General features: G+C 38.9%; 3 protein-coding genes across 3 annotated transcripts; 2 read left to right on the forward strand and 1 right to left on the reverse strand.

The window, feature by feature from the left end:
• Nucleotides 1-21,116: 21,116 nt before the first annotated feature.
• On the forward strand, nt 21,117-26,066 carry LOC122645441 (MLP-like protein 423). The gene is made up of 2 exons (XM_043838742.1): nt 21,117-21,337; nt 25,734-26,066. The coding sequence occupies exons 1-2, from the start codon at nt 21,154-21,156 to the stop codon at nt 26,003-26,005; spliced, it is 456 nt and encodes a 151-aa protein (XP_043694677.1). The 5' UTR covers nt 21,117-21,153; the 3' UTR covers nt 26,006-26,066.
• Nucleotides 26,067-30,517: 4,451 nt separating this feature from the next.
• LOC122646522 (putative pentatricopeptide repeat-containing protein At1g09680) lies at nt 30,518-32,428 on the forward strand. Its single transcript, XM_043840095.1, has one exon. The coding sequence runs from the start codon at nt 30,562-30,564 to the stop codon at nt 32,335-32,337; it is 1,776 nt and encodes a 591-aa protein (XP_043696030.1). The 5' UTR covers nt 30,518-30,561; the 3' UTR covers nt 32,338-32,428.
• Nucleotides 32,429-43,447: 11,019 nt separating this feature from the next.
• Nucleotides 43,448-51,237, reverse strand: LOC122645325 (protein Rf1, mitochondrial-like). The gene is made up of 2 exons (XM_043838639.1): nt 49,944-51,237; nt 43,448-45,795 (listed from the first exon to the last, which is right to left on the reverse strand). Exons 1-2 carry the CDS (start codon nt 51,101-51,103, stop codon nt 43,467-43,469), a joined length of 3,489 nt encoding a protein of 1,162 aa, XP_043694574.1. The 5' UTR covers nt 51,104-51,237; the 3' UTR covers nt 43,448-43,466.
• Nucleotides 51,238-63,066: the final 11,829 nt, after the last annotated feature.

The raw sequence follows: 63,066 nt of genomic DNA on the forward strand, positions 1-63,066 counted from the left end.
AAAATTGAACTAAAAAACTAACTTCTTACAACCCAAAGGGCAAGGGGTATTTATAGGGGGAAGAGAGGAGAAGAGAGAAGAGGGAAGTATAGGAGAAATATTCCCTAAGAAAAGAGAATATTCTCTTCTCCTTCCTCTTTTACAATGCCTTGAATCCTAAGAAAAAAGAAAAAAAATAGAAAGAAGAAGAAGAGAAGATTGTTTACATAGACCTGCTATTTTTAGAAAAGTAAATTTCTAATTCTAATGTGTGCTTCCTTTTCTTTGTAGATATCTTCTCCAAGCAATAAAATCAAAGCATCTTTGATTTTTCAACCTTCCATAGATGAGAAAATATCTTTCAAAATAAATCTATCCCAAGTAGAATTCCAGAAGTGCCCTTGAGAAGTTGGAGGAAAGAGAGAGTAAGGGTGATGACTAGGATTCCTTCAAGAATAAATAAAATACCCATTCTATCCTTCAGAAAACGTGGAGCATGGGGTGCTTATATAGGCCTCACCATTGTGTTCCTTGCGAAAAATCACCCAAAATAGACCCAAATTTCGTCCAATTTGGAGTTCGGGAGCCCAAGACATCTCAAGTTGAAGTTGGATCGTTAAGACCCCTGGAATTGAACTTTCGCTTCACTTTGTCCCCGGCCGAATGTCAATAATTACAAATAAACCCCTATAGACCATTTTCGTGCTTCACTACGGAAACGGCTGTAACTTCTTCGTTTCAACTCGGAATCAAGTGCCGTTTGAACCGTTGCGAAGCTGACTCGATGGGCTACGCATCCAAGCCATTAACACCTTTAAACAGCTTAAAAACATTTTCTTAGCATCATCTCCTCCATTTTCACAAGAATTCACCTAAAACCTGAAAAGCACAAGAAAGCACCGAGTAACTCTGTCCAATGTGGTAAAATGTATGCTTTATGCCCTAAGATTTCACACATAAATGTGCTCATCACCCACCCAGGCACGGTGCTTGGGCAGTGGGTAGGGTGATCATTACGCATGCTGCCTGTGTGACGAAGTACGGCAGTAGGATGGACAGCGCGCAGTAGAGGATCCAAATTGTTCTTGTGATGAGAATACAGTTTGTGTATCAATAGGGCAACTGAGAATTGACATCTTCTTATGGATTCAATGTCAGTAGCTCAGGTTGAATTTTTTTCCCTGGATCTTTTAATTATACTACTCATGGAATTGCTCATTTTGTTGTTGGGTCATGTTAGTCATTTCACCTTTTTTTTCCCCTTGGTTGATCTCATCAATTTTGGTGTCTAAGTTCTGTAATTCTATTTAAGGAGAGGAATCTCTGAGCAAGCGGCATAAAGGGGAGAGAGAGAGAGAGAGAGAGAGTGAGTGAGTGAGTGCTAGTGTACCCTCTGCGGTTAGAACCGTTTCCTTCTTCACATTTTTTTAAGGGAATAGGTTCTCTTGTTGGCGGAGCAAAAGAAGGGGAGTAATGTTAACAGTAGAATGAGATGTGAGGGGTATTTCAGAAACTTTGTTAAATAGGGGGAGTTTTAATTAATACACCTAAAGAAGTTTTAGATGAATGAAAAGAAATACGAAACTCTTCCATGGAGACTGAATTGCTGGTGGGATGAAGAAGTTCAAATAACAATTAAAGTTAAGAAATCCAACTTTAAAATTACGTAAAAGACAAAAGATGAAGAGATAAATTCAACAGAACCGAAGCTAAGAAAATAATAGAGAAAGCAAAGGATACAAAATATGTGGATCTCTACAATAAGTTATGAGCAAAGAAAGGGAAACACAATATCTATAAGAAACTAGCCAAACCGATGGAAAAGCAGAATAGAGATTTTAACCATATTCGATGTATTATAAGTGTGGAAGATAATATTTTAAGTTTATAATGGGAAAAAGAACGCTACATGGTCGTGTGGTTTCTACACCTAGACATAGGAGTGCATGAAATTACTGTCCCGCCCCTAATAAAACAAAAATCCCATCTATATTGATGCCGCTGTGCCCGCTCTCATTGGCTATCACGCTGGTGCAAAGGGCCGCATGACCAAATAACGATCCCTTACCCTATATTTTAATAAACGATGAGGAGATTAAAGAGAGGTGGAATAACTATTTCTACAGTTTTCTAAATGAAAATGATGCAAGTAATAGAATCTTAATAGGTTATAATAACCATCAAGGAATATAAATCTTAGATATATTATATGGAAAAATATGGTGGTTGAAGTAAAAGAAGCTATAAAAAAGATGAAAACAGGTAAAGTAGTAGGCTCAGATGGTATCCCAATAGAAGTTTGGAAGTTATAAGAATTTGTGGATTATATTGTGACTAATTAGGTTATTTAATAAGATTTTGAGCAAAAAAAAAAAGCCAAATAAATGAAGAAGAAGCATTGTGGTACTGATCTAGAAAAATTAAAGTGATATTCAAAACAATTATAATAGAGAGCAACTAAAAGAAGAGTGGGAGACGGAAAAGAGGAAGAAGGTTTTGAAGATGAGAAAGAGATCCTAAACCCTAAACCCTAAACCCCAAACACTAAGGTTTAAGGTTTTTGGTTTAGGGTTTTGAAGATGAGAAAGAAATGCTAAACCCTAAACCCTATATCCTATACCCTAAACCCTAAACCCTTAGCATTTGGGTTTAGGGTTTAGGGTTTTGGACATAGGGTTTAGTGTTTAGGGTTTAGGGTTTAGGGTTTAGGGTATATATAGGGTATAGGGTTTAGGGGTTAGGGTATAGCGTATGAGGTGTAGGGTCTTGGGTTTAGGGTTTAGGGTTTACGGTTTAGGGCTTAGGGTTTAGGGGCAATGAAAATCCTAAACCATGAAAATACCTATTACTTGTAGAAAAAAGAAAAAAATGAAACATGCACCCCCCCACCCAAAAAAAAAAAAACGATGACCCCCTAGGTCAGAAATTTGGTTCCACATAAAAGTTGGTGTTATGTATGTCTCGAATTCCTGGACCCGTTTCGAAGAATGACCAGCTCCGATATTTTTGGTGGTGACCCAAATGGAATTTTTTCTGAGATCTATGATGGTAGCGGAGGATTATTTATGTTCTTTACCCGCTTTGTTGTAAAGTGGGAGATTTGGGATTTTTCGTTTTAGGGTTTCAGGGAGAGAGCAGTAGTACCGTTTTGGGTGTTCTTGAGGGATTTCCATTGTAACTTTCTCCGATTTTCATAGTGAAATAGCTTCGCCTTCGCCCATGGATGTAGCACATCATAATGGTGTGTGAACCACGATAAATCTCTGTGTCATCTTGCTCTGTTTTTGTTTCTTTTCGTGTTTTGATTGGTGCTTTGCTCTAATAGTTGGGGTAATGGGAATGTAAGGCCAAACTAGAGGCATGTTTGTTGGGCCTTGAACACTACAAACCCCCAACCAGAAGTCAAACTGGGATCAAAATTGTTGGAGACCAACCTTATTCCTAATTTCGAGTACTTTTTGAACTTTGTCTAAGATCGAAACCGTAAGAAGGTGACAATTCTCAATAGGTCTATTGATGCATCCACGGAATATTGTCCTCCTTAAGAAAGGTTCTTACACTTCTATCCCCTTGTTTTGAGGAGAGAGAATGACACATGGGAGTGTTGGTGTAGACCACGCTACCAGACAGCAAACTACTTCCCATATATTTTTTAAGGGAAGACGTTCTCTTGTCAGTTGAACAAAAGGAGTAATGGTGATGGTAGGATGAGAGAGGATGGGTATTTCAAGAACTTTGTCAAATAGGGGGAATTTTAATAAATGCTTTTTGGTTGGTAGATGAGTTCAGCTTACCACGTCACATCTATGGTTGATAGACTAGAAAATCCTTTGACTTTTTTTTTTAAATCAATAGTCTCAATAAGAGTTTAGAAAAATGATCGTTTGTATATATACATTGCCATTAATAAACATCCTCTCACATACTCTCTCCTCCTTGACCATATAGGTCTTTTGTATATAAATCGTGAGGCACACCCTCCTTTTTTTTTTGGCTAAAAAGTTGTTTATATTAAGAAAAAAAAATAAAAGAAAGAATATACAAAAGTCACACTAGACTAAGCCAAACACTCCAACAAAATAGCAAAATTAGCCTCCCCCACCTTCGGCATGGCCATCAACAGGGGAGGGAAGCTCGCTACACTAAAAGAAAACAAAGATAACAGCGCATCACAAGAAACGAAATCTTAGACGTCTCTGAGCATCCAAAAGTAATTATGCTTGCATTGAGGGAGGCAGGGACACCATCGAGCTTGAGATCTGCGATCCCGCATCTAATTTGGCTAGAAAATTTGCAAGTGGGTTGGCTTCTCTATAACAGTGAGAAAGTTTCCACACTCAATAGATGATAGAAACTGTTGGAGATAAAGCCAATCTTGTCGAATGAACCAGGGGACAACTTTCAATGATAACAGCAAAGTCACTGCCACCGAATCGCATTCCACCCACACCTTTTGACATCCTAGCTCCTTTGCTTTTTCCAGCCCAATAATAGCAGCATGAAATTCAGCTTCAAATTTTGTTTTAACTCCAAGATGCTTCTTGAAGGAGAAAGTAACTTTAGTTAGTTCATCACAAACTATGCCACCAGCTCCAACCCTCCCCGGATTCCCCAAAGAACACCCATCTACATTGATCTTCACCCATCCTGGTGGGGGAGGAGACCAAAAACTTTCCAAATTATAACGCTGAACTCGAGTACGAGTAGGAACACCAAGGCGCCTTGATAAAAGCAGATCATCCACCGAAGAGATGTTGTTCTTGAATTTTGAAGATAATAAACCTAGTTCACACTTCACTAGATCCCACACTTGGTAAGGTGAAACCTTTCGTCCTTCAAATCGTCATACTCCATCCAAGTGAAATAAGGAATCAGCACTGATCCTGCAAGCCAAGCCTCTTTGAGAGAACAAATTCTTGCCTTCCTTTTCCACGAGAAGACATTAAAACACCTCTAATTTTCCCTCTGTCATCCGTTGGCAGCTTTCCATGGAGGAGTCTCCAGGCAAAGGAAGAATGACGCGGTTGAAGGTATTTGCCCCACACCAGCGGAGCCCAGGACACCTTTGGATTATTCACTCGCAAAGCATTCCAAGCTGACTTGCCTGAAAAAAATCCCCGAAGACGTTAAACCCCAAGAACAAGCAACCTCCACCGCCGGATTTGGAAGTTTCACTACCTTTGCCAATAAAAAAAATAGGGAAGCAGTTTTTTGTACGGGAGTGTGGCCTACGCCAGCAGTCCCATGTGTCTATCTCTCTCCTCCTTAAAATGAGAGGGCAGAGGTATCTTTTCACATGGGGAGGAGAGAGATAGACTCATGGGAGTGCTGGCGTAGGCCACACTCCCGAACAGGGAACTTTTTCCCAAAAAAATATTAGAAAAGCTAACAGATTCAACCTCAAGGAATCTCCATTCTCCATTTTCAATGATGTCAGCAAGACGTGACGTCATCCCTCTAAAAATGTTTGGATCTAAACCAAAGAGTTCTACTATTGAAGATTGACCCAACCACGTATCCCTCTAAGTCAAAATTTTTTAACCATCCCCAACAATCCATCACTCCCATTCAGACACAAAAGTCCATAATCTCCTCACCCCAGGCCAAATTGAAGAGGATTTAAAAACATTCTTGAGAGAGCCATCTTTATTAACAAACCTGGCATGAAAATTTTACTTATACCAGATTCACCATGTTTAATTTGCCACACAAGCTTGCAAAGTAATGCTTTATTTACATCCCTTAATCACCTAATTCCCGGCCAGCCCCCCCCCCCCCTTCTTACTTTCCCAGGCACCTTTTTATCATATATAATATCATTTTATTGCAAAGTACTGAAAGAAGTAGAAAAGAGAACCAATTTGGATCCTCTACTGCTGAGCTGCCAGGTAGATCCGTGTTGCCTAGACAGGGTGAGGCGCATAATGACCGCCTCACCCCTGCCAGAGCACCTTGCCCAAGTGGGGGTAAGACGGTCATTGCGTGCCTCACCGTGTTTAGGCAGCACGGTCCTGTCGGGCAGCTCGGCAGTAGAGGATCTGGATCCAAGAATGGGGGAGAAACTGATGAGTCATACAATCCCCATCCAACAAAGAGTAACACATGGACGGTTTGAGGCTGAACCCGAGGGCCAAGCCGAGCACAAATGGTGCAGTACCGAACCGGGCCGAACTCGAGGACCAAACCGACCTGGCTGAACAGAGCCAAAGGACTCCAAACCGAGCACCAGGGGTGAGCATCGAAGTCGCCGAGCACTGAGCCGAGCGCACCAAGCACAGTCGAAAGGGCAATCGTCGCTAAGCATGAATGCCTAGTCAAGCCCCAGTCCAGTCCGTGGACCTTGTTTGAGTTTAAAAATTACCGCAAACGTACGGGTCAATCGTAGCTACGGGTCAAACACGAGGAGATATACGCCACTCTATTTAACTAACTTAAAAGTAATGCAAAGTGAACCAAATTAAAGTGTTAAATTAAACTAATAAAACTAATGAAAATTAATGCATCCTAACTCATAAGCATCTAACAAAATTAAGGGATTAAGTTGGCGTCCTAACACATGAGCATCTAACCTATCAAACTAACGTAAATTGGAAGGAATAACAAAAACGCAGCCACACTTCATAATCACATAAAAATAAATAAGGGAAGAAAAGTGCATCCACATACCACAACCATATAAAAAAAATAAAAGAAATAGAGGGAGAAGAAGACGAAGATAGAGAAAGATAGAGGAGATGGAGAATGAGATTGAGAGTTTAGATAGTAAAACCTGGATGTGCTTGCATGAATGTAACTGAAAAGCTTGAATACTTGCATAAACTTACCATGGCCTCCTCTTCTAAATCTTCAAGTCTTGTCATCAACTTAAGAACTTAGACTAAAAGGCTTAAAACCTAAACTAGAATTAAGAAATTACAACCCAATTGAAGACTTAAATTGAAATTAAAGCATAAACTAAACCTATTACAACCATTAAATGAAAATAAAAAAACAAACTAGAACTTAGAAAAGCCAAAAATCACAACTTAAAAGGAGAAGAAGAAAAGAAATTTTACTAAGTGAATGAACTAAAAATTACACTAAAAACTAAATTAAAATTGAACTAGAAACTAACTAAAAACTGAACTAAAAAACCAACTTGTTACAACCCAAAGGGCAAGGGGTATTTATAGGGGGAAGAGAGGAGAAGAGAAAAGAGGGAAGTGTAGGAGAAATATTCCCTAAGAAAAGAGAATATTCTCTTCTCCTTCCTCTTTTACAATGCCTTGAATCCTAAGAAAAAAGAAAAATAAATAAAAAGAAGAAGAAGAGAAGATTGTTTACATAGACCTTCTATTTCTAGAAAAGTAAACTTCTAATTCTAACAAGTGCTTCCTTTTCTTTGTAGATATCTTCTCCAAGCAATAAAATCAAAGTATCTTTGACTTTTCAACTTTCCATAGGTGAGAGAATATCTTTCAAAATAAATCTATCCCAAGTAAAATTCCAGAAGTGCCCTTGAGAAGCTGGAGGAGAGAGAAAGTAAGGGTGATGACTAGAATTCCTTCAAGAATAAATAAAATATCCATTCTGTCCTTCAGAAAACGTGGAGCATGGGATACTTATATAGGCCTCACCATTGTGTTCCTTGCGAAAAATCACCCAAAATAGACCCAAATTTCGGCCAATTTGGAGTTGGGGAGCCCAAGATATCTCAAGTTGAAGTTGGACTGTTCAGAGCCCTCCAAATGAAATCTTTCGGATACAGGAAATATAACTTCTGGTTATTGAGTTAAGGCTCCTGGAATCCGAACTTCCGCTTCACTTTGTCCCCGCCCGACTGTCAATAATTATAAATAAACCCCTATAGACCATTTTCGCGCGTTGTTACGGAAACGACCGTAACTTCTTCGTTTCAACTCGAAATCAAGTGTCGTTTGAACCGTTACGAAGCTGACTCGATGGGCTACGCATCCATGCCATTAACACCTCTAAATAGCGTAAAAATATTTCCTTAACATCATCTCCTCCATTTTCACAAGAATTCACCTAAAACCTGAAAAGCACAAGAAAGCACCGAGTAACTCTTTCCAATATGGTAAAATGTATACTTTATGCCCTAAGATTTCACACATAAATGTGCTCATCAGATTCCCCCACACTTGAACGTTACTTGTCCTCAAGTAAAGCAAAAACAAAAACTAACCTAGAATGCAGAAAATCCTAACTCATTTTCGTAGGAATCACGGTTGCACTTAGCATGTGCAACAAGCCTTTAAACCCCTAGGTTACCCCTAGTGGACGAGTTGTGTCTCGTGGGTGTTTGCAATGAATATACACCCAAAATTTAATTGTAAATGAATGCTGCAAATTTTAATCATGGCATAAGTAGGACAGTGCACATAATCCAAAAAAGTGTTCAACTAAAGATCAGGAGCCAAAGGTTCCCCCACACTTGAATTTTATCACCCCACATCAATTCAAGTAATAAGCATGTATCAAGATTAAGGGATCTCCTCATATTTTCTGAACACTACTCACCTTCAAGTAAACCACTCATAATATCAATGGAACCAAAGACTTAGGCTTTGAGTATTTTTTACCATACTTTCTTTTTTAGGCATTAAGGCAAAAACTTTTTTTTTCTTTCTCAACAACAAACTATTTTTCTACTCCACTACTATTCCCTGAATAACATGGTGGAGCATACACCAGACACCCAAATACTTGGTAGCTTCGCTTTTTGCATATATCCATAAGACATTGAGACATTGATGCAAGAGTTTTTTTTTTGAGTTTCCTTCCAAGGAATTTCGATCAAGTCACCCTGCTTCATGAGGCACAATGCCTTGTCTAGTCCCAAGGAATTCCACTTTCTTTTCTGTTCCTTTTTTTTTTTCTTTTTTTCTTTTTTTTTTTTCATTCACTTCCACTTTCATGCATTGCCTTGCCACAAACAAATTGGTCTCAACTACTAGCCCAAAGATCAAAGGGTTCATAAAACACATAGAGTAATCTAACCATCAAATGAAATAGCACTCATATTTTCCAATTCAATCCCCATCACCGGATACAAACTAATTACAGTCCTTAAAAAGGGATTTTTTATTATTTCGCACGCTAGGACACCTAATTCCCTCTTTCTATCGCTTTGCAATCAAAGAGACATATGCACAAAACCAAATTATTGTCAGAATCAAAATTCACCAATTAAGCCCAACATCTCCCCTACACTTAATTCATGCAGTGTCCTCAATGCATGCATAAAAGAAAGAATAAGGACAAGGGAGGAGATGAAGGGGCTTACCAGATATAATAAAAAAAAAAAAAAAAGGGTCATGAAGAATGATGAGCTCTACAAAAAGTGCTAGGAGCAGCAATAGAAATATCAATCCATGGCCGATAAATGGAGAAATAGCTTCAGAACCAGAAAACACTCGACCATGAATTTTAGTAAAGCGAGAAATAATACGGAAGTTAAGCACAACTGAGAAATATCCAATAGAAAAATCTGTCCTCGTGGGACAGTGAAAAATGAAGGCAATAAAACTCAGGCCATAAATCCTTCCCTTCTCTCCCATTTGCAATGTAGAACACCTATCATTCTTTGAAAAAACAACCAAAAGCGGATCACAATAAGCATAAAAAGGATTATGAATAACCTCATCTAAATAATCATAAAAAATTGAAGGTTTACTCAAATCAATCCTAGCAATACAACTATCCACTCTTTGCATAACTTGGTTTGCCAAATAAGGATCATGGAAATATGCTTGAAAGGCATTATGACTAACATTGTCCTCCTCAATAAAATCGTCAAACCTAGGAGGTTTGGACAAATCAACATGTGAGACAATGGAATCCTCAAAATGACAATTATCTAAGTTTTCCAAAGAGAGAGGGGGAGATCGAATTTCCTGGGTTTCTATGTTATCATGAAAATCTGATTCTAAATTAATAAAAACACTAGGCTCACTAAAATCAGAAATTTCAGAAAAAAGTTGGACTTCCCAAGGTTGCTCATCAAATCTCGCTTCACTAATATGCTGAGGAGACTCAATCTCAACAAATAAATCATCATGATAAGCAGCTTGTTGGGAATGACTCTCATTAACCTCAAACTGGGGTGGTGGACTTTCAATATCATTAAATTGGGGATGGGGTGGTTCATTCTGAACAGGAATCTGGTAACATAGACTAGGTTCAGGCTGACTAGGTAATGTACCCATTTTCTCCTCCTGTAACATGGTGATCAGTTGAGAGAGTTGCTTCTCCATGGTATTGTGGTTTGTTGTGAGAAGGGCTATGTTCCTCTCAAGCTCACTCAGTCTAGCCTCCTCACCCATGTTCTGAAATTCAGGGGGTTGGTGATATGGTTCAAGGAGAGGTGGCCCATTGAGATTTAATGGAGGGTTGGGCATTGGAAGACCAAACTGACCATGATATTGGAAATTGGGTGGTCCAGCTTGGTTATTCCATTGATCCCACAAGAAATCAGGATAATCACTCCACCCCTGATTGTAAGTGCCAAAAGAATTGTATTGAAATTGAGGACTCACATTCTCATCACCATAGCTACCCCCATAAAGATTAGGGCATCCTTTCATAACATGGATTGTCTGGGGATGTGACCAATCAAAATTTTTCGAAAGCTCATAGTTGGGTTGGGGAGCAAAATTGTACTGGGGTGGTGCAAAATTGTTCTCTATCTCACTACTTTTGGCTTCCCTAACCTGTTTAAACATTTCCTCCAAAATCATAGTTGCTTTAGCATAGGTCCATCTTTCTCCCAAAGTCTTATATGGAAGTGTGTCTCCCATTATTCTAAATTAACCACCTATCCCAAATTGAGGTCTCCCATAAAAAAAAATTTTAAGAAAAATAAAAGACTAGAAAAAAAAAATACTAAAAACAAGAGGGAGCCCAAGGTAGATAGTGCATCTATCCCTCAGAAATCGAAACAATGGTTCCAAAGCTGTAAGGTTGACATATAGGTTGACAGCAAGGGAACCCGTATAGTCTTCATGAGCCACCTACGAGCGACTCTAAATAGATTTTGATGTAGGGTGGAGGACTACTATACGTTTATGTTTCCAACGCTCTCACTATGTCGCTTTTCTGTTATCAAGAGTGGTCACCTCCAAAGATAAGCTACATGCCAATCCAAACCACCCAATGAATCAAGGGGCACCAAGATTGGCTGGGTTTGGGCATATGAAGGACTTTAGATTGGGCGCACACTATTTGAAACAGAAGAGAAACAAGAAGAGGTTTTCAAAAACCTTTTTTTTTTTAAGAGAAGAGGAGAAAGAGAAGAATCTAAAGCACTTCGAATTACTTAAAAATCAGAAAAATAAAGTGGTCAATAATCTCCCTGGCAACGGCGCCAAAAACTTGTTTGAGTTTAAAAATTACCGCAAGCGTACGGGTCAATCGTAGCTACGGGTCGAACACGAGGAGATATACGTCACTCTATTTAACTAACTTAAAAGTAATGCAAAGTGAACCAAATTAAAGTGTTAAATTAAACTAATGAAACTAATGAAAATTAATGCATCCTAACTCATAAGCATCTAACAAAATTAAGGGATTAAGTTGGCGTCCTAACACATGAGCATCTAACTTATCAAACTAACGTAAATTGGAAGGAATAACAAAAACGCAGCCACACTTCATAATCACATAAAAATAAATAAGGGAAGAAAAGTGCTTCCACATACCACAACCATATAAAAAAAATAAAAGAAATAGAGGGAGAAGAAGAAGAAGATAGAGAGAGATAGAGGAGAGGGAGAATGAGACTGAGAGTTTAGATAGTAAAACCTGGATGTGCTTGCATGAATGTAACTGAAAAGCTTGAATACTTGCATAAACTTACCATGGCCTCCTCTTCTAAATCTTCAAGTCTTGTCATCAACTTAAGAACTTAGACTAAAAGGCTTAAAACCTAAACTAGAATTAAGAAATTACAACCCAATTGAAGACTTAAATTGAAATTAAAGCATAAACTAAACCTATTACAACCATTAAATGAAAATAAAAAAACAAACTAGAACTTAGAAAAGCCAAAAATCACAACTTAAAAGGAGAAGAAGAAAAGAAATTTTACTAAGTGAATGAACTAAAAATTACACTAAAAACTAAATTAAAATTGAACTAGAAACTAACTAAAAACTGAACTAAAAAACCAACTTCTTACAACCCAAAGGGCAAGGGGTATTTATAGGGGGAAGAGAGGAGAAGAGAGAAGAGGGAAGTGTAGGAGAAATATTCCCTAAGAAAAGAGAATATTCTCTTCTCCTTCCTCTTTTACAATGCCTTGAATCCTAAGAAAAAAGAAAAATAAATAAAAAGAAGAAGAAGAGAAGATTGTTTACATAGACCTTCTATTTCTAGAAAAGTAAACTTCTAATTCTAACAAGTGCTTCCTTTTCTTTGTAGATATCTTCTCCAAGCAATAAAATCAAAGTATCTTTGACTTTTCAACTTTCCATAGGTGAGAGAATATCTTTCAAAATAAATCTATCCCAAGTAAAATTCCAGAAGTGCCCTTGAGAAGCTGGAGGAGAGAGAGAGTAAGGGTGATGACTAGGATTCCTTCAAGAATAAATAAAATACCCATTCTGTCCTTCAGAAAACGTGGAGCACGGGGTACTTATATAGGCCTCATCATTGTGTTCCTTGCGAAAAATCACCCAAAATAGACCCAAATTTTGGCCAATTTGGAGTTGGGGAGCCCAAGATATCTCAAGTTGAAGTTGGACTGTTCAGAGCCCTCCAAATGAAATCTTTCGGGTACAGGAAATATAACTTCTGGTTATTGAGTTAAGGCTCCTGGAATCCGAACTTCCGCTTCACTTTGTCCCCGCCCGACTGTCAATAATTACAAATAAACCCCTATAGACCATTTTCGCGCGTTGTTACGGAAACGACCGTAACTTCTTCGTTTCAACTCGAAATCAAGTGTCGTTTGAACCGTTACGAAGCTGACTCGATGGGCTACGCATCCATGCCATTAACACCTCTAAATAGTGTAAAAACATTTCCTTAGCATCATCTCCTCCATTTTCACAAGAATTCACCTAAAACCTGAAAAGCACAAGAAAGCACCGAGTAACTCTTTCCAATGTGGTAAAATGTATGCTTTATGCCCTAAGATTTCACACATAAATGTGCTCATCAGACCAAGCCGAGCCAAACGGTCCCGCATCAAACCAACCTCCGAAGGAGAAGGCCATCACCTTGATCACCAACACGGCCGAGCACTGTGGCCGAACACTGGGCCCACCGAGCTCTGAGCCGAGCCCTTCCTAATAGGCCATACGGCCAAGGACCGCCTAAGGAGAGTGCCACGCTGAGCACCATGGCCAAACACTTACTCCATCGAGCTCTGAGCTGACCCCTCCCTAATCGGCCATATGGTCGAGGATCGCCTAAGGAGAGTGTCTAGCCGAGCTTTTTAGTGCCGCACCAAATGGGTCACCCGGGGAAAGGGCACCACCTCAATCCCCCACTTGGCCGAGCACCGCGACCGAACATTTAGCCCACCGAGAATCGGGCCGAGCACCCGCTGCGCAGTGTTAAACTGGGCACCGATAAAGAGGGTAATCTCCCCCATCTCCAACCTGGTAGATCTCCGTGACCGAGCATCAGACCTGCCGAGCCCTGAGCCGCGCTCACACACGTGTCTGGGGGTAACTGCCACACCTCATATGCCGAGCACGAGGCCTAGCCCTAAGGACACGATCGCCCGAGGTCGAGCACTGAGGCCACAGCCACCCGAGGTCGAGCCCTGAGGACACGGTCGCCCGAGGCCGAGCACTAAGGCCACGACCATCCAAGGCCGAGCACCGAGGCCACGACTGTCCGAGGATGAGCACCGAGGACACGGCCACCCGAGGCCGAGCACTAGACCTGCCGAGCCATGAGCCGAGCCCGCCCAGGTCAACCATAGGCCGAGCACGAGGCCGAGCCATGAGCCAAGCTTAGCACATATACTCCTAGAGGCAGCTCCCACGCCAATTGTGCCGAGCACGAGGCCGAGCACCGAAGACTCTGTCGCCGGAGGTCAAGCACCGAGGACACGACTGTCCGAGGTCGAACCCTCCCCAGAAGTAACAATAACAGCCCACCGGGGATCACGGAGCCACGCCAACATGCCCCGATAATCACGGGATAAGAATTGAGCTATAATCCCCAGTGCGATATGGAGTTACACTCCAATAAGGATTCTTACCTTAGTGAGAGTCTGACCCCGAAACTAACTCTCCACTCCGCCCCGTGCGTAAGAGCCCTACCAACAGAGGACTCTTACCATACAAGGACTCCTTCAACCGCCTCACCTCATTCTATAAATACTCAAGTATGGAGCTCAAACGCTCATCTCACTTTTCACTAAGCTGTTACGCTATTAAACTGGAGACCAGACTTGAGCGTCGGAGAGTCCTAGGTCAGAGCCACACAGGCTCTCTTGCGTTCACTCAATTTTTACAGGCTCATTCATGGGTGAACAGGACGATGGAGGTTTTCACACGCAATAGATTTGGCGCCGTCTGTAGGAACGACTTCAGCTAGTCATCGTCGTTTCTACCCATCTACAAAGCGAAGACAATGGTCGTGCAAATAGAATCAGGGCAACCCGGCTCAGCCTCCCTTGGGGATGAGCCACAACCTGACCGACAAGCGAGACACTCGCCACCCCCTGAGATGTCACGGTAAGGCGCAGTCGGAAGATCCCCATAAGGGGGAGTAACTAAGCGCAGTGCGGGCACCATCGCCAACCCGATTCCACCGCCGGAGGGTGGAAATGGGGGAAGTGTGCTGGACACGGCAGCAGCGGACCGGACTCAAGCTGAGCCAAACCTGGATGGGCTAAACCTGCCGTTGCCGCCACCCTTACTGGAGAGTTTGGATCCCGAAGCCCCGACGAACAATCGTCAAGTCATGGACCTTCAGCTGCAAGTGCTTCGTACTAATGAGATGTTGTGAACTCTCATGGGACAGATGGCTCAGGGCGGGCTACTAGGCCACCCCCGGGTGGCACCCCCCTTGGCACCGGTATGCATTGAGGGGAATTTACAGCAAAATGGTGGCCGGCATCGGGACGAGCTGAGCCGAGCAACATCGTCTCATCCGCCCCATCAGAAAACTCCTCCCCCGCGCCCCAATAGGAGCCCTCTGCGGGATGAGATGGAGCATCGTCGGAGCCTGAGGGTAGGGCGAGAGATTGAACCAGCGGCGTTGGCTGCTAGAAGGTCGGTGTTTTATGGCCTGCTCAGGGAGGACGAACAGCCGGGAGGGCACTAAGAACCATAGAAGGAGCCCAATGGTAGGTGTGCCCAAGTGGATGGAGAGAGACCTCGGCATAGCCCTCGATGTTAAACCCCGCCTCTTCGAGAAGAGCAGCAGAGAAGCCCTCGCGGGTCCAACTTCCTAGTAGAGAGAAGAGCAAGGAGGAGTGAGGTTGACCGATCCAAACTCAACGGCCGACCTCAACGGGATGACAGTGCAAGTCGGTCCCAAGCCGAGGGACAGAGTGGCCGACCTCGGCTGAATGAACAAGGTAACTTGCACTAGGCGGACAAGCTAAACGACCGAGCACCTGAAATTGAGCTGGAGAAGAGGCTACGAGACTTAGCCGAGCAGGTTGAGGGATTGAAGAAGCAGGCGACCTAGGACGCCGACTCACTGGTCGGGCAACATCCTTATCCACCCGAAATCATGACTACGCCTCTTTCGGCCGGGTTCAAGCCGCCCCCCTTTGATCGGTATGATGGAACCACAGACCCGACGAATCACATTAACTACTTCAATGCAATGATGACTATGTATGGAGGAACAAAAATCGTCTCATGTCATGCCTTCCCTTCTTCTATTAAGGGCGCGGCAACCTCGTGGTTCTCATGGTTACCACCGAACTCCATCACAAGCTTCGCTCAGCTCTACGGGGCCTTCGTCACGCATTTCTAGAGTAGCATGAAGCATAAGAAGACGATGGTCAATCTCCTCAGCGTGAAACAAAGGCCGGACGAGTCGATTCGAGCATTTGTTTCCCGCTTCAACAAGGAATCCTTGGATATCAAGGACCTGGATGAAGCCACAGCACACACGGTGATGAGCAACAGACTTGCAAACATGGACCTCATCAGGGACTTGGCCCAGAAACCGACTAAGAATATGGGCGGGCTCTTGGAGAGATGTAATGAGTTCACAAACATGGTGGAGGTGCTCCAAGCCTGAAAGACGAGTGAAAATGAGAGAGAGAAGAAAAGGTCAGCGATCGATGATCGAAGGTATGAAAAGTGGACCAAGACTAACCATCAAGCCGAGAGCTTCGACTGAGCTCGGGGTCCCGAGTATACCCCCTTAAACACGTCATGGAAGGAGATCTTTATGCAAATTCAAGACGACAGATACATTCGCCGACCTCGACCGATGCAAGCCGGGTCACCCCAGAATCCCAACAAATATTGCCAATTCCACAAGGACACCGATCACGACACCGAGGATTGTTATCAGCTGAAGAGAGAAATTGAGGAGCTAATCAAGGCAGGGCACCTGAAGCGATATGTCAAAGGAAGCCGAGAAGAACGAGGGGGTCGCCGACCCAAGGATCGAGACAGGAGAAAGGCCGAGCCGAGGATGGATTGTCGAAGGGCCGAACACGATGAGCCCAAGGACCTAACCAAAAAGAAAGATGATGGATTCGGGCCGAGCAATGACAAGGGAGCCCCCATATACACTATCCTTGGAGGGCCCGAATAAGAATCCACACGAAAGGCCAAGGCAAATGCGAGGTTCGTGGGGGTCGCAGAGATGCCGAGCAAAAAGTCAAAGTCCCAGTCGACAATCTCCTTCACCGAGGCCGACCTCGAAGGTATAAGTTTGCCTCATGATGATGCTTTGGTGGTGCAGGTAGAAATCGCGAGGAGACCCGTTCATTGGGTATTGGTCAACATGGGCGCATCCGTGGACCTTATGTCGCTAGACGCATACCAATAATTCGGCTTCGACGATGATGCACTCAAGCCAGAAGGAACTTCCCTTCATGGGTTCTCGGGGGCCGCCGCCACAATCAAGGGCTCAATCGACCTACTGGTCACGTTCGGACAAGCTCCATGTCAAGCGACGATCCAAGTCAAATTTATGATGGTACAGTCGGTGGTGGCTTTCAACACCATACTCGGTCGCCCATCACTGACCGCCCTTCAAGCCATTATCTCACCAACACACGTGAAGATGAAGTTCCCCACGAAGAATGGCATCGGTGAGATCCGAGGTGACCAAAAGAAGGCCCGAGAGTGCTACGCCACCTTCGTCAAGTAAAACAAAGAAAATGTCCGAGGAATGGCTATGTGCGTCGAGCACCTCCCTGAAGACCAGTGGGATGAGCTCACCGAAAGGCGCAAAAGGCCCATGGAATACCTCATCCCATTCACTTGGGAGGACAGAAAACGCATCTCTGGAGCCCAAGAAAAGAAGGAAATTGAGAAGAAGTCATCTTCTACCATTCCGGCATGGTTCGAGAGCAGATGAGCGAAGGAAATCGACTGAAAACTTCTATTTGGTTGTTGGTGATGGATTTGAGTGCTTGATTCATTCTATTGAAGATCTCATAGCATTTGTTTGGAGTTGGGAGTTTGCCTTTGAGAAGGTAAACGTGATCACAAACCATTGCTTCTCTGTTCTAGGTTTATTTTTTTTATTTTTGAATGCATTGGGTAGAACCTAGAGTGCAATCTATTATGGGTTGGGTTTGTGATTGAATCTATTTATTGGGTTGATTGATTGTAAGGCTGAGGCCATTCTTGTATTGGGATTGAGGTCCTTGCCCTTATTGAGGTGAGAGGTTGAAGCAGGGTAAGGGGTATCCTGGCCGTAGGGGCGGCTAATTGTATTGGAGTTGAGTATTGGGCATATACGAAACCCCAAAGGGTATTGCTCCGTGGACGTAGCCTTCGCACACTGTGAGGTGAATCACGTATATCTTGTCTCATTGTTTACTGTTATTTGTTCCTGTTTTGCAGAGTGGGTTTACAATCTTGGTAGACCTGACAACATTCTGGTGGTGCAAGGTGAGACTGTTAGCGACTGTATTATTTGCAGAAAATGTCAAAATTTAAGGGAATTGATTTAACCCCCTCTCAGTTCGATCCGGTATTCACAGAATTCATGTTTTGGACACATTCCATGATTCTTTAGGGTTAAAACTTGATCAATTGTTAGGGACGAATGTAAAACCACAAGGAATAAACAAAACAAATAATAACACACAACATAAGGAATTTAACGTGATTCAACACAAATGCTTAGATCCACTCGAGAGAATCCGAGATTTTTTCACTCTGCCAAAAATCTCTCTGCACAACTCTCCACCACACAAAGTGATCTCCTTTTGCTTGTGTTTAGGGTTTTCACCATAGAGACAACATATAGAAAACTCTAAAACCTAACTCCACACATTCTATTTTACCCATAACAAGTAACAAACCCAAACATATGCGCGCAAGCCCAATAATAATCATGTGGACCACTACAAAACACATGATATAAAACTCAAAATTTATAAAGCATATCTCAGCCATGTTTGCTACATAGCAAGTGGTGACATTCATCATGGTGCCATCAAGAACGACCCAATTCAAAAATGAAGGCAAATGAAATGTTCAAACCCCTCCCCCCACCTCCCAACACCCCCCCCCCCCCACAACAAAGAAAAAAAAATCATATGAATGTATTTAGGGTTGGACACAACTCTTCACCAAGAACGACCCAATTCAATAATTTTGATTTGAGTTCTACACAACTCTTCACCACACAAAGTGATATCCTTTTGCTTGTATTTCGGGTTTTCACCACAGAGACAATATATAGAAAACTCTAAAACCTAAATCCACACATTCTATTTTACCCATGTACATGTACCAAATCCAAAACCCTACCCACACATATACAATAAGCCCAATAATAAACATGTGTACCACCACAGATCCCGCCCATGTTTGCTACATCACAAGTGGTGACAACTCCAAATACATGGCATTCATCATGGTGCCATCAAGAACAAACCAATTCAAAATGAAGGCACATGAAATGATCAAACCCCTCCCGCCTTTCCACCCCTCACTCCCCTCGAATCGTTATCCCCTTCAATTCGTTGCCCCCTCCAATTCCTCCAATTCCTGACATAGGGATGGAAATGATTACCCTACCCCTGCCCGAAAACAAATTAGAGGAATTGGAGGTGCCCGTGAACTGCAGGTGATAATTATTCCACTCCCCTCCCCTCACAAACAAAAAAACAAAAAACACATATATGAAACATGGCACAAAAAAATAATAATAATGATGACCACCTGCAATTATTGGAGACCAACTTTATACCTGATTTCGAGTACTTTGTTTAACTTTGTCTAATAAGATCGAAACCATAAGAAGGTGACAATTCTCAATAGTTCTATTGATGCATCCACAGAATATTATCCTCATTAATAAAGGTTTTGATTTTATGTTCTCTTAAGAGCTGCTCCCACAATAATTCCACTTAAATTATTTAAGAATGGATTTGTTATATTTTCTCTTAAGAAATGCTCCCTGCATACTTCCATTTGATTTTATTTTATTATTGCGTGATAATGACAGTTATAACATGCATAACGTGATGATGGTAATATTTATGTGTTGGACGAATTATTATTATTATCATAAAGGTTTGTTATTTTTCTAAATCTCATGAGTTATGTATTTTGTCATGTGGGTAAGTGATATGTAATACCCCAAGAATACGGTCTAGTGCTGACCCGCTTAGAAGATCATTGAGGGGGTGCAAACTTAGTTCCACATCGGTTAGGGAAGGAGACACGACTGAGTATTAGGAGGTTTGGGAGATCAGTAAGGGGGTGCAAACTTAGTCTCACATCGGCTAGGGAAGGAGATCGTGAGCTATTGATAAAGAGTAATTTCCTCTACTTGGTATGATGCGTTTTAAAGCCTTGAGACCCATTGAGCCAGAGAGGACAATATCATGCCAATAGAGGGGTTAGCTCGTTACATGATATGTCCATTCCAACCATTGAATAGAGAGAATATGGTTTTGATTAGCTACATGTAAAATTTTGTAGTATAATTCAATCAAGTATCATTTTTTTGTATTTGCAAACATATTGTGTATGTCCATGTATATCTACCGGTACTCTCCTAACTATGAAAGGAAATAGATTATTTAAATTAAAAAAAAATTATTTATAAAAATAAAATAAAATAATGAATGACTCAAAATCCTCTCCAATCAAGACATGTTCAATTGAGTGCAATCCTTTGCAATCAAAACAAGTATCAAGGCATTGTATTAGGTTTGCCTCTTATTTTTTGTGCTCGGCCGATTGGAAAATCTGATACCCTTTAAAAGATTGCAATATGAGATCGTTATTGCTCTTTTTTTTTGGGCGATCCAGTTTTGATTCTCCTGCAGTCTTTGGGTTGTTGTTTGTGTTTCTATTGTTTTTCTTTTTGTTTGTCTGGACATAATGTCTCATGGCGGCATCTTTGTAGAAAATTACCTGCTCCATTTCCTGCCCGATCTATTTCCCCAGGTCTCTCTAATAGGAAGTGGACCCCACCTGGATAATATGTTTGGGCATGAGGTAGGGTGGTCATTTCCGCCCTCCCCATCTATTAGAGGAACTTGAAAAATGGAACAGATAGTAATCCCATCTTTGCCTTGTAATATTCTTTTTCTTTCCTTTGTTTGAGATTCAATATATTTATTCAAAAGCCAAAATCAGGGCATATATTGGATAATACAAGCTGCCAATATAGATTTGTCAAAAAAAGGTGCCTTTTTGTCCTATGCAATCAAAACAAGTCCAATTAAAAGAAAGTTTGTACCAAGTGGGAAAAAAAAGGAAGCCTTTTGGCATAAACTGCCAAATCATTTGGTAAGATTGCTTTATGATCATGTAATTCTCTCAATCACTGATAAAATAAATTATAGAAAAAAAAAAAAGGATGGGTGTCAACCTCAAAAACATAAAGAGGGGAAAATTTTGAATAAGAGGATATATCAATCTATGAAACCAAAAGGGGGAATAGTTAACTTGTAGGTACTATAAATACTAAAACTATGCATCTCAATTCTCAATCACATCATAACCTTCTTATTTCTCCATCTCTAGCTTTTGAAGAATATTAGGAGAAATGGGTCTTAGTGGAAAGCTTTCAGTGGAATTGGAGATCAAATCCTCTCCAGATAAGTATTTTCAAGGTTGGATTGATCATAAGACCCTATTTTCCAATGCTCTTGGTGATGGTCATAAGTCTGAAATACATGAAGGAGATGGAAAGAGCTTGAACTCCATCAATTCCTACTGCTATGTCTTAGGTAAGACTAGATGGCTAACCCTGAAGTTGTTTAATTAGAATGATTCTTTTGTAATGTTTCACAATGTCAAAGACATTTAAAAAAAGGCAGAGTTTCCCTCCACCCACGGTAATTGGGATCTCATTCACCGAGGAGCAGGAGAGGGTGGAAATGGGTATCGAGAGTGTATTTTGGAACATACAAAAACCCTAGGATGGTGGGTGAACCGTCCTCTATGGGTAGAGGAAAACTTTGTCCACTCTAATCTTGTGACTCACTCTATTTTGTGAATATGCAATAAAGATCAGTCGGTATTGGTATTGACAGTGACCGATACTGTGAATATTATCAATTTCAATTTTGTATTTTTTATTTTATTTTTATTGTTTTTGATGAAATGTTTTTACTGAATTATGTTAAACACAGATGGGGTTAACGATGTCACTACCTGCAAAGCAAAGGTGGAAGCCATGGATGTAAGGAACAAATCAATCACTTTCAATTTATTTGATGGACATGTTGGAGAGCTTTACAGCAAGTACAAGCTGAATGCGCATGTCTTTACAAAGGATGGCAAGAACTTTGTGAAATGCACCATAGAATATGAAAAGCTAAGTGAGGAGGTCCCTGAACCTATTAACTATTTGGATCTTAAAACCAGGTTCTGTAAGGGTTTGGATGCACATCTTCTTCAAGCTTAGAACCAAGAAGTTGAAACCCTAATGCTTGGCTTATTAGTGATCACAGATGGCAACTAGAAGCATAATTCTAGATTATATTGCTTGTTTATGAGTGCCTGTTTCTTCCTAAGTTGAGAAGTTTGTGTGTTATGTTAAATGTTTGTTTTATTATCTCTATATCTATGTACTTTTGTAATGATTTTGGAATATTATAATAAAAAATGTGGTCACTTAATCTTTATAATAAATTTTTGGGCATGGATAATATTTTCACGCTCCCCTTTTTTTTTTTTTTTTTTTTTTTTTTTTTTTGAGATTTGTGATGGTAGCGGAGGGCTTGGGTCTAGTCCATCACTGATCTCGTTAAGGGTGTGGGGGCAAAGCTCTCGCCTCTCGCGATATGGTTTGACCCGACCCGATAGAGGAGTATTTATATTCTTTACCCGTCTAGTTGTAAAGAAATCGACTTTGGGGGTTTTCGTGTTAGGGTTTTGAGAAGAGAGAAACAACGCTGTTATGGGTGTTCTTGAGAGATCTCCATTGTAATTGTTCTTCCATTACATAGTGAAACATCTTCAGCTCTGTCTGTGGACGTAGCACATCGTATTGGTGTGTGAACCACCAATTTTTGTGTCATCTTGTTCTGTTTTTGTTTTCTATTCATGTATCTTTGGTGTTTGAATTAATCAAAACTCTTCCTATTGAACGAATTGCCGTTGGAATTTTGTATTCTCATTCTCAAAATGCATATCTTAATTAGCCTTATTTTTTGGTAGAATTCTTGACCCTTTTTTTTCTTAGTTTTCCTGTTTACAACTTTCCCCTCACTCTTTAATCCCTCAACCCAACCCAATCCAACCCATTTTATATTAAGGTGGGATTTGATTCTCAAGACTTAGCAACAATTTACCATGAAAAAATAAAATCACATCATAATGCCATTGAATACAGGGCTCTTCATCTCAACAAAGTGTGTAATTTCAGGTCTAAATTCATAAAAGAACAAATATAATACTAGTCATAAAAACAAAATCAATCCATTGCATCTCCTTCCATTAGGTTAGCAAAACTATGTTGCATCAAAGCTTTATATGAAACTAAATCTTATCATAACCTAGGTTGGTGAAAACAAAATTTTTTTTCTCCTCTTAGTATTATACATTTCTTCTTTCAATGAAGGTAAAATTCTATTATTTAATATGTGTATTTGAAAAATATACAAGACAACCGACATCTCTTGAAAATGATATCATAGTAAGTCACTTTTAGATTATTTTGAAAACCCTTTTTTACGCCTGATTTAAAGAACTTTGGAGAATAAATTCTAAAGGGCAATTGAAAGAAGACTACAACTTCTCAGTTCACCATTTTGGTATATATTAACATAAAGCACCCAACAAAATAGAAATTAAAATGCTTCCGAATGCTAGAAGCTTATCAACTCGAGGTTGGATAAGTTGCATAGGCAACAGAACCTCTTGAGTCATATGTGGGCTAGTACTATTATGTCACCTTGATGCTAGAATTCCTCATCCAATGTGGCAAAACATGTCCCAAGTCTGTTTAGTTGCAAAAGAAATTAAAGGGAATAAAAGTAAAAATTTTCAAATTTAAAAAAGAAAACTTTGATAATAAAAAAATGATAAAGAAACCAACATTCAATAATTATTTCCATGCCTGTGAATTATATTGATTCTGAATTTTAGATTGATAAAAATGACACAAAATCCAACGTTCAATAATTATTTTCAATGCCTGTAGGTCCATTATACAAGCCTAATAATATTTATGTAGACATTCAATAATATCCCACCCATGTTTGCTACATAGCAAGTGGTGACAACTCTGTTGGACTATGGATGGTGTTGTTTTCATTGTTATCAACATAGTCAGTTGAGTAAGACACTTAGTGGATCAGGATCGTCTCCATGGACCAGTGTCCAGGGTGCTGCTGGGGGCATCTAGCGGTTGAGCTGTGCCGCACATATCTTAGTGCACGTTTAGGGATGTGTGCAGCACAGCCCAACGGCTGGCAGCGCCCTGAGCGTGCTGGGTTCCCTAGAGATGAGCTAAATTCCACTTACACAATGGTTACGTCCATAGTTGAACAGTGATGTATGTGTCAGTACAATTAGGGCAATGTCAGTGAGGTGTACAATGGCAGTTGAGCAGATGGAAAGTACAATATAATAGTGATGTGACAAATGTGTGCTTGACATGGTAGATGAGATGTGTGTGTACAACCATTGATATGGTTAGTATGTCAATTGGCATGCCAGGATATGTGTGACATGTAGCAGTGATAGCAAGCTCATACTAATGCCTTCAACATGGTTTTGTATGTGTATTACATACATGCATGTGTTATGATGTGAATGCATGCTAGTGAGTACATGATGAACATGAGAATTGATGCATGAGTTATGATGGCACAGTGCATGGGCATGTTTTGATGATATGGCATATGGGGTAGGCTTATGTGGCATGTAGTAGTTGGGTGGTGGTGGAAAGGGAGCACATATAAGTCATTTTAATGATCAATTTTAAGATCCTTGCACTAGACCTATGTTGAAGATATCTTCTTTACACGAAAAAAACATAATCAGATTAATCAGAGTTCAGACAAGAAAGATATGACCATTTTCGTGGAGGACGTTCATTTTGCTAGTTTTTTAAATGAACGGACAGACGTCTGTTTGATAGGTCTCATGTTCATGATGATTTTGATGGGAAAAATAACTTTATCTCAATGTTTCCATTCCAATAAAATCCCACCAACATGTGGATCTCATCTTCCCAACAATCCCACTCTGCCTTCCTCTCTAAACAAACGGGGTTAAGAAAAACTTAGCAGCAAGTGGGAGAAAAAAAATGTAGACTTTTGGCATAAACAACCAAATCTTTTGGTAAGATTGATTGCTCAATGATTAAGCAAAGTTTTCAATCACTAATACTAAATTATAGAGAAAAAGATGTTGTGACAACCGCACAAACATAAAAAAGGGGGAAAGGTTGAATAAGAGGGTATAATCTATGCAATCAAAAAGGGGAATAGTTAATATTTATGTATTATATATAAGGGAGAATGTTCTATGTGCCGACTCTCAATTATTTCATAACTTTCTTATATCTCCATCTCCCACACTTCTTAGAGTAGAGTTTTTTCATCTGTTCTCCAATATTTACTTTTGAAGAGCAATGGGTCTTACTGGAAAGCTTGCAGTGGAAATGGAGATCAAATCCTCTGCAGATAAGTATTTTCATGGTTGGATAGATCATGGGGCCCTATTTTCTAAGGCTCTTCCTGATGATCTCCATTGAACTCCATCAATTCCTACTGCTATGTCTTAGGTAATTAGACTAGATGGGCTGACCCTGAAGTTGTTTAGAATGATTCTTTTGTAGTGTTTCACAATGTTAAAGAAATTTGAAAAGACTGCAAATTTGTTTTATAGATATTAGTAAGAAATTTTAATAATTTAAGCAAGGGAAAATGATTTGCATAACACCAGATGTCTCTCCCTCTATTGTCAGATTCTAAAGGGGTCGGGTTCCTTCATTCGCCCAAAACTGCACTCGGGCAGTGTAGGGAATCCTCTCCAACACTCTATTTTATGAATATTCAATAAATGACCAGTCTTTATTGGTATCAGTGTTGCCGATACTGTGAATATTATCCATTTCAACTTTGTTTTTTTGTTTTTGATGAAATGCTTTTGCTGAATTGTTAATCACAGATGGAGATAAAGTTGTCTCTACCAAAGCAAAGATGGAAGCAATAGATGAAGAGAACAAATCAATCACTTTGAATGCATTTGGTGGACATGTTGGAGAGCTTTGCAAAAGCTACAAGTTGCATGTGCAAGTCTTTGCAAAGGATGGCAAGAACTTTGTGAATTGCACCATAGAATATGAAAAGCTGAGTGAGGAGGTCCCTGAGCCAATTACCTATTTGGAGCTTTTAACCAGGTTCTCTAAGGGGTTGGATGCACATCTTGTTCAAGCTTAGAACCAAGGAGTTAAAACCCTAATGCTTGGCTTATTAGTGATCGCAGATGGCAATTAAAAGCATAATTCTAGATTATCGTGCTTGTTTATGAGTACTTGTTTCTTCCTAAGTTGAGAAGTTTGTGTGTTATGTAAAATGTTTGTTTTCTTATCTCTATATCTATGTACTTTTGTAATGATCTTGAAATATTATAATAAAAAATGTGGTCACTAAACTTTTATAATAAATTTTTGGGCAGGGGATAATATTTATACCCTCTACACGTGTATTGTCATCTTCGTCACCAAACAATAGGTACTTGGGAGGGAGTGTCTCATGATTCATATACAAGGGATCCACATGGTCAGAAAGGAGAGAGACAGAGTGTGTTAGAGAGTATCAGGAAGGAGCGAGAGAGTGTGTGTATTAACAGTAGTGTATACATGATATTTTCTAAATTTTTGTTGCGATTATTATCTTTAAAAAGGCAAAAGTTTTTTTTATAGTCTAAACTCATCCACCCACTAAAAAGCATTGATCAAAACTCATACTATTGAACGAATTGCTATTGGTATTTATAATTTATGTTCGAATTCTCAAAAAATGCATATCAAAAAATAGCTAGCCTTAATTTTTGTGCTACCAAAAAAAAATATAGCCTTATTTTTTGGGTAGAATTCTTGCCTTTTTTTTTTCTTAGCTTTTCTGTTTACAACTTTTCCCTCATTTATTAACCCCTCAACCCAACCTAACCCCCTTTATGTGAAGATGGAATTTGATTATCAAATTACATTAAAATATAGAAGTACTTTGGTAAAGACTGCATGTTTATGTTGCAACAGTAATTTCATGTATTTTTTGAGCTGTCTTCTAGTTATAATTTAGAGTTTCTCAAAACATGAGAATTGAAGATCTTTGAGTTAGCTTTCCAAAAAAAAATTGAATTATATCAATTATAGCTTGCTCTTTAGGCAGGGTATGTATGTTTCATGATGCAGTTTCTGCACATGCATAAGATTCAAACTCTAGTTTGGAAGCCATTCAATGATTCTAGGTTGATGGTGTAAACATGAAAGTTGTAGGATTTTGAGTCATCTTTAAAGTGAAAAAGAATCAACTCAATTGGAGATCAGACATGAGAGTTATGATTTGATTTTCAGGTATGACGCATATATGTCAAGAAAAAATCAAAAGTCTCAACATATAAGTCATATTAATGATCAATTTTAAGATCTTTGCACTAGACCTATGTTGAAAGTATCTTCTTGAAAATTGTAGCTCTTCGAGTCTGCTTTACACAAAAAAATAATTGAGTTAATCAGAGTTCAGACGAGGAAGATATGACCATTTTTCCTTATTTGTAATTCTATGATGCTTTAGACTTAAATTTCATTCATTTCTTAATTTTTGTTTCAAGCTGAAATTCGACCAATGAAATGAATGTGAGATCCTACAATTGCATGGATCCATCTACATTCCAATGTGACAATTGGTGACAAATCTAAGCACCACCAGCTTTGATGATTCAATTAGGAACTATACCTGTATCCATATCGTTTATCGAAGAATGCCTCTAATGTTCTTTTCTCTCGCTTGTTGGTCTTGTCTGCTCCCTTCTCTACACAACTTGTCAGTGATAGCAACTAATGGGCATTGCAATCTTTATATAGACGAGAAACAAGGACCAAACCTGAAATAAGAGTAACTGGGCATTTCCTATAATAAGCCCACACGACACGTAACAGTTTAAGGTGATTAATTGAAGCCCACAAACCCATTAAGGAGATCATCCCCCCTCCAAGCAGACCTCCAAGTCAACACTCATTCACTAATCTCAACCCACAGGGGAAATGTAGGAAAAGAGGCACAAAACAACCATAAAGAAGCACCTTCATGTAAGCTTCAAAAGCTACAAATTGGATATGGGATCAGTTTCCATCGATTCTGATGAATTTTTCGAAATCGGCCGAGAATTGGTTGGACTATGTCGGAATTGGCCGGACATACCTAGACTTGGGATAACTCAGTCAGACTCAATAAACGAATAATCGAGGTTTGATTGGAATCGACGATTTCAATCCGATAATTAAAAATGTCTTCGAGGATAACCAGAAAAATATCAGGAGAGTTGGGGTCTGCAATAGAGGATTAACTTATAAAAATTTACCCTCAACTAAGAGAGTACTGTACTAGGGGGAAAATTTTTTCTTTCTAGTTTGTTTTTTTTTTATCACTGTACTAATTTCAAACACTTTCACTGATGGCTAATCTGAGCTTGTGATACCCAGTGGGCTGGGCTTTGCCCACAAAGACTCGGCTTTTATTGGCCCAGCCCAGCCCTTCCCAATCCTAAACTCATGTGGGGAAAATGGGAAATGCTCACTCGGTGGGATGAGAATTCCCTTGCGGCAAAGCCCAGCCTCAAAATCATTGGGCTGATAATTCCCTTCTCCGGGTAGCAATCGGATTCAGCCCAAGACTGAACCAAATTGAGGCCAATAGCCAACAACCGATAAGGGATCGAAACCGACTGACCGAATGCAAACCGGTTTCAATTTCATATCGACAAGTAGACCGGCTACAATCGGTAGTTTCTTCCTAGCAAGTATTGTTGTAGTTGAAGAATGCTATTGTCGAACCACCATGGACATTGTCTGAGTATGTTATCCTTGGCCTTCAAATCTTTGAAACTTGCTTCTTGTTTGGTAAGAAATCCTTTTGTTTTGGATCTACTTTCCATTTTTTGCAACTTTGGAGTCTGTGATGAGGACATTTGCACTGGTAGTCTATGAGAATCTTGGGTAGATGAGGACCTAGGGGTGCAAGTTTGGCACTGTCGGCCCAAACCCGCCCTAGCCCGCCCTGAGGCCGAACAGGGCCTAGGCTGAGATATTTGGCCCTGAGGGCAGGTTAGGGCTGGAAATTTCTGGCCCTGAGTCAGGGTCGGGTCAGGGTTGAGGCCTCGGGCTAAGCCTGGCCCAACCCGACCCTATTGCAGCCTATGAGGACCCAATAGAAGATTCAGAGAGAGGAGCTGAGTCACTACACGACCAACTGATGTTCTTTGAGATTTCAAAAGAACGGTGAGAGTAAAGGGAAAGTGTGTTCGTGTTAGATCCATAGATGGTAGAGATGATGCTTTTTGGATTTTGTCATGTGTAAAATCTTTGACAAAATAAAAAACAATTGGGAACAGATGGGGGAAGATTCTAATAATTGGATGAATAAAGTTGAAACATGAATTGATGACATGAAAAGTTAAGAGGGAGAGAGCAAAAAATTACTTCACTTCCATATTGCATGGAGTTAATGATGTGAGAAGTTTTGGGGAAAAAGAATGCTAATCGGTCACATGGTTCTTGTACCCAGAGACAAGATCGCGTGAAATTATTGCTCAGCCGCTGGTGAAGTAAAATATTTCTTTCAGGCAAAATCCCTTGTGTGCACTCTCATTAAGCTCCTGAGCTCGCAAGCACTACACGACTAAACAACAATCTCTCTTGCTCAAAGTTGAAACATGAATAATGCCACCAAAAGGGATTTTCATGAAGAAATGCTATAAGTATCAAATGAAATTTACTTGTTTGTCTATTCTCACACATATTTATCCCATGTAGTAGATCTGATTGGGCTAAAATTTGATGGACAAGTAAACCAAAAGCCTCCTACTCACATGTCAAGTTTAAGCTTAAACGAAGTTTTCCACTTGACAACAAATCATTGAGATTAATTTAAAGACTATCGAGAAGGTGCATGGATTTCCAAGAGACTGTATGTATGTGGGAGGATATGTCATTACATGATTAGATTTAAGTTTGAAATTTGACATATGGTCAAACTAGACCATTTCTAATTAGATATCCAACAATGGAAATTGCCCCATTATTCTTCCAAGTGTGCCACCAAATAAATTTTTGATGAGTGAAGATCTTTTATTTATACAAAGCAATTGAAAGTGCATAGATTTCAGTTTCAATTTCCTTATCTTAAATTGAACTTTGCCAAAATTAAATAGCAGATAGAAAGTGGAATGTCTAGATTAACCACATATCAAATTTCAACGATTAATTCAATCGAATAAATGTCTAGATTAACCACATATCAAATTTCAAATATTAATTGAATCGAATACATTATCGTGTATTGGCATGCATCACAGATTCATGGTATATATCCATAATCCATACACACCTACTAGTACTCCAACCTCTAGGGATTGATCTCACCTAATTTTTTTATTTTTTTGTTTTGTCAGTTGACAAACATTATTTGGAAGAACCCTAGAAAATGGAATCGACAACCAAGATTGTCATTGGTTTTTTATTTTTTCTTTTTCTTTTTTTTGGCTATTTTTATTTCAAAATCTTGTAAACCTAAGTAGTGAGGTTTTTATTTACTTTTACCCAAAAAAAAAAAAAAAGGTTTTTGATTTACTAAAAATCATTACCGATTCCAAAATAAGTTATGAAAAGTGAAGAATTTAAAGTACAAACCCGAGCGCTTCGGTTACCCTGAAGTAACTCAGATCTCAAAACCCAAAAAGGTCTTAAACGTAGAGCAGAGGGAGAGAGAGAGAGATGATTACTCGGAAACAACTGAGGAAGCACCACCTCCTCTCTCTTTCACGAGTTGGGTTTTTCTTCTCCACCTGGTTTAAGCCTCCACTTCCCTACCATGATGATCCCATCCTCACAACCATCTCCGAAGCCATTAAGAACACTCCAACAAAGAATCTTGATTCCTCCCTCAAGAGGCTTATCCCTACTCTCACAGCTTGCCATGTTATCGATCTGATCACCCACAACCCATTCTCTCTCCACCCACCTTCTCTCCTCTCCTTCTTCAGATGGGTTTCTTCGCAACAGGGTTTTCGCCATACCATCCAATCTTACTGCACCATGGCCCATTTCCTCTGCACCCACCAAATGCTATCAGAAGCTGAATCGCTCCTTCATTTTGTCATCTCTCGGAAGGGAAAGGACTCAGCTTCCTCTATCTTTGCCACAATTCTTGAAACCACAGGTACCCATCATCCAAATTCGATATTTAATGCTCTGATGAATGCGTATACAAATTCTGGTTTCGTCTCGGATGCAATTCAGTGTTTCAGATTGGTTAGAAAGCATGGGTTTCGAATCCCGTTTCATGCTTGCGGCAATCTTCTGGATCACATGATGAAGACGAATTCACCGGCCGCTGCTTGGGCTTTCTACTCAGAAATTTTGGGCTGTGGATTTCCGCCGAATATCTATACGTTCAACATTTTGATGCATAAATTCTGCAAAGAGGGTAAGTTGAAGGAAGCCCAGTTGATCTTCCATGAAATTAGTAAGAGGGGTTTGGTTCCAAGTGTCGTTAGTTTCAATACTTTGATCAATGGTTACTGCAAGTCGGGGAATTTGGAGGAAGGATTTAGGTTGAAGAACATTATGTCGGAAGCAAATATCCTTCCAGATGTTTTCACCTACAGTGTTTTGATTAATGGGTTGTGCAAAGAGAGTAAATTGGAAGAAGCACATCAACTATTCAATGAAATGTGCCAGAGAGGGTTGGTTCCAAATGATGTTACTTTCACTACTTTGATTGATGGACAGTGCAAGAATGGGAGAATCAATGTGGCCATGGAAATTTATCAGCAAATGTTGAGGAAAGGAGTGAAGCCTGATCTAATTACCTATAACACACTCATTAATGGCTTATGCAAGGTTGGTGATTTGAGGGAAGCAAGAAGGCTTGTGCAAGAGATTTCAATTAAGGGTTTGAAACCTGACAAGATCACATACACTACTCTCATTGATGGCTGTTGCAAGGAGGGTGATTTAGAATCGGCTATGGATATAAGAAAGGGAATGATTGGCCAAGGTATTAAGCTTGATAATGTGGCTTATACAGCACTTATTTCAGGACTTTGTAGAGAAGGGCGATTTGTTGATGCAGAGAGGACATTGAAGGAGATGTTAGGAGCAGGTTTGATACCAGATGATGCTACTTATACAATGGTGATTGATGGGTTCTGTAAGATGGGAGACGTGAAGATGGGTTTTAAGTTGCTCAAGGAGATGCAGAGTACCGCCCGTGCACCAGGTGTTGTAACCTACAATGTACTTATGAATGGCCTCTGCAAGCAGGGGCAGATGAAAAATGCTAAAATGCTTTTGGATGCAATGCTTAATTTAGGGGTGGCTCCTGATGATATCACTTACAACATTCTCTTGGAAGGACATTGCAAACATGGAGACTCAGAAGACAATGATAAACTACGCAGTGAGAAGGGTTTGATCTCTGATTTTGCAGCTTATAATTCACTAATTAGGGATATAAGTAAAGATGCCAAGAATCGCCAAAAGAGATGATTGATTTATGTTTAACATTCATGCTTTATTGGGTAGCATGGCTGTGAGTGATCAAAATATCGCAGATTAAGGTTGTGTTTGATATGCATTCATGGAATATATTTTAGGTTTAGAACTCATTCTGAAAGCGAGAAAATAGAGAAGAATCAACTTTAAGAATGCGTTAGCTGATCTTTTTGAGAGGGGCTTATTTGATTTCCTTTGTACCATGGCTTGTTCACATCAGATGGAGGATCGGATCCTAGCTTGAGCTTGTGCATGAAAGAGGGGTTCTCAAAAAATAATCTCTGGATGCTGTAACAGCAAATGAAACCAGGCCTCCCATGGTGAGCAGTGACTGAGGGATGTGGTGCTCCTGAAAAGTTTTGAAAATTTTCTTATGGAGGCAATACAATTGTCCCACTTACCAGAAATAAAAGATAATATAATTGTCCAATCTGCCCCCAGAGGCCAAGATTATCAAAGTTTTATTTTATTCCCAAAGTATGTTCATCATGCAAATTAACATTCAAGTACATCCCTAAACAGAACTAATGATTACATAATTGGGTATATCTCAAAACAAGTGCAATGATTACATAATTGGGTATATCTCAAAACAAGTGAATAACTGTCTGGCCAATATCCAATATTAATGTAGAGGATTTGTTGTTGACACCTAAAGATTTCAAATAATTTAAAATCCTACATTTTTGCCCTCTTTGTACAAACCATTTTTTTCGTTTAATGAAGGTAAAATTCCATCATTTAACATATGTGAAAAAAAACCCTGTCCGAGAGTGTGCATCATGTGCCCTAACATAAAACGAAATGATCATTCCGCACCCATAAAAGGTGGAAATGCCACCTGGACAGATGCTTCTGCGAGTGCTTTCATTGGCCCACGTGCTGACAGAGGGGCTATGCTCTAGACAGAAAATGCCTTCCAACATATTTAGTCAAAAAATATGTGAAACAATGACAGTTCTTAAGAATGACATGATGGTAAATCACTTTCAAATTATTTAAAATTATTTTTAATTTTTGAAAAGTTTTGAGAATAAGACAAAGGACAATTAAAAAAAGATTGCATGTATTCTAAATACACATATAGAGGTGTCATTCAAACAGAACCATTAATGAAATACTATAATGTTACAAGGTTGTTGAGATTAGCTATCTTAACCCCCTCCTCTACCAAGAGAATGAAAAAAAAAAAAAGTGTTTTGTACAAATGCCCCCCTAAAACTGGCCCATTTGTCCAAATGCACTCCTACAACTTTACAAATTGCAAATTCCCCCTACTTTCAAAACACTGTACCACTTTAGTCTAGTCTATTAATTTAGGAAGTTAGACTTAAGTTTAAAAGAATCTAATGACCAAAATGCCCTTCTGATAAAAACTCAACAAAATTAAAGAATAAAATGATCAAATTGCTCTCATATTCTCCAAATAGTTTAGGGTTTGAAACTGAAAAAATTTTCCCCAAATCGGTTAGGATTTGAACCCATCTGAAAAACAAGAGATCAGATTAAGGAATTAATTGTCCATTTACTGATCCTGTTTGTGCATCTATAGATAAACATCATTTTTCCTTCTCATGACTTTAATTTTTTTAAAGTTATAACTGAATTCACTTATTTCATATGTGTTGAGGGAATGTGGTATACAACATCCTCATGTTCTAATTACTGATGAAGGGTTTTTTAAAGCAACATGATCTGGAGGTTGGTTTGCCATCTTGGTTAATACAGACTCGCCCCTCTTTTATGTCAGAATTGGGTCCAGAAAGTTTAGTGATGCAGTAAGGAGTATTTAATCCCTGAAATCAGACCTGGAGAAGAACTTCACAGTTGTAGGTTTCTTCAAAGACTGGAACCTCACAGCAAACAAAGCTTTGGGTATGAGTCTCTAAGGTCTGAATCGCCCTAAGGTGATGATCTCAAGCCTAACATCGCAGAACTGTGACGCTCTAACACACACGCACACAATCATCACGCAGGCTATAACCACAATAACAACTTCATTCTTTCAATATGGGGAAAAAATTTGGGGAAAATTTTTCAGTTTCAATTGTGTTTTCCTTTAAACCAACCCTAAACGAGTTGGGGAAAAAAATTTCAGTTTCAAACCCTAAACTATTTGGGGAAGATGAGGGCAATTTGGTCATTTTATTCTTTAATTTTGGTGGATTTTTATCAAAAGGACATTTTGGTCATTAGATTCCCTGAAACTAACATATAACGTCCCAAATTAACGACTAAAGTGTTACAGTGTTCTGAAAGTAGGGGGGATTTTGCAATTTATAAAGTTATAGGGGTGCAGTTGGACAAATGGACATTTTCACGGGGGAGGGGGCATTTGTAAAAACGTATAACGTAAACATCAGACCAAGTATGAACACCTCTCAATAAACAATCAAGAACCAGAACCCATTGAATTTGAACTTCAAGCAAATAAATGTAAGATATAACAACAGTAGAACTTTTGATCTTGCCAAGTTTACTTGTCCGGATCGGCAATGAGAGATTCCAACAAAGATAGATCTCTGGGGTGTAATCCACCAACATTGTTTCCTAAAAAGATGTTTATCCTTCTGTGTCCCAATGAGTCAGCTAATTGGTGGAACAGGAACTGTAGTTGAATCCCAATAATTCATCACTGAAATGACTTTCATGCCAGTTTATCATCACCGACCAGCCAACTGCTGATTCATCATTACATTACATCCTCCTTGAACTTCTAAGGGTAGCTATCGTTGGAACAACCAGAGACATGGAATGACTCCAATTGTAGATAATCAGAGAACTGTTGGATGTTAACTCTTTCAGCAAGTGAGCGAGAAAGTTCAAATAACAATAAAAGGTGAAGCCAAGAACATTGATCAGAAGAGAGCCACATCTTCGTTGAGGAAGAAGGATCTGTATTTTTGGCCAATGAATTTGCTCAGGCAGTTGAGTATAGAGAAGAGGAATCCCCAACCAACAATGATGGTTCATTGCAAAGTGAATACTACCTAAGATGCTAACTAAAGACTGCTCATATTTACAGGACAACAGTACGCAAACTTAACTTTGTGTTCAACCACTCCCAACATCGGCAACAGTTCAGTCTGGTGTCCAGCCCTCGCTTTTTCGGTTTTCTCTATAATGAGGACCCTTCAGTTACCTTTCATTCATTAAATGTGGCAGCAATAGGCTCTTGATATCTGTGTAATCCACATCAGAATTACCTTCTTGACTGCTTTTAAGAGCTTGAGATTTGGCTTCAAGTAATTCTGTATCAACATGCCTGTACCATATATTTTCATATAATTGAACTGAAGGAATACACACATTAATCATTCATCAAATCAGAACACTCAATTCCGAATTTCATCTGGATTCTCCTTTTCAGTGTTTCCATTTAGGCTTTTTGAACAAGTATTGCATGCTTTGGGAAATGAAATTTGACAAGATCCATAATCCCTTTAGTATCCATATGAGGACTAAAAGACAGCCGATGAAATCTATCAATACATAGAGTTATTCAGAACAATTATAAAGAAAAATAAAAATAGTGCACCACTGAAAAAGGAAATTCTAACCACTTTAATGAAAGGAAACAATGACTACATTATTTCAAAGATTAACTTTGTTTTCTTCAATGATGGTGAACCAAGTGCAACTTGCATACTGCAAGACTGTTATTCAATTTTAACAATTATAATCCAATGGGAAGCAAAAATTAATTCTTTTATTATTCCCCGCCTCTAAAGCACAATGCATCATCACATTCAAGGATCCAGGTTACCATTACCTTTTGATCAAGCAAAAGTGGAAATTATATTTCCAAGAAGGTTATATGAACTTCCCATAGGAAATCAGCTTGTGACATGATTGCAGGGAAAAAGGACAACCCAGATTAAGTGGAAAGTCAATAACTTACTCAAAACAAATCAGATTCCTATAAAATTCTGGTCGAAATGCCATTCTGTCACGAGGAACAATCCAGTGAAGTTGGGTTCAAATTCAAAACTGAAGGTCAGATTTAGAAATATGAAAGTAAGCTAGTTGGATTAAGAAACCAAACTCTTCTGACAGTTACTTCAGAAATCGATAGCTGGCTTGTATAGGTTCAAACAGAATCAATGAAGGAACTGAATTAATGATTAACAAAAGTTTAAAATCCTTGTTAGTAATCTGAAACCAGGATTGAATATTGAACTTGAAAAACTGAGATTTTGAAGATATAGACTTCAAGTAGGAAAGCTGAAATTCGACTAGAAGAAGGCTAGAAAATAGAACTTGAAAAAAATAGAAGAACTAGTGTGCACAAGATAGAAAAGAAGTTCAAAAACTTACTTGAGTCATTTGATGGAAGAAATTATAGAGAAGAAAAGGAAGACATAATCAGGAACTCCACATGATTTTAAGGGCTGGAATCCCACCATTACCACAACCTGGAAACCCACCAGGATTTCACTGCTGAATCTCACAGCAGTTAAAACATTCTTTAATCCACAAGAATCAACAAACCTGAGTCCCACAGACCAATGCAAGCAAAAGTCTTTCATCAATTCCTCACAATCAGTGGGTAGGGCATAGTCTTTACATATGTTTAAATAAAAGACTCTGGAAAAGGACTCAAACTAAACCTAAAACTCCTCCAGCCAGTAGCCCTGTGGAGGTAGTCTACTGTCGATTCCTACTAAAACTCTTTTTTTAAGAAGAAACAAATTAAACAAGACTGGACTCATAGAGACCTATTCCAACTTAACAAGAAGAAAAAAAAAAGACTCTAGAAAAAAACCCCACAACTTAAGTAATTAATACATCCCGTATTCCTACCTCCTACCCATATTTTAGGCCAACTACAATGAAAACTCATTGAACCAAAGGCCTAACACATATGTTACCCAATCCAAGGCTTCTTTTCACTACTCTAATTTATCTGTATCAAAATTGGACAGGGATGTGAAGTACAAAAAATAAGGATATTTGTCGGGATCATTTAGAAAAGAACCAATGTATTTTTTGTTCTCATTATTGGTACTGAAACAGTATCAAACCTTGATAACCAGAAGAAAAGAGAGATGAAAAGAAGAGAATGCAGAGAAGGAAGAGGGAGAGAAAGCTGGACGATAGAGAATATACCTCCTATCGTACTAGCAGCTTTATTTATATTAGAAAAATCAATCAATTACAATAGGAATGAAACACTTAAGCCAGCGCTACTCCTAAGGCCTAAACACAATACTTAACTAACACCTACTTACAATAAGAATCAATAACAAGGAAATGTCAACGACTTGTGTCTTCAATGTTGTTGTGTGTGGCTTAGTTTTCGAGGGATGGTCCTAGTTAATTCAGCTGTAGCACTGACTAGGCTGAACTCGTTATGGGGTTATAGTGGTTATTTCTATCTAAATAATAAGGGTGTGAATGCGAGACACAGCAACGTGTAGATCGGTGTGATATCCCCTCCCTGCTCTTCCCGGAATGTGCTAGACCACCTTAGAGGCGAGCAGAATCTAAATGAATAGCTAGACTATAATGTAGTCCTAGATTGGTAGGAGGCCAACTAGGAGCCAGTAAACCAGGATCTGTTATGAACAGGTGAATTGGCTAGGTCAAAATAGATTTTTTGGTGAAATTAGGGTTAGAATTAGGGTTTGATGTATGGGTTAAGTCAAGGTAGGGGAGTCTTTGGTGGTTTAGAGGATTAGAAGAAGAAGGATGGGGATGGGGATGCTTCCAACTTACTTGTAATGGCAGAAAATTATTGGCAGCAGCTTGTTGATGGAGGAACTTGAATAAAAATTGAGCCTGTGAGTGAAACTAGAAAGTAGAACTTGAAGGAAATCTTCAAAGAACTTGAAGGAGAACTTCAAAAGAACCACCTGGGCTTCACACCGCAAGGTGTTGACTAGATCAAACACTAATCCCACCAACAAACCACCCAGGCTACCCACTGCAAGGTGTCAATCGGATCAAACACCAATCCCACCAGCCTTGATCAAACACAAGACAAAAATCTTCAATGGAGAAGAACAGCAAAAGCTTTTCATTAATATCAAAAAATTTGTGTTTAATACTTGCCCCCCTTACAAACTTATATGAAAGACTCAAAAAAAGACTCCTACTCTAAAAAGGAAAGGCCCAACTCAAATTAGGTAACCTAAATAGACTAGGAAAGTGAATTAATAAAGGAAATAGACTCAAAACATGGCTAGAATTATAGTCCTAATCCAGCCCAACTTAAGTTGTCACATGATCACTTATGTGATCACATGACCACTAATTACATAAAAATAAAACTAAGGAATCCCGTATGCAACCTAATTACCCATATTTTAGATCCATAAAAGTGACCTATTACATTGAAAATAAGTTGTCACATGACTACTTAACCAAGCCACATGATCACTTAAGTGATCACATGACCACTAATTACATAAAAATAAAATTAAGGAATCCCATATGAAACCTAATTACCCATATTTTAAGCCCATAAAAGTGACCTATTACATTGAAAACCCTTGGGATCAAAGGCCCAACACGTATATAACCCAACCCTACACTTATTCCCATTAAAATAAACCTCTTTTGGTGATGCATCTGCATCAAACTACTTAGCAATGAAAACACTCCCATGATAATGAGGTTCAAGGATACCCAAGGACCTCCAATCAAGACTCTAACACACCCTCCCTCCTGCTGGAGTATATATATATATATATATATCCCTCCTACCCAGCTTTGAACAGCCACCAAGAAAAGTAGGTCGAAACAGCATCTTCGTAAACATATCACCAAGTTGATTACCAGAGCTGGCAAACGGAGTCAAAAAACCATCCGGACCAAAGGTTCTGTTAACCTTGTTAGAGTGGACAACAGTGAGGAATTCTGCCTCAGTTCGGATTTCCTGAAGGATACTATGGAGGGAGGAGGTGATGAATTTTTTTGAGAAGACCATCTAGGATAGCAACTAACGGGAAATGGCAGTGGGCCTGAAAAGTTGCAGAAAGTAGTCCATTGCTTCAGACTTAATATCATCAACCTTTAGAGAGGAGGGTACCATCTCTAGACAACAATGTGGCAATGGAGTTGATATTGGGTCTAGCCTTCATGGACTTGTGAAAGTAATCAGAGTTGGAATCGCTTAGTTCCAACCATTTGATATGGAACTTCTGTTTAAGGAAGCTCTCCTCTTGAGCAACAATAGAGGAAAGGTCTGAGGAGACAGCTTCTCTTCATCAGCCAGTATAGCATTATGAACATCAAATTGGAACCTCAAATGAATATCAAAAATCTTGGCCCTACTAAGGAGTTAATATTCCCAAAAAAAAAATTCTTCTACACTTTTGAGGGCACTTTTAACATTCCTGAGCTTATTGGAAAAGGAGATGAGGGGGTGGAATGGGAGTGGACAGGCTTGGCCCAGGCTTCTGTGACTATGGAGAGGAAGTCAAAATGGGAGGACCACATATCAAGGTATTTGAAAGGTTTAGGGCCAAAGGAGATGTAAGGCTGGATGAGGACAATGATGGGGCTATATGTCAAAGATACTGGGACGATCAAAGGTAGCATGGTAAAATAAAAAGGAGATAAGCCAAGCCTCATTTACCAAGACTCTGGAGTCACCGCTTCTCCTATTGTACTAGGAGAATTTCAGGCCCAGCCATTTCAAATCATTCATGCATATATCTTCAAGGCACTCATTAAAGGCATCAACAGAGGAGTTCACAATGAGGTAACCACCCTGATTTTCATGGCCAAACTGTACTACATTAAAATCACCCCCCAAGGCCCAACGGAGAGATGCTTCAATGGAAAAATAGGATGGAGGGGTTTAGGGATAGCAGCTTATAGGGATCATCTTACGATAATCTCATGAACTATACAATACACCTCCATGTCTCTATTTATATGTCATTTTTCTTTCTTCAATTCTTACCATTATTTTCAGTGAAACCATAAAATAGAAAATGGAAAGGAAAACGAGATTTGAATGTCAGGATAGATCACTATTTTCACATGTTTTGGCAGAACCAGAGCCAATGGTCATGCCAAAACTAGCAGCAATTTAATAATGTGATTTAGGCTTAATTCAGATCTAATTAATGGTGGAAGTTTATGGAAATAAAGTATTTGATTTTCTTGTTTGGGCAGTCTTGTTTGGGCAGTAACTTTTTGGGATGGATTTCGAAGGGTCTTAGGATGCTAGATGTTCTGTTAGTCTTGTGGCTTATAGAGTTATATTATCAAAACATATATATATTTCAACACGAAATACATGGTAGCATCTGGATCAAGAAACCCCACCATAAATCTAAACCAGTGTCAAGGTTTGAGTCAAATGAAAATCCAGCTAATAAAAGAAAGAAGGATCATCAATTATCATATCAAAATCAAGGCTGACTATCCAAAGAAGAGTGATTTAAATACATTATATTTAATTAATAGCATGCTTTGAATCTTGTCATGGACAGCCTTGAGACTAATCAATCTGAGAAGAACTGGTACTCAAGAAAAGTTGCATAATACGAAAAAGTATGTCCAAGGATTACCTAGCCTGGAAACCTTGTGACATTGATAACTATTTCATTACTCTTCAGGACCTGAACCCCCCCCCCCCCTAAAATAAATTCAATTATGTGATCCAAACCCGATTCAGATCTTATTAATGGTGGCAGTTTATAGGGTACCTCATACCTGTGCATCTCCGGTTCTATTGTAGTATTCCTGGAACACAATTGGCCATTGTTGTCACTCTATTTATGCTTTGGTACAACTTAGCCATGCAGAGCTGAGAGTGACTCCAACCAAACCTCGATGAAGGAGAGTAGGAGACTCAGTCGAATTGATTCAGTTGGGCGCCGACTACCTGACAGAGAAATCACTGGACAAATCGGTTTAATCGGGTTGTTATTTTAACTAAAAGTACTTTTTTTTAAAAAAAATTAACCATTCTTGCTGCATTCTAGCATTGCTCTTCTCCATCAACAAATTCTCCATGAAAATCCTGCTAACCTGGGAATTCGTCTCTGCCTCGGTTAAAGCCTATTTCTTGTGTCTCAGGCTCTTTCTCAGGACCCCCTTGTTTCTCCACAGCAGTTAAGACCTACACAAGATAACACTTGTCAGCCAGAAACTCTGAATTTAAAACATTATGCAGTAGAAAATATACCGTATTTAACATCAAATCCCCTGGTAGTTTGTCATCAAGAGTAATTATCAGAATGAAATCAACCAACCATTGAGATAGATATAGATAATAACCTACATCATGTTAAATTCTTGCAAAGCGGGGGGGGGGGGGGGCTCCGCACCCCTTTCTTAGCGTGCCGTGTAAATCCACAAATTCATCCATAAAATCTCAACAGGAGAGATAGAGAAGGACCGGATAAGAAAGAAGTTGGAATATACTTGGACTGCACAAGGAGCAATAAGTTTATTTCAAACTTAATTACCCTCCCAAGTTGAAATAGATCAGTAGTCGATGAAATTGCCCACGTCATTTCTGATTGGTCCTCCCACATGATGGACCTGGGCTTCCTGAAGAGTATCCATCTAAGTTAGCTTGAGATATCCCCGGCCAAGGCAACACAAGACCTGCATCTCAGAGGTGTTGTGACGATGATAACCATCCAGTCCCTGAAAAGATGGTTGACTGAATCATTAGAAAAATAAATTCTCAGTTGTGGCTCAGTGGGCAATTCCCACTTTATATACTGGATCACCACAGAATCAAAAGAAAAGACATGCATTCTCATTCCTCTTCTAACAAATGCCCCAGCAAATGGCAAGAAAGGACAATCTCCAAAGGAATTGTCCTACCTTAAGGTTAACCAAATAGAACACCTTTAGAAAATGGGTGCAGAACTTTTTTATAAATTGGAAAAAAAAAATTTTGATTTAGAGATTCCCCGTCTTCATGTACATTAGGCACACATGGGTAGACAAGAATCTATCACACCCCCCCCCCCCTTCTGCTGGAATCCAATAGAAATTTCCCATCCCAAGGCTATACATTTAGATGGGGTGTGAGGTTTTCAAATATCCTCATAAATAAGGGAGCTAGTCAGCTCGGATTTGGTTTGTAGGTTCAGTTCCTAATTTCTGTCAATGCGGTTGACATCCTTTCCAAATGTATATACAGAATTACTCTAAGCAAGCCACTGTATTAAAATGACTCAAAATGGATAATATTAAATGGACATAAATTAAGCAGCTTTTCATTCATCGTATGGAAATTTATGAAGCTCTTCATAGCATTCATGATCTTTTCCACAAGCAGTTTTTGAATCTACCAAAAGACCCTCTTCAAAAATTTCATTAAGAAACTGGGTCGTTTTCATGATCGTTCCCACAAACAGTTTAAGTATCTCATTGCTTTTTAGTAGTTCTTGAACTGACACCATCTGGAGAATTACCATTTCCCTTCATTTGCAGGAAAAAGGTCCTGAGCTTCATGCCTTCACCCAACAAATGTTCCTTACAAAGGCTATCAATCATTATATTGTATGTTTTAACATCAGGTTCCAGCTCTCTACCAATGATAGCATTAAAAATTTCCATTGCATCTTTTAGTTTTTGTACTCTACAACATCCATCAAGAAGGATGATGAAAATTGAAATAGGTGGAACAGTTTAATCACATTCTATTTCTTGAAATAACATCATTGCTTCAGTAATACATTCGTTTATGCTAGCTCACTGATCTAGAGTACGTGAAGAGATCAGGCTTTTGTCCTTAAACTTGCATCTCACTGAAAAACTTTTGAGCACATCCAACTCAGTCCACCTGGCAGCACCTACTTATAAGACTATTGTAAGTAATGTTGTTAGGCACCAATTGCTTGCAACGCATGCTCTAAAAAGAAATATGGCTTCATATATCGACCTACTCTTTCAGCAGCCACTGCTCAACGCATAGTACATATTAACATTTGGCTCATGGCCTTGAATCTGCATGGTGGCAAAGACTTCTACGGCCTCAACCATTTGACCTAGTATACATAGTATCCAATTACCAAAGCATCGTATGTGTTACTGTTGGGTTCAATGCCTCTTCGAACCATAAGATTTAACAGGTCAAGAGAGTCTTTCATCATTTGTTATTCATAAAAAGAATCCACCAAGGTAGCTACATTAGGTAAGTTTCCTTAATCCAACAATTCATTCAGCAATTTAGTGATTTCTTTCCACCGGCCAGAATTGCCTATGCCAAAAACCAAAACACTTAAGGTCACGATATCAGGAGAGACTCCTAGTTCCAACATTTTGTTTAGCAATCCAGTGGCTTCTTCCGATTGGCCAGAATTGCATAGGCCATGAATCAAAGAGCTGAAAGTGACAACATCAGGCTTCAGTCCTCTTTGAAGCATCAATTCAAACAACTTCTGTGCTTCAGAAGTTCTTCCGGCTTTACAAAGAAAATCTATCAGAATGGTGAAAGTCACGACATTAGGCTTCAGTCCTCTTAGAAACATCAATTTAAACAACTTATTTGCTTCCACAGTCCTTCCGGCTTTGCAAAGAGAATCTATTAGAATGCTGAAAGTCACGACATCAGGAGAGATTCCTAGTCCCAACATTTTGTTTAGCAATCCAGTGGCTTCTTCCGATTGGCCAGAATTGCATAGGCCATGAATCAAAGAGCTGAAAGTGACAACATCAGGCTTCAGTCCTCTTTGAAGCATCAATTCAAACAACTTATGTATTTCAGCAGTCCTTCCGTCTTTGCAAAGACCATCAACCAGAATGTTGAAAGTGACAAGATCAAGCTGCTGCCCTCTTTGAAGCATCAATTCAAACAACTTATGTGCTTCAGCAGTCCTTCCGTCTTTGCAAAGACCATCTATCAGAATATTAAAAGTCACGACATCAGGAAAGACTCCTAGTCCCAACATTTTGTTTAGCAATCCAGTGGCTTCTTCCAACTGGCCGAAATTGTATAGCCCATGAATCAACGAGTTGAAAGTGACGACATTAGGCTTCAGTCCTATTTGAAACATCAATTCAAACAACTTCTGTGCTTCAGCAGTCCTTCCGTCTTTGCAAAGACCATCAATCAAAATGTTGAAAGTGACAACATCAAGCTGTTGTCCTCTTTGAAGCATCAATTCAAACAACTTATGTGCTTCAGCAGTCCTTCCGTCTTTGCAAAGACCATCTATCAGAATATTAAAAGTCACGACATCAGGAAAGACTCCTAGTCCCAACATTTTGTTTAGCAATCCAGTGGCTTCTTCCGACTGGCCGAAATTGTATAGCCCATGAATCAAAGAGTTGAAAGTGACGACATTAGGCTTCAGTCCTATTTGAAACATCAATTCAAACAACTTCTGTGCTTCAACAGTCCTTCCGTCTTTGCAAAGAAAATCTATCAGAATGCTGAAAGTCACGACATTAGGAGAGATTCCTAGTCCCAACATTTTCTCTAGCAGTCCAGTGGCTTCTTCCGATTGGCCGAAATTGCATAGCCCATGAATCAAAGAGTTGAAAGTGACAACATTAGGCTTCTGTCCACTTTGAAGCATCAATTCAAACAACTTATGTGCTTCAGCCATCCTTCCGCTTTTGCAAAGACCATCTATCAGAGTGCTGTAAGTGATAACATTTGGTGAGATTTCATGGTCCACCATTTTACGGAACAAATTTAGAGCTTCTTTCCACCTATTTAAATTGCAAAGTGCATGAATCAAACAATTGTAGGTAATAACATTTGGGGAGAGGTGTTTCCCGACCATATCAGAGAATAGATTCAGGGCCTCATTTACCATTCCTTCTTTGCAATGGCCATCGATGATTGCACTATAAATGGTAACGTTAGGCTTAAATTTACTCTCGAGTTCCATCGACCTAAGCATTTCAAGAGCCTCACAGGTGTTTCCCGTCTTGTAGAACCCGTTGATTATGGTTCCATAAGTGATTTCATTACAAGGATACCCTTCTTTGAGTATCTTGTGAAATAACTCTTTGGCCTCTGCAATTTTATCCAACATGCAGAGCCCCTTAAGTAGAGTAGTCAATGTGACAACATTTAGCTGGAAACCACGTTTCATGATGATCCCAAAGACAGAGAAGCCCAAATCTGGCCTATTCGACCCACATAAACAGTTTAATAAGATGTTCAGTGTAAAGAAATCGGGTTGTATTTGCAAGGAAAACATGTTTCTGAACAAAGAAATTACAGTGGAATAGTGTTTGCATCTGGCAACTGTCCCAAATAGTTGATTGAAAGCAACAATTTTTGGAAAGGGTTGTGAGTGAACCAATCGATGGTATCGGCGGAATGCTTCCTCAACACTAATGGAGGTGCCTGTACTTGACTTCCATCCATCATCTTCTGCAGAATTCTTGAACAATTCGATAGGACTCACTCGCGGATGTGTTTTAGTAGCTTTAGAAGAAAAAGAAGATGAAAGAAGCAAACATAGCGGAAGAGAAGGGCTAAGAGAAGACCACCTACCCATTTGAACTCGATTCTGTTACATAATGAGAGCATCCACAGTTCTCCACATCCCTTCACTTCGTCTCTACTAACACTTCTTCTGTCTTGACTTTTTTTTCTTTTCCTGCAGAGAAGAGCACTCGAGAGAGGCGCCGGACACAAGCAAGGTTGGTTTCTGATATCTTTCGCCGATTTATGGCGATTGGAATGATGTGTGCTGGGGGTGAGCATCATATCAGCCTAGCTAGCCGTCGATGCACGCTGGAGAGGCGCCCGCACAGGAGAGGACCTGAATCCAGTTTGGTAAGTTGCGAAAGATACCAAGTTGAGTCATTTGATTAATTTCACTTTAAAGGGTGTTGATTCTAGAGATGCAAATGGATCAGATACGAATCAAATATGGATCGGGTGTGATCTCTAGATCGAATGCATATAAATTTAAATGGATTTTGATTGTCTCTGCACATCCTTGACTTGTGTAACTGCAAGACCTTTCTCCTGTTTACAGATATAATTTACTCTCAATCCATGTCTCTCAATTGTCTTATCTGTTCCTCATTCAGTAGAACATATCAAATCTTCAAGAACCTTCAAGATCGTTAGTTATTTATTTATTTCATTCATAATTGATATATATTCAAATCAAATAGATTATGTTCTGAATTATTTAAATTTGGATTTGAATATCCTCTGATCAAATACAGTTACTCCTAAATATATACGGATGCGAATCAAATTCGGGATTTGGGGCTCTCGTCAATCCTTTTAGTTGAGCCCAGCTTTAGATTTTTAATCAATCTCATTTTTCCTCATAAAGGTTTAGGGCCAGAAGGTTGACGAGTTTTGGTGATTCTTTCAGTGTGTCTCAAGGGGTTTTTGTTGATGAGTTTGGAGTATATATAACAATCTTTAGTTAATTTTGTAAGTTATAAATTATTTGATACCTTAAAGGGTGTCAATAAAAAATTCACATTTAATATATATTATTGATTAAGAGAATAAAATATATAAATATAGGTTACAATAAAAAAAAAAATTTTCCCATTTGTATGTAAAATTGGCATAAATATGATAAAAAGAGCCAAGCCTAGTCTGCCTTGAGCCCGGCCGGGCCAAGCTTGGGCTTGGGCTTATAGGGTCCCCGAGTAGGCCTAGGTTTTCAAAAACCTAGCCTAGCCCTACCTGACTACACCTCTAGATCTAACCATGTCTATTATTTTGTGGGTGGGCCACCAATCCAATCCAAGACCTATTTTTCGACAAAATGGTAGTCTACGAAATCATACGAGGAATCCTAACTAGGACAGAGAAGCAAAGATTTAAAAAAAAGGCAAAAAATTATTAAATCAGTCACAGAGAGACAGAGTGAGAGAAGAGAGAGGGAGAGTGAGAGAGAGAGAGATTGTGACCTTCAAGAAGCTTGCTTGCAGGTGGATTTCACGGCATTCCCTTCCAATCGGTGGTGCCTTCGAAAGCGTTTGGATTTAGGGTTCGCGGGCACAGCGAGAGCTTCACCTTCACAAGCAGAGCGAGTAGAATCGGGATTTTGGACTTAGGGTTGGAATCACCCAAAATTACCATATTTATTTGAGGTACCTCAAATGTGGGATTTCTTTTGAAATTCACCACATGAGGTGAATTCCTCAACGATTCCATTTAATGTTGAAAAGTGGAATTACATAGATTCCGTAGAATCTTACTCAATTTCAACCAAACAGTTTTCGGAATTCAGAATCATGATTCCGTAGAATTTAATTCTTCTGATTTATTTAACGAAATGCTTCCCAAAGCTTTTAGGAATGTAGCCTACATCATTTATTATTTGTTTAATAGTGTTAGTCCAGATAAAGTTCAACAAGTAGTCCATTAAATTTTTTTTTAAAAATGTTGACAGGTCAAATCTTCATTTGTCGATATAGGGACCAATGGAAGCACATGCCCAGATATCCAACATGGCGTAGGGCGGTCATTTCCTCACCACCTGTGTCTAGGTGTAGGGGTGTGTTACCAAGCCGCGTTCTTTTTCCCAAAAATAAATAAGATTGAACAGCTCTTGAGCACATTCCATCTGCCAACTCAAGTTCAGATTGAACATCTCTAGTAGGAACTCCTCATTGGCTCACTATCCTGCTTGCTTAGAGAACCCTCTTCCATACTTAGAAGAGCCTGAATCATCTGCACGTACATGTGAGAGGCAACCACCTGTCTTGTTTTTGCCATTTACAAAGAGAAGAGGGGTATTTATAAAAATAAAATAAACATGTGATTGGTTCTGAGATGTAAGTCCACCTCCACGTACTGCACGTACGTGCAGATGATCCAAATTTTACTTAGAAATCCATGTCTATCTCAACTTTGTTACTTTTATGTACGATACTATTTTATCGCATCTCATTAGTATACTCCCCTATGCCACTTGCTCAAAGAACCCTCTCCAATACTTAAAACGGCACGAGTCTTGACTCTTGAAAACAAAGGCTGAAATCTGGACAGGTCGGCCGAGCTGAGGTCAGTCCAGGCTTAGCTTGGTTTTGGATATTTTAAGTTTGGGCCGGGCTAGACTGCACATATAGAAGCCCCTTTGCCTGAATCCATCCCAAATAATTTTACTGGGCTGGACCAGTCTGTATGCATATAAAGATCCATGTTATATCAACACCTCTTTTTCTGCTTCCTCTCCTTCCTCTTCTTATGTGTGTTTCGAGAGTCTTAAGACTTGAAAGATGGTGCATTTCTTTAAGTTTGAAAAAAAAAAATAAGGCAACTTTTATTGTCACAAGGATATGTTGTTTTTCCAACATCACAAGGCATCTATTCTGCCATGTGAACAGGTAATATGCCTATTCTGACTGTTGGATAGAGAGGACATGGTTCAGATTGGCTCGAGTCACTCTCCAAAATCTAAGTGTGAGCAGATGGTTTAGATTTAAAAAAAAAATAATAAAAAAAAACCGTAAAAATGAATTGCTCAGATTTGTCTTATGATTTTTAGAAACATCACCTTCCATTGTTACATTGATAACTACCCACAAATAAGCTTTGCTTTTAAGAGAGAGAGAGAGAGATCTTGATCTTCCAAATTCTTAGCTACCCATAAGTCAATTGTCTCCTCTTTCTTTCACCAAAAAATAAAAATAAAAATTGTCTCCTCTTTCCAAGTCCAAAGAAAAATTACAAAAAAATATTTAATGCATAATCGCTCAAATAACCATTAAAAAAAAATTATCACATGGAAGAATGATGTGAAAAATCTGACCATTAGATATCTAGGGACTTGTATGAATAGGTCACATATCAAATTTCAAACTAAAATTTAATCATATACCCTCTCATGTAATAAATAACATAACCTTCTAATGGTTTGTTTTTCCATGTGGCCAAATCTCTTTAGGCTAAACTCGATATGTGAACAAGGGATCTTGCGGTCTACCTATCCACAAAGTTTTAGGCTCATCTAATCGGCCATGCACATTAGGCAGACATGGCTAGACAAGTATCTATCAACCCCCTTCCTCTGCTGGAATCCAATAGCAATTTCCCATCCCAAGGCTTTACATTTAGATGGGGTGTGAAGTTTTCAAATATCCTCATAAATAAGGTTGGTAGTCACCAAGGACAACCATTTCCTTTCAACAAATGCTCCTTACAAAGGCTGTCAATCATTACATTGAATGTTTTAACATCAGGTTCCAGCTCTCTACAACATCTATCAAGCAGGATGATGAAAATTGAAATAGGTGGAACAGTTTCAATCACATTCTATTCCTTGAAATAACTTCATTAATACATTTGTTTATGCATTAATAGAGTAGGTGTAGAGATCAGACTTTTGGCCTTAAACTTGCATCTAACTGAAGAGCTTTGCAACACATGCTCCTAAAAAGAAATATGGCTTCATCTATCATCCTATTCTTTCAGCAGCCACTGCTCGATGCATTGTACATAATAAAATCTGGCTCATGGCCTTGAATCTGCATGGTGGCAAAGACTTCTTATGGCCTCAACCATTTGACCTATTACACACAATATCCAATTACCAAAGCAAATCATCGTATGCATGAGTGTTGGCTTCCATGCCCCTTTGAACCATAAGAGCTAACAGCTCATTACAGACTATCATCATTTGTTAATTGTAAAAAGAATCCACCAAAATAGATACATTAGGGGTAAGTTTCCTTAATCCAACAATTCCTTCAGCAATTTAGTGATTTCTTTCCACTGGCCAGAATTGCCTACGCCAAAAACCAAAACACTTAAGGTCACGGTATTAGGAGAGATTCCTAGTTCCAACATTTTGTTTAACAATCTGGTGGCTTCTTCTGATTGGCCAGAATTGCACAGGCCATGAATCAAAGAGCTGAAAGTGACAACATCAGGCTTCAGTCCTCTTTGAAGCATTAATTCAAACAACTTATGTGCTTCAGCAGTCCTTCCATCTTTGCAAAGACCATCTATCAGAATAGTAAAAGTCACGACATCAGGAGAGATTCCTAGTCCCAACATTTTCTCTAACAATCCAGTGGCTTCTTCGGGTTGGCCAGAATTGAATAGGCCATGAATCAAAGAACTGAAAATGACAACATTAGGCTTCTGTCCACTTTGAAGCATCAATTCAAACAACTTATGTGCTTCAGCAATCCTTCCGCTTTTGCAAAGACCATCTATTAGAATGTTGTAAGTGATAACATTTGGTGAGATTTCATGGTCCACCATTTTACGGAACAAATTTAGAGCCTCTTTCCACCGATTTAAATTGCAAAGCGCATGAATTAAACAATTGTAAGTAACAACATTTGGGGAGAGGTGTTTCCCGACAATATCAGAGAATATGTTCAGGGCCTCATTTACCATTCCTTCTTTGCAATGGCCATCGATGATTGCACTATACATGATAACGTTAGACTTATATTTACCCTCAAGTTCCATCGACCTAAGCATTTCAAGAGCCTCACAGGTGTTTCCCGTCTTGCAGAGCCCGTTGATTATGGTTCCGTAGGTGATTTCATTACAAGGATACCCTTCTTTGAGTATCTTGTGGAACAATGCTTTGGCATCTCCAATTTTATCCTCCACGCAGAGCCCCTTAAGTAGAGTATTCAATGTGACAACATCTGGCTGGAAACCACGTTTCATGATGATCCCAAAGACAGAGAAGCCCAAATCTGGCCGATTCGACCCACATAAACAGTTTAATAAGATGTTCAGTGTAAAGACATCGGGTTGTATTTGCAAGGAAAACATGTTTCTGGACAGAGAAATCACAGTGGAATAGTGTTTGCATTTGGCAAGTGTCCCAAATAGTTGATTGAAAGAAACAATTTTAGGAATGGGTTGTGAGTGAACCATTCCATGGTATCGGCGGAATGCTTCCTCAACACTAATGGAGGTGCCTGTACTTGACTTGCATCCATCATCTTCTGCAGAATTCTTGAGCAATTTGATAGGACTCACTCGCGGATGTGTCTTAGTAGCTTTAGAAGAAAAAGAAGATGAAAGAAGCAAACATAGCGGAAGAGAAGACCACCTACCCATTTGAGCATCCACAGCTCTCCACATCCCTTCACTGCGTGTCTAGTAACACTTCTTCTGGTTTTTTTTTTTTTTTTTTGGCAGCGAAGAGCACTTCTGTGTTTCACGGGCAACCAAACCCTCTTGTAATAAGCTTTCACGACTGTGCTCAATCTCACACGGTCGAGAAGGGCGCCGGATAATACCTCTGCATTTTGCTGTTTTGTTTTGTTTTCCTTCTTTGTTTTGTTGATGAAGCATTTTGCTGTTTTATTCCCATGGTTTTAGTGCACGCTATTCGGGTATTTGCTCACCTGCGAAACCGATACAATATAGATACGGTATTGGCATTGGCATGGATCAGCTGTATCCGACAAATTTGCCTCTAATTATCCTTTAAAAATGGATTTTTTTTTTTTTTTGTAACTTTACCCCTTGTCCATATCCGTATTACCGATACGATTTCAGCACAATATCGGGATTGGATACTAGAAAAATCAATACGTATCACCCAATACGGGTAATATGATACTGATACAGTGATACCTCAAACAATGTTTGTTCCGTGTTTGGGGGTAAGTTGCGAATGCTATAAGTTTGAGTCACTGACTCTCGTGTCATGTTAAAGTGTGTTGTTTCTATAGATGTAAATGGATCCGATACGAATCAAATATGGATCGGATGTAATTGGATCATCAGAATATCCCCTCACCAAATATATATACCCTAAAATAGGTACAAATGTCAATCCATGTCTCTCAATTGTCTTAGTTCTTTTTCTCGTTCTCTAGAATTTGTTGAATCTTCAAAATCCCTCAAGTTAATTGAATTTTTTTTTTTTGTTATTGATATCTAATCAAATTGGTAGATTATGTTCCAGATTATCTAAATTAGGATTTGGATATCCTCTGCCTGAATACGATACCTCTAAATACATATATATATATATGTGAATCGAATTCAGGATTTTCAACTATCCATTTGCATCCATTCTTGATTCTCTGGCTTCTTCATTGATAAGAGAGTTGGTTTCAAGATATATGAGATTACTTGAAATGGGTAATTCTTTTAGTGTTTCCAAGGGGGTTTCTGTTGATGAGTTTGGAGTAGAATGGTTGGTGTTTGGGATGACATTCCATCCACACGAGGAGCCAAACGATAACTTTCAGAGGTCATTCTGAATTTTGACAACAAAGGCGGCTGCTTCTTTCGTATCCGAAAATACCAACGAATCTCCCAATGGTATTAGCAAGGTTTGGAAAACCATTTGGAACTTAAAAATCCACCCAAAATTCAAAATCTTCAGCTCAAAAATCCCAAGAGGTGGAATCCCAAGCCTTTCCAAAATAAAATTTCTTACCAATATTGATGATTCTTGCAAATTTTGCAACTAGGCCCCGAATCAGATTAGCACCTCTTTGTCTCCTATGATTTCTCAAAAAGAATGTGGGCTTTAGGCACCAAATCAATCCAAGCTAACAATGTTTTTGATCTTATTGCTAGTTTCATTCACAGTCCTAATATGACAGCAAACTCTTGCTAATGAGATGAAACCCGAATTTGTATATCCAATCAACAAGAACTTTTACCATAATAATCTAAAAAAATTCTTATTGACACCCTAGAGGTTTCAAATAATTTGGAATTTTATTTTTTTTTGGTTTTTAACAAAGGTAATATCCTGTCATTTAACATATATAGTTGGAAAACATGCGAGACAATGGTAGCTTTTGAAAATGACATGATGGTAAATCACTTTTAAATTGTTGATTTTTTTGAAAAAAAAAAATTCAAGAAAAAGACAAAAAGGAAGGTAACATGTTATAAATACACCTATAGAAGTGTCATTCTAACAGTCCCACTAATGTAATACTAAACTGTTACAAGATCATCGAGATAAACTCTCTTAACTCCCTTCTCTACCAAGAGAAATAAAGGTAAAAGAATCGATCAGTACAGTAAAGATCCCCACTCCTTAAACATCAGATCAAGTATGAACACTTCTCAATAAACAATCAAGAACCAAAACCTATGGAATTTGAACTCCAAGCAAATCAATCTAAGATATAACATCAGTTGAAATTCTGATCTTGCCAAGTCATTATCCAACTTAGATTTACTTGTTCGGATCAGCAATGAGAGATTCCAGCAAAGATAGATCTCTGGGATGCAATCCATCAATATTGTTTCCTAAAAAGAGGTTTATCCTTTTGTGTCCCAATGAGTCAGCTAATTGTTGGTCTAGAAACTGTAGTTGAATCCCAATATTATTTCATCACTGAAATGACTTTCCATGCCAGTTTGTCATCACCTACCAGCCAACTGCAGCTAAAAAAAATTTGTGTTACTGTTGATTCATCATCTACATCCTCCTTGAACTTCTAAAGGCAGGTATCGTTCGAACAACCAGAGACATGGAATGACTCCAATTGTAGATAATCAGAGAACTGTTGGATGTCCCCTCCCCCCTCTATTCAGAAAGTGAGTGCAAAAGTCTTAATAACAATGCAATCTAAGATGTTAAAGACAGCTCGTATTTACAGGACAACAATACACTAACTTTACTTTGTGCTCAACCACTTCAAGCATTGGCAACAGTTCATTCGTAAATGTGACAGTGATAGGCTCTTGAAGATCTGTGTAACCCACATCAGAATTACCTTCTTGACTGCTTTTAAGAGCTTGAGATTTGGGTTCAAGCAATTCTAATCTGGATCAACATGCCTGTAGCATCTATTTCACATAATTGAGCTGAAGGAACACACACTGATTCATTATTCGCAGCCGAATCATAACACTCAATTCCCAATTTCTTCTGGATTCTCCTTTTCAGTGTTTTCACATTTTAGGCTTTTGACCATGAACAAGTATTACAAGCTTTGGGGAAAGAAATTTGACAAGATCCATAATCCCTTCAGTATCCATATGAGGACTAAAAGACAGCTGATAAAATCTATCAATACATAAGATTTGTTCAGAACCATTATAAAGAGAAATAAAAATAGTGCACCACTGAAAAAGAAAATGCTAGCCACTTTAATGGAAGGAAACAATGACTACATTATTTCAAATATTAACTTTGTTTACTTCAATGATTGTGAACCAAATGCAAGACTGTAATTCAATTTTAACAATTATAATCCAATGGGAAGCAAAAATTAACTCTTTTATTTTTCCCCTCCTCTAAAGCACAAAGCATCACGACACTCCAGGATCCAGGTTACCATTGACTTTTGGTCAAGCTAAAGTGGAAATTATATTTGCAAGAAGGTTATATGAACTTCCTGTAGGAGATCAGCTCGCGACATGATTGCAAGGATAAAGGAAAATCCAGGTTAGGAGGAAAGCCAATAGCTTACTCAAAACAAATCAGATTCCTATAAAATTCTGGTCAAAATGCCATTCTGTCATGAGGAATAATCCAGTGAAGTTGGGTTCAAAACTGAAGGTCAGATTTAGATATATGAAACTAAGCTAGTTGGATTAAGAAACCACACTCTTCTGACAATTACTTCAGAAATCGATAGCAGGCTTGTAAAGGTTCAAACAGAATCAATGGAGGAACTGAATTAATGATAAACAAAAGTATAAAATCTTTATCAGTAATCTGAAACCAGGATTGAATCGAACTTGAAAAACTGAGATTTTGAAGAAATAGACTTCAAGTAGGAAAGCAGAATTTCGACTAGAAGAAGATTAAAAAATAGAACTTGAAAAAAATAGAAAAACTAGTGTGCGCAAGATAGAAAAAAAGTTCAAAAACTTACTTGATTTTGGTCATTTGACGGGAGAAAATATAGAGAAGAAAAGGAAGACATAATCAGGAACTCCACATGATTTTAAGGGCTTGAATCCCACCATTACCACAACCTGGAAACCCACCAGTGTTTCACTGCTGAATCGCACAGCAGTTAAACATTCTTTAATCCACAAGAGTCAACACACTTGAATCTCACAGACCATTACAAGCAAAAGTCTTTCATCATCTCCTCACAATTCGTGGGTAGGGCATTGTCTTCACATATGTTTTATGTTTAAATAAAAGACTCTTAACAGGACTCAAAGCCTAAAACTCTTCCAGCCAGTAGCCCTATTGAGGTAGTCTACTGTCTACTCCTACTAAAACCCTGAATAAAATAAGAAAGAAACAACTTAAATAAGGCTGGACTCATAGAGACCTATTCCAGCTAAACCAAAACCCTTCGATAACAATTAAAAAAAAGAGACTCTAGAAAAACCCCACAACTTAAGTAACTAATACATCCCGTATTCCTACCTCCTACCCATATTTTAGACACAGAAATTAGTCTATTACAATGAAAATTCATTGGACCAAAAGCCTAACACATATGTTACCCAATCCAAGGCTTATTTTCACTATAATTTATCTACATCAAAATTGGACAAGGATGTAAAGTACAAAAATAAATGATATTTGTCGTGATCATTTCGAAAAAGCACTGATCTAATTTTTGTTCTCATTTTTGGTACCGAAACAGTATCAAACCTTGATAACCAGAAGAAAAGAGAGATGTAAAGAAGAGAATGGAGAGAAGGAAGAGGGAGAGAAAGCTGGGAGATAGAGAATATACCTCCTATCGTACCAGCACCTTTATTTATATTTGAAAAATCAATCAATTACAATAGGAATGAAACACTTAAGCCAACGCTACTCCTAAGGCTTAAACACAATAGGTAAGTAATACCTACTTACAATAGGAATCAATAACAAGGAAATATAATGAATAGCTCAACTACTTAGACAATGGAAACACTCCCATGGTATTGAGGTTCATGGATACGCATGGACGTCCAACTGAGACTCTAATACTCCCCCTCAAGCTGGAGTATACATATCCCTCATACCCAGCTTGGAACAGAAACCAAGAAACGCAGGTCGAAACAACGACTTCGTAAACATATCACCAAGTTGATTACCAGAGCTGACAAACGGAGTTGAAACAACCTTTTGCATGACTGCATTTCTCACAAAATGAAAATCGACCTCAATATGCTTGGTCCTTTCATGAAAAATTGGGTTGCTAGCTATATAAATTGCAGCTTGATTATCACAATATATCATCAATTTAGAAACTGAGAACCCCAACACTTGTAGGAGAGACTTCAACCACATCAACTCTGCCATAGTATCAGTCATAGCTTTATATTCAGCCTCTACACTCAATCTAGCACAATAGGCTGCTTCTTACTCCTCCAAGAAACAAGATTACCAGCCATAAATGTACAATAGCTTGTGGTTGGCCAACGATCATTGGCAGCACCAGCCTAATCAACATCAGAATAACCCACAACATCAGTGTGACCATGACGTCAATAAATAAGACCTTTGCCAAAAGCATCTTTAAGATACCTTAAGATGCAACAAACATCATCCCAATGAGCCTATTTAGGACTCCATAAATTGACCGATGACCCCAATTTGAGAGAGGGTCATCTCCCTCTGATTGGTGCCGCAGATTTTTGTTTCAATTCATACACTTGGGCAGCATTTCCAACCTGGGAATAGGTTTCTTTTGCAATTTGCCAAATCTGAGCAACAGTATCAAGAAAAGATATCCTTGAGCAATATGGGGATGCATCGAATTCAACATGAAGGCCAAAACAAGAGAGTTGTCAGAGCACCACTTCTCTTGAACAGCATCGACAGTTGTAGGCTTCTCCAAATTGTCCGTGAGATACTTTGAAAAACGGGAACTGATAGAAAGGGAGCAAGACTTCAACCATATCAACTAATTACTCCCATCAAGTTTGACGGAGCACATAGAATGGTAGGAAAATCATGGTGGCTGTTTCCTCCATCCAAAACAGGAGATATGGTTGACGTCGTTGACGTATTAATTCCCCCCATCTGAAACAAATAATATCAAAAAGCAACTGCATGAACAAAGGCACTGGAAGAAATCACCAAAGCATGCCACAAGGAGAAAAAAAGTGGCATGAAAAACCAGAAAATCAGATCTGAGAATAAATCATTAGATCTAGTTTAAGCCAGACTCATCAAACAAAAAAAGGCCATTGGTGGGAGAGAAAAATCCCACCAAGGGTGAAAAAAGACTCATTGTTCCAAGAGAGGAACCGCAAGAGGCGGGAGGTGGAAGGTGGCGACGCTAGGAGAAGGCGGAAGGTGGTGGTGGCGGTGCTTTCCAATGGCGAGACATGGTGGCTGTAAGTGGTAGCGGCGCTGTGTGGAGGCGGAGAAAGAGAGAAAGAGGGATTAGGTTATTGGCGATCCCAAATTGGATCTCAGCTTTGATACATGATGAATTAGCTCTTACATTAGAAAAATCAATCAATTACAATAGGAATGAAACACTTAAGCCACCGCTACTCCTAAGGCCTAAATACAATAGTTAACTAACACCTACTTACAATAATGTTAGTAAATCAGATTCTAGTAATCAGATCAGAGCATGGAAGAAAAGAAGAAGAGGAGACCAAAAAAAAAAAAAAAAAAAGAGAAAGGAGATGTCGCAAGTTCCAAGAGATGAGAGAACCTGCGGACAGAATTAGAGAATTTGGCACAGGTCTGCTCCCTTACATAAATATAATAGAATGAAAAAGAAACATAAAAGGACAAGTATGCCCTTACATAGTCAACCCTACTAAGGACAGAAATAAATATCAATACAAAGACGATTTTGCCCCTATAATAACAAATCTCAACAAGAATCAATAACAAGGAAATGTCAACGACTTATGTCGTCAATGTTGTTGTGTGGCTTAGTTTTCGAGGGGTGGTCCTAGTTAATTCAGTTGTAGCACTGACTAGGCTGAACTCATCATGGGGTTATAGTGGTTATTTCTATCTAAATAATAAGGGTGTGAATGCGAGACACAACAACGTGTAGATCAATGTGATATCCCCTCCCTGTCGTCTTCCCGAAATGTGTTGGACCACCTTAGAGGCGAGTAGAATCTAAACAAATAGCTATACTATAATGTAGTCCTAGATTGGTAGGAGACCAAAAAGGAGCCAGTAAACTAGGATATGTTATGAACAGGTGAATTGGCTAGGTCAAAATAGGTTTTTTTGGTGAAATTAGGGTTAGGGTTAGGGTTTGATGTATTAGTTATGCCAAGGTAGGGAAGTCTATCAGTGAAAGTCCTGAGATGTTTTAATGGAGGGAAGTATGCTAATTTGAATTAACAACAATATAGAGTTAGGGTTTTGGGTTTTTGCAAAGAGTGAAATAGGGGAATCTAGGGTTTAGAGTGGGAGGATGGGACTTGGATTTGGATCAAGTGCTAAAGGGGCAGGGGTGGAGAGTTTGATCTAAAAAAGGAGGGATTTTGCTGGCTGGTTTGGTCCGGGTAGAATTTAGGTTATGGGAAGGTTGTCCAATGATGGAGGGGATGTTAGCGTTTGGTGGTTTAGAGGATTAGAAGAAGAAGGATGGGGATGGGGATGCTTCCAACTTACTTGTAATGATAGAAAATTATTGGCAGCAGCTTGTTAATTGAGTCTTTGATTGAAACTAGAAAGTAGAACTTGAAGGAGATCTTCAAAGAACTTGAAGGAAAGCTTCAAAAGAACCACCTTCACACCGCAAGGTGTCGACTAGATCAAACACTAATCCCACCAACGAATCACCCGGGCTTCCCACCGCAAGGTGTCAATCAGATCAAACACAAGACAAAAATCTTCAATGAAGAAGAACAGCAAAAGTTTTTCATTAATATCAAAATTCGTGTTTAGTACTTGTCCCTCGTTCAAACTTATATAAAAGACTCAAAAACAGACTCATACTCTAAAAACAAAAGGCCCAACTCTAATTAAGTGACCTAAATTGAAACACTCTTTTTAATTCAAACAAGTTATTTGACTACCACCAAGCAGTTTTTTAATATACCAAGAAACACACTTCAACAACTTCTTTAAGAAACTCGGTCGCCTTAAAGTACCTCATTGCTTCTTAGCAGTCCTTGAACCGACACCAGCCGGAGAACAATCATTTCCTTTCATTTGCAGGAAAAAAATCTTGAGCGTCACGCCATGACCCAACAAATCCCCCCTACAAAGGCTATCAATCATTATATTGTATGTTTTAACATGAGGTTCCAGGTCTCTACCAATGATAGCATTAAAAAGTTCAATTGAATCTTTTAGATTTTGTACTCTACAACATCCATCAAGAAGGATGATGAAAATTGAAATAGGTGGAACAGTTTAATCAAATTCTATTTCTTGAAATCGCTTCATTGCTTCATTAATACATTCGTTTATGCATACCTCACTGATCAAAATAGAGTAGGTGTAGAGATCAGGCTTTTTGTCCTTCAACTTACATCTCACTGAAAAGCTTTTGAGCACATCCAACTCATCCCACCTGGCGGTGCCTACTTATAAGAGTATTGTAAGTAATAGGGAAAATTTCACGGACACCCCCTAAAAGTATCCAATGTCTCATAAATTAACCATACTTGATTAAAATGTCACAAACACCCCCTATTTTTATGAATTTATTTCAATTTAGTCCACTCCGTTAGTCTCTGCAGTTAAATGTTTGTTAATTCTTTTTAAATGACGAAATTACCCTTACCACAGTGAAATCCCTATAATACCCTTAATGATGAATTAATGATGTTAGAAGTTAGTTTTTAGAAAAAGACAATTTTGTCCTTGTTTTTATTCAATCCTTTTTTTTATTCCTTTTTGTCCCCTTCTTCTTCTCCTTCTCCTTCTGCTGTTTCTTCCGCCGCCGCCACGGCGCCACCCCCTCCAGCCCTCCTTCTCTTGCTTCCCTGCAACCCCGCCACCACCCTCTCCAGTCTCCCCCGCCCGACCATGCTCTCAGCAATCCAACCCCATAAAAACCCTAACTCTACAAATTAAAACCCTAACCCTATTCGGTGCGGTTGCTCTGAATCCAAGACCTTGAACCATGATTATCCGTTCTGATCTGTTCTTAGGCCTGCACATCCATCGAAGTCAAAAGTGTCCTCATTCTACCATACTTATCTGATTTCAAAGTTTCTGAGTTTGTTTCAGAAATCTTGTTTCTGTTATTTGTTCATGCATCAGTTTCTAATATTCCTGCTTAATTACTCTCTTAAATAATTCTGTTGTGATTTCGTTATTTCTTAATATCGATTTCTGGTTCTTGAGTATTCCACCGTTAGTAGGATTCTTTCATATCTCAGAATCTGACCCTTGGGTTGCTTTCATCTTTTGATATTTTGTTCTCTTGAATATCCTAAGCATTCGGCCAGCTTATTAGCCAGATCAGACTCTTAGATTTTCTGATATTTAATTTCTCTTGAAATCTGGTTGTTCCTATCCCTGCGATTCTTGAATTTTACTGCAATATCTGATACCTAATCCTTAGGTGACTTACAAGCCCCATTAGAAAGCATGGCTTCTTTTTATTAGGTCTTATTCCAGATACTACATTCTGGTTTCTAGATTTTTCTCTTTACCAAAATATCACCCTCTCTGACTTAATGGAAACAGGAGATGAAGAAGAAGGTTGTAGCAGCAACGATTGGGCATCGTTGGTGCTCCAAGATCCGGCGATTGAAGAAGACAATTGGAGCTTATATCAACGCTTGCAGTAGAGGAAAAAGATTCAATGACAAGCTTCACTCTTCTCCTTGTCTTCTTCCTCCCTCTCTGTTTTCCTCTCTTCCGGCGAAGACTTCAGAGACCATCGGAGTTGGAGCAAGTGCTGGTCGTCGGAGCCGCAGCCATAGAGGGAAGAAGATGAAATGACAGTTTTGTCTTTTTATTTAAATAACTAAGGGGTAAAATAGATATTTCACCTTTGTGTACTAACTGTGCTTAACGTTTGGGGTGTCTGTGACATTTTGACCAAGTATGATAAATTTCTGAGATATTATATACTTTTAGGGGATGTCCGTGAAATTTTCCCTAAGTAATATTGTTAGGCATCAATTGCTTGGAACACATGCTACGAAAAAGAGAAATATGGCTTCATATATTGTCCTACTCTTTCAGCAGCCCCCACTCCACACATTGTACATATTATTATAATAACACCTGGTGCGTGGACTTGAATATGCATGATGGCAAAGAATTGTACGGTCTCAACCATTTGACCTAGTATATATGATATCCAATTACCAAAGCATCGGATGGTACGGATTTTAATCATTTATATTTTAAAAAAATTAAATAAAAAAATAGCATTATTCTCATATAAATTGAAGAATTTTTATTTGAAATACAAGTTTCTATTTTTGGTATCTGTGCATTGACCTTAAGTTGAAGGTGATATCATGAAAAAAGTAATCCTTCGAGCCATCTTTACGTCGGTGAAAAAATAGGCTGATCAGAGTTCAGAAGAGAGATATGGTCAGATAAGTCCAAAGTCTTTAAAAACATAAAAAAAAAAAAGGAATGCATTTAAAACAGGAATGCTTACCGTTTGCCCTTTTTTACCGTATGTTTGGAAAACATACTGCAAAATATATTTAAAACGGTAAAAAATGGGAACGTGTTTAAAACGGAGTTTTAAATACGTTTTTGTTAACAGTGGTTAGAAAAGGATGTAAATCGGTCTAGAACCTCAGTTTTGAAATTCAGTACTTGCACCGAGCCTATATGGTTTAGGTTCCTATTCTGTTCCAAAATTTGTTTCCTACACGATTTGGATCTTGGTTCCTGTATTTGTTTTATATTATATATATAATATACTAGTATTATAGTGGTTTTCAGTTGTGGTTCCAATTTGACACCCTTAGGTGTCACGTTAAAGGGTGTTGATAATAGATAAGGGTGTCAAACACGACGGTTCCTTACCAGTTCTAATACCAAGGAGGTCAATCCTAGACACATCCCGTTTATTATATGATCCCAAAACTAAGATCCAATCTCGTTTAATAATGGGACAGACCAGTTCCAGTTCGTTAACAGTTTTAAGCACTCAAAATCTCAAACAGTCAAATATGTACAAACTCCTAAGCCCAAAATAATTGATAATCCTTAGTTTTTCTTTGTAATCACAATATAATTAACTCTTATATAAGTTATAAATATTAACTATTATCTAATCATAAATAAGTAATTTAGGCATGTCAAACATGTATAACTGTTTTGGTTCTAATCGGTTCCTTAGTGGGCTTTCGGTTCTAGACCCATTGGGAAACCCATTCCAAAACCTCCCGTCCCATTTAATAATTGGTCCCAAAACCAGCTCCCAGAACCATCCCATTTAGTTATGGGTCGGTTCCAGGTTTTAGTAGGACGGTTCCCAGTTCCAAATCCATATTTACACCCTTTAATTCTAGAGATGGAAACAGATCGGATATGAATCAAATATGGGTCAGATCAAGATATTCCTTGATCGAATATTAGGGGTGTCAATCGGTCAGTTTGGTCCGGTTTGGTCTATTTTTTAGGTTTCGGTGTGGCTTTTAGGGAAATCGAAACCGAACCAATAAGGACTTTTCGATTTCGGCTTGGTTTCGATTTCAGTGCGATTTGGTTTCGTGTCGGTTTTGGTTTATTATAACGGGTTGATAGCGGTTTGGATTCGATTCGGTACCGAGTTTTTTTAAACAAGTTGGATTCGGTTTGTGTCTATTTTCTTCTCTTTCTCTTTTCAACTACTTAAAATATTTCATTAGCCCCACATTTAAAAAGGAGATCAATGGAAGAAGCATTGTTACAAATCAATTTCTCTATTTTCATAACCTCATACTCATTGATTTGTAACAATGTCCCTTACAACCATAAATTTGCTCACTAATTATTTTTGTTATCGGTTTCATTCAGTGAGGTTTTCGGTTGTTATCGATTGGTCTGGCGCAGTCTGATTTTC

This window comes from Telopea speciosissima, chromosome 11 (assembly GCF_018873765.1).
Source record: "Telopea speciosissima isolate NSW1024214 ecotype Mountain lineage chromosome 11, Tspe_v1, whole genome shotgun sequence".
Classification (NCBI taxonomy): Eukaryota; Viridiplantae; Streptophyta; class Magnoliopsida; order Proteales; family Proteaceae; genus Telopea; species Telopea speciosissima.

Coding starts and splice junctions, on each gene's coding strand:
- LOC122645441 (XM_043838742.1), top strand. CDS start 21,154: ATGGGTCTTAGTGGAAAGCTTTCAGTGGAATTGGAGATCAAATCCTCT. Junction 21,338..25,733: donor TTCCTACTGCTATGTCTTAG/GTAAGACTAGAT, acceptor TGTTAATCACAG/ATGGAGATAAAGTTGTCTCT.
- LOC122646522 (XM_043840095.1), top strand. CDS start 30,562: ATGATTACTCGGAAACAACTGAGGAAGCACCACCTCCTCTCTCTTTCA.
- LOC122645325 (XM_043838639.1), bottom strand. CDS start 51,103: ATGGTTCACTCACAACCCATTCCTAAAATTGTTTCTTTCAATCAACTA. Junction 45,796..49,943: donor ACTAAATTGCTGAAGGAATT/GTTGGATTAAGG, acceptor TCTCATTATGTA/ACAGAATCGAGTTCAAATGG.